The 70521-nt window shown below is 42.0% G+C and overlaps 6 protein-coding genes across 8 annotated transcripts; 2 read left to right on the top strand and 4 right to left on the bottom strand.

The window, feature by feature from the left end:
• The first annotated feature begins 25076 nt into the window (after positions 1–25076).
• On the top strand, positions 25077–40663 carry dnajc16 (DnaJ (Hsp40) homolog, subfamily C, member 16). The gene is made up of 15 exons (XM_056732542.1): positions 25077–25590; positions 25699–25893; positions 26017–26083; positions 26206–26512; positions 26640–26824; positions 26904–27008; positions 27231–27397; positions 27811–27933; positions 28032–28200; positions 28633–28815; positions 30814–30890; positions 30978–31058; positions 31129–31209; positions 31404–31574; positions 39556–40663. The coding sequence occupies exons 2-15, from the start codon at positions 25724–25726 to the stop codon at positions 39962–39964; spliced, it is 2295 nt and encodes a 764-aa protein (XP_056588520.1). The 5' UTR covers positions 25077–25590; positions 25699–25723; the 3' UTR covers positions 39965–40663.
• An 856-nt stretch (positions 40664–41519) lies between these two features.
• Positions 41520–44489, bottom strand: agmat (agmatine ureohydrolase (agmatinase)). Its single transcript, XM_056732526.1, has 7 exons — positions 44043–44489; positions 43183–43385; positions 42942–42990; positions 42655–42850; positions 42386–42565; positions 41963–42047; positions 41520–41871 (listed from the first exon to the last, which is right to left on the bottom strand). Exons 1-7 carry the CDS (start codon positions 44336–44338, stop codon positions 41798–41800), a joined length of 1083 nt encoding a protein of 360 aa, XP_056588504.1. The 5' UTR covers positions 44339–44489; the 3' UTR covers positions 41520–41797.
• Positions 44490–44895: 406 nt separating this feature from the next.
• On the bottom strand, positions 44896–49420 carry pink1 (PTEN induced kinase 1). The gene is made up of 8 exons (XM_056732525.1): positions 48811–49420; positions 47831–48106; positions 47587–47690; positions 47329–47511; positions 47087–47250; positions 46815–46939; positions 46348–46578; positions 44896–45436 (listed from the first exon to the last, which is right to left on the bottom strand). The coding sequence occupies exons 1-8, from the start codon at positions 49165–49167 to the stop codon at positions 45155–45157; spliced, it is 1722 nt and encodes a 573-aa protein (XP_056588503.1). The 5' UTR covers positions 49168–49420; the 3' UTR covers positions 44896–45154.
• A 129-nt stretch (positions 49421–49549) lies between these two features.
• Positions 49550–51037, bottom strand: cdaa (cytidine deaminase a). Its single transcript, XM_056732538.1, has 4 exons — positions 50837–51037; positions 50332–50443; positions 50188–50245; positions 49550–49969 (listed from the first exon to the last, which is right to left on the bottom strand). The coding sequence occupies exons 1-4, from the start codon at positions 50961–50963 to the stop codon at positions 49832–49834; spliced, it is 435 nt and encodes a 144-aa protein (XP_056588516.1). The 5' UTR covers positions 50964–51037; the 3' UTR covers positions 49550–49831.
• Positions 51038–51522: 485 nt separating this feature from the next.
• On the bottom strand, positions 51523–55517 carry LOC130408984 (trypsin). 2 transcript variants are annotated; one of them, XM_056732536.1, is made up of 6 exons: positions 54832–54863; positions 54430–54518; positions 53666–53816; positions 53401–53542; positions 52965–53222; positions 51523–52086 (listed from the first exon to the last, which is right to left on the bottom strand). In XM_056732536.1, exons 2-6 carry the CDS (start codon positions 54482–54484, stop codon positions 51934–51936), a joined length of 759 nt encoding a protein of 252 aa, XP_056588514.1. In that variant the 5' UTR covers positions 54485–54518; positions 54832–54863; the 3' UTR covers positions 51523–51933. The 2 variants fall into 2 exon arrangements, with proteins under 2 accessions (XP_056588514.1, XP_056588513.1); XM_056732535.1 differs by having other exon boundaries at positions 54430–55517.
• zmp:0000001088 (trypsin) lies at positions 52508–69109 on the top strand. 2 transcript variants are annotated; one of them, XM_056732534.1, is made up of 7 exons: positions 52508–52917; positions 54118–54150; positions 64024–64094; positions 65583–65742; positions 66818–66959; positions 67597–67860; positions 68320–69109. In XM_056732534.1, exons 4-7 carry the CDS (start codon positions 65594–65596, stop codon positions 68488–68490), a joined length of 726 nt encoding a protein of 241 aa, XP_056588512.1. In that variant the 5' UTR covers positions 52508–52917; positions 54118–54150; positions 64024–64094; positions 65583–65593; the 3' UTR covers positions 68491–69109. The 2 variants fall into 2 exon arrangements, with proteins under 2 accessions (XP_056588512.1, XP_056588511.1); XM_056732533.1 differs by having other exon boundaries at positions 64024–64240.
• Positions 69110–70521: the final 1412 nt, after the last annotated feature.

The following is a 70521-nucleotide window of genomic DNA, read 5'->3' as shown; positions in this document are numbered from 1 at the left end:
ATCACAACCCTAGGTTCTTATTTAACACCGTGGCTAAATTAACAAAAAATAAGTTGTCATCGACGTCAGATTCTGATTATCAGCATAACAGTGATGAATTTATGAACTACTTCACGAGTAAAATCCAAGATATAAGAGAAAAAATTATAACAATGCAACCTGTAGTGAAATCCGCTGAACAAACTAACTACAGCACCCCTAAGGAGAAATTGCAATTATTTTCTACAGTAGATCACGATGAACTGTCTAAAATCATTAGATCATCTAAATCATCAACATGCATGCTAGACCCTATACCTACAAAACTACTGAAAGAAATGCTCCCAGAAATTATAGATCCTCTTCTCAGTATTATTAACTCATCTCTGACATTAGGACATGTGCCTAAAGCATTTAAGGTGGCTGTTATAAGGCCTCTTTTAAAAAAACCCAAACTCGACCCTAAAGAACTAGGGAATTACAGGCCTATATCGAATTTACCTTTTATATCTAAAGTTCTGGAAAAAGTAGTTTCAACTCAATTATGCTCCTTCCTCCAAAGGAATGACATTAATGATGAATTCCAGTCTGGATTTCGAGCATGTCACAGTACAGAGACTGCTTTGATCAGAGTTACAAATGATCTGCTTTTAGCGTCTGACCGTGGCTGTATTTCGTTATTGGTGCTGCTAGACCTCAGTGCTGCATTTGACACCATTGACCACAGCATACTTCTACATAGACTCGAAAATTACGTTGGCATTAACGGAATAGCATTGAAATGGTTTAAGTCTTATTTATCCGACCGTTTTCAATTTGTAGCAATAAACAATGAGGTGTCCCGCAAATCACAAGTCCAGTACGGTGTACCACAGGGCTCAGTCTTGGGACCCCTGCTCTTCGCATTATACATGCTACCTCTAGGAGATATAATAAAGCGACACGGAATTAGCTTTCACTGTTATGCTGATGATACTCAACTTTATATTTCCTCGATGCCTCATGAAACCCAGCAGTTTCATCGAATAAAGGATTGCATAGTTGACTTAAAAATGTGGATGAGTAACAATTTTTTACTACTAAACTCGGACAAAACAGAAGTGTTACTTACTGGACCGAAAACTGCTATGCGTAACAACCAAGAATACTGCTTAACGATTGACGGATGCTCCATAAAATCCTCGTCATCAGCTAAGAATCTTGGCGTTGTATTCGACAGTACTCTCTCATTTGAAAGCCATGTCGCAAACACCTGTAAAATTGCATTTTTCCATCTTAAGAATATATCTAAATTAGGTCATATACTGTCACTTTCAGATGCAGAGAAATTAATTCATGCATTCATGACATCAAGACTAGATTACTGTAATGCACTTCTAGGTGGTTGCCCTGCGGGCCTATTACAAAAACTGCAACTGGTTCAAAACGCGGCAGCTCGAGTTCTTACACGTACAAAAAAGTATGAGCATATAACCCCGGTTCTGTCAACCTTGCACTGGTTACCTATAAAGCATCGCATTAACTTTAAGATCTTGCTTATTACCTATAAAGCCCTACATGGTCTAGCGCCGCAGTATTTGAATGAACTTCTATTGTATTACAGACCTCCACGTACATTACGCTCTAAGGGGTCCTGTCAGTTGGTAATACCTAGAATTTCAAAATCAAGTGCAGGTGGTAGATCGTTTTCTTATCTAGCGCCTAAACTTTGGAATATTCTTCCCTGCACGGTCCGGGAGGCAGACACACTCTGTCAGTTTAAATCTAGACTAAAGACTCATCTTTTTAATCTTGCATACACTACACCTCCATAATATTAATCCTCAGAGGATTTAGGCTGCATTATCTAGATCAACCGGAACCAGGAACACATCCAACAACAAATGATGCAATTGTTGCATCAAAGAGTGCAGAACAGTACTCTACTCTCAGCCAGTCTTGTCTCTTTGTTCCAAGGTTACCGCAGGATGCAGTTCATGCCCAGACCTGATGGCAGAGCTGAGAATGGAAAGCGGTGACCTGACAAGTGCTAAGAGGATAGAGCTGGATAAAGGACGCGACAACTTTGTTTTTCCTACAACATTTCAAATGATATTAGATTGTTAATGATAATCTTTAATCCTTAATTTTTATATTTTTACTAAGCCTTGTTGTGCAAGCACTGTTGAGCTTGTGCAGAGGCAGCAGCTTTTGCCAGAGGGGAACTGGAATCCCCTGGTTGGGCCTGGGTTCCCCTGAGGTTTTTTTTCTCGATGGGAGTTTTGGGTTCCTCACCACCGTTTGCATATTGTTTTGCACTATCTGCCTGGCCGGGGGGGCTGCTTTAGAATTCATACTTGTATTAAATGTGTCTCATGTACAGCTGCTTTGTAACAATGAAAATTGTAAAAAGCGCTATATAAATAAAGTTGAGTTGAGTTGAGTTGAGTTAATGATGCCAGTTGCTGACATTTTTCCAAATATATTTCTATGTATTAGTCAGAACAAAGAAATTTGTATTGATTTAAATAAGTAAATGTCATCATTTGCATATATACTGAACTGTAAATGATGACAGAATGTACATTTTTCGGAGAACTGTTCCTTTAAGTGCAGGGTCATACACAGTATCTAACTGTCCAATACGTATACTTAGGCACAACTAAAGCAGCAGATTCATCAGCACTTACAAGTTTTCCTCGGACCATGTTTGATGAAATGGACCACATTTCGAAACGTCTTCAATGACAAGATTAGTATGTATTAGAAGGTTGCAAAAATAAACTTTACAGCGGATCTTTTTTTGTTGTAAGAAAAATGTGTGCAATTTTAATGTCATTTTTACTGGTAGATTTTGGCAGTTGGTTGATCACTTTATACCTCTTCTGCCTCTGGAACGGTAGCATATACGGCAATGTTTTCTAGCTGAAATTGCCAGTTTGAACATCACTGTACATCATCTAGCTGATCTGGCAGAGTCAGTGGTCAGAGAGATGACCTTCTACCCCCCGGAGGAGAAAATCTTCTGCAAGTCAGTCAGACAGAAGTTGTTGCTGTAATATTTAAATCACTGTGTCTGTCGTGCTCATCCAAATTTGTTCACAACAAACTTAAAACTTTGTATCCACTTAGACAATTTTTATTGTCAGTATAAATAAAAATCATTACAGATGAGTCTTGCTCATATCTTGCTGTATAGTTTAGCAATAATTCACATGAATAAAACATCTGTCTTCATTTATGCTCAAGGATGTGATATATGAGAAACATGACTCTGTGAAGCTCCATCAAGCTCTACTGTAGTTGTCAGACTTCATTTCTGAAAAGTCATCAACGCAAGCATGAACAATACCGTCAGAATTTCTCGCTACAAATGCAACTTTGAGAAAAACAGCACAGGGAAGCACCTGATCTGAACCCGAGTGGTGTTCTGTTATTGGACTTCTGTGCTAGTTACAGCTTGGCCATAACGAACACCATGTTCAAGCATAAGGGTGTCCATCAGTGCACATGGCACCAGGACACCCTTGGCCGGAGGTCGATGATCGACTTTGTGGTTGTTTCATATGACCTACGGCCGTATGTCTTGGAAACTCGGGTGAAGAGAGGGGTGGAGCTGTCAACTGATCACCACCTGGTGGTGAGTTGGATCCGATGGCGGGGGAGGAAGCTGGACAGACTCTGCAGACCCAAACGTACTGTGAGGGTCTGTTGGGAACGTTTGGCCGAATCGCCTGTCAGAGAGATCTTCAACTTCCACCTCCGGCAGAGCTTCCACCAGATCCCGAGGGAGTCTGGAGATATTGAGTCCGAATGGACCATGTTCTCCACCTCCATTGTCAACGCGGCCACTCGGAGCTGTGGGGAGGCAAAAACTCAGGCCTGGGAGGAGTTCGGTCAGGCCATGGAGAAGGACTATCGGTCGGCCTCGAAGAGATTCTGGCAAACCGTACGGCGCCTCAGGAGGGGTAACCAGTGCCCTACCAATGCTGTTTACAGTGAAGGGGGGCAGCTGTTGACCTCAACCGGGGATATCATCGGGCGGTGGAAGGATTACTTCGAGGATCTCCTCAATCCCGCCGTCACGTCTTCCATTGAGGAAGCTGAGGCTGAAGGCTTGGAGGCGGACTCGCCCATCACCCGGGCCGAAGTCAACAAGGTAGTCAAGAAACTCCTCGGTGGCAGGGCACCGGGGGTGGACGAGATACGCCCTTAGTACCTCAAGTCTCTGGATGTTGTGGGGCTGTCTTGGCTGACACGCCTCTGCAGCATCGCGTGGGCGTCGGGGACAGTGCCCTTGGACTGGCAGACCGGGGTGGTGGTCCCTCTTTTTAAGAAGGGGGACCGGAGGGTGTGCTCCAACTATCGAGGATCACACTTCTCAGCCTCCCCGGGAAAGTCTATGCCAGGGTACTGGAGAGGAGAATCCGGCCAATGGTAGAACCTCGGATTCAGGAGGAACAGTATGGTTTCCGTCCCGGTCGTGGAACACTGGACCAGCTCTATACCCTCTCCAGGGTGTTGGAGGGTTCATGGGAGTTTGCCCAACCAATTCACATGTGTTTTGTGGATTAGGAGAAGGCATTCGACTCTTTGCGGATGATGTCGTCGTGCTGGCCCCATCAGACCAGGACCTTCAGCATGCACTGGGATGGTTTGCAGCCAAGTGCGAAGCGGCTGGTATGAGAAATAGCACATCCAAATCTGAGGCCATGGTTCTCAGTCGGAAAAGGGTGGCTTGCTCACTTCAGGTAGGTGGAGAGTTCCTGCCTCAAATGGAGGAGTTCAAGTATCTGGGGGTCTTGTTCACAAGTAAGGGAAGGATGGAACGGGAGATTGACAGACGGATCGCTGCAGCTTCTGCAGTAATGCGGTCGCTGTACCGTCTGTCGTGGTGAAGAAGGAGCTGAGCCGCAAGGCGAAGCTCTCGATTTACCGGTCAATCAAGGGTGGGAAGATTAGGGTGAGAAGCTCGGTCACTCGGGAGGAGCTTTAGAGTAGATCCGCTGCTCCTCCACATCGAGAGGGGCCAGTTGAGGTGGCTCGGGCATCTTTTCCGGATGCCCCCTGGACACCTTCCCGGGAAGGTGTTCCGGGCATGTCCCACCAGGAGGAGACCCCGGGGAAGACCTAGGACAGGCTGGAGGGACCATATCTCCAGGCTGGCCTGGGAACGCCTCGGTATCCCCCCGGAAGAGCTGGAGGAAGTGTCTAGGGAGAGGGAAGTCTGGGCTGGGCCGCGACTCGGCCCCGGATAAGCGGTAGAAAATGGATGGATGGATGGATGGTTTCTCCTGTTACCCATTGTAGAGACTGGTGTCTTTGACTTTTTTAGTGGGTTTTTTGACAATGACAATTTAAGACCGTTTGATTCTAATGGTTAGCAAAACTAAATTAAGTTTAATTTGTGATATATGCCTGATACATAGTGTCTGTATGGCACTAATCAATTTGAATATTTTCAGAGTTTAAGCAAGATCTAAGTCTCTGTATTGGGCAGCACATTGCATTGGAAACGATACTGAAAGCCGTGTCCTGGTTTTTGAAAGATCCAGATCCACCAAAACCACTAGTGCTTTCTTTACATTGAAGAACAGGTTTAGGAAAAACTCAAGTCACTAAGATCATTGCAAGGAATATTTATGAAATGGGGGAAAAAAGCAAACACGTCCACACATTCATAGCCTATGACTTCCCATACAAAACAGAGTCAGCGATGTATAAAGTAAGTCATGCTCATGCACTTTATATTCACTGATGTGTATTACGTTTAGGCTTGAAACGGGACTGTATGATCAGGGTTGGATATACAATCTGTAGAGAATGGGAGTAGTCTAAACAAGAGGATTTGCTGTCTTGTCAAAAAGGCAGTAAACAATAACCTTAGTAAAGGATTTTAACAATCACATGGAATAATTCATTTTCTATTTCTGTAGATGCAGGATCAACTTAAAGAGTGTATTTATGTAAATGTATCAAGTAGGGGTGCTCCGATCCGTTTTTTTTAGCCGATCACCGATCTTCGATCACTGAAAGCTGTATCGGCCGATACCGATACCGATCACCGATTAAAGGAGCTATTAGAAGCTTTCAGTCTTATTTATTAAACTATATTTAACAACAATATACATCAAGTATTAAAATAAAGAGAGGACGAAGTCTAATGAATTGACAAGTGAATATTTATTGGCAAGCAACATGCCTATATTAACATAAAACATAGCAGCCTGTGCTTGGTTTTTGTTAACCGTTTCGAGGTTGACAAATACAGCTTTCCTGTACACATAAAAGAGAATACAGATTTTAACATAAGCTTTAGGCTACTTTAACTTTAGACTTAGAACTGCAACAAAAAAGGCTAAAGCCAAAATATTATTTGAAGTCAGACACTCCTAAGTTTTTCTAAAATAGTTTAAGGACCACAGGTAATAATGTGCACAGCAAAAATAACAAGCAATGTTACCTAACAAGCCAGGCCCATTGCAAGTTCACAAATCTTTTAATGTCAGAAAAAAATGTAGTTAACTCTAACAGAACCATAGCTGGACTGGAATGATGGCTTTTGCACCAAGAATCAATGATACATTCTAGAGAAGTTGCCTAAGAGGGAGAGTGAGGTAGAGAAAGCACCCCAATCTTACTAAAGCATCAATGGCAGATTTTTCTTAATGAATATAAGCATTTCTGCATTTTTGGCTGACAACTTGTTCCTCTTCTCATCTTTAATAATTCCCGCTGTGCTAAAAAGTTGCTCGCTATCCACACTTGTGCATGGGGCACATAGATAGGTTCTTGCTGCTTGTGCGAGAACCAGAAAGCGGCATTTATTGTTTTGCCAAAAAACAAGTGGCTGTCCGCTTTGTGGGATAACTGGCTCTGATAGGTAGAGGTTCAACTGCAATGATGCTGAGCTGCTGAGGTCAGTGCTGCCACCATGTTCCCGATTTCCATCCATATCGTGGTCATAGCTATTTTTTCCCATTGGTTAGCGAAAAGATACAATGTAATTTGAGTAAAGGAGTCTACTAGATTAGTCAAAAATATATATGTTCCAATTTATATCGATTTATGAATGTTTTCAGTCATTACATTAGTATTCTCTTCTTTAATTCGTGACACAGTTACACACGCACACACACAGATATATTTTAAGAATGTGAATTTCAAGAATATTTTCTCACCTCGGATCGAGGATTGTAGCGAAGGTATACAGGCGCTCAGATTCAATGTCACAAAATCTTTTTTGGACTGCTTCCAACAACGTGGCTTTTGACGTTTTAACGCCATGGTCAGTATCCGCGGTCTTCTCAAGAAGACGAGTTAAAGCTCTGATAGATGGTATAACATCTGCAGCCAATGCAGTGAATGAGCTGATCTGTTGCGTGAGCTCTTCAAATGGGGCGAGTAGCGAAATAATATTTTCCACTAATTTCCACTGGCTGCCGGTAAACATGGAGGGTAAGTCATAGTCGGCTCCATAAGCACATAAGGCACGTTTCTGTTCATGGATACTTTTCAGCATGTATACAGTACTGTTCCACCTTGTCGGGACATCTTGCTGTAGTCTCTTTATTGGCTGTCCCAGTTGTTTCTGAATACTTTGAAGTCTGGACTACGCAAGCTGCGAGTGTTTGAAATGACCGACAATCCGTCTTCCAGAGGCAATTAAATCAGCGATGCTGCGTTGTGACATAACTCCCTCGGCAACAGCGAGCTGTAGTGAATGCGCCATGCACGGTAGGCTGGGTAGGTTGGCATCGCGCATGGCCTTTTCCATGTTCTTCGCGTTATCCCTTAAAATAACATGCACTTTTTCCTTCGGGATTCCCCATGCTCGAAACATGTCGCTGAATGCAGCAGCAATAGCCTCCGCGGTGTGTGACCCTGAAAATTCTTGAGAATGAAGAACAACTCTCTTTTGTTCGAAGTTATGATTAATAAACTGCGCAGTGAGGCTTAACATGGACATGGGACATACACTAGCACTCCAAATGTCACTTGTGAAACTTATTGACGTTATGTTGTCCTTCATAAGGCTGTCTACATGGGTAAACACTGTTTGGTATAACTGCGGCAGGCACACATCAGTGAAATATTTTCGCCCTGGCATAGTGTAACGTGAATCCAAGTAAGACATGAGTCGCCGGAACCCTTCGTCTTCCACAACAGACAGCGGCTGATGATCAAGGCAAATGAATTCCATTATTTTATCTGAAATGTCTTTATGCTTTTTACCGTCCTTGCAGTAGGGTTGCTGTCTTTGAAACGTCTCTGTTACCGACATTTGAGTGAGTGGCGCTTGAGCTCCTGAACTTTCACGCTCTCTCTTAGCGCTAGCTAATTTTGAAAACTGGTCGTATTCCTTTCCGTGACTAACCTTCAGATGTCTGCTGAGGTTGGTGGTGTTAAAATGTTTTGGGTGCTTCCCGCCTCGTGGAATTTTCTTGGTACACTCATTGCAGATCGCTAATGAATTATCGTTTTCACACACCTTGAAAAATTGCCAGACCGGTGAAGCCATTTTTGTAGCGGGTGAAGCCTTTTTTTCGCGGGTAAAATAATTGTCTCGCGAGTTTTGCGTCATCTAATCGGCTCTTCAGGATCGGCCTTTATAGAGAGCGCCGATTGAACTTCCCAAAGCGTTTATCGGCCGATTGGGATCGGCGACTGATCCATCGGAGCACCTCTAGTATCAAGTTTTTCTTGCTGTATGTTTGTATTTGATGAAATGGACTTGATGAACCAACATTTGATTGAAGTCATTACAACTTTTCTGGACTACGTGTCCCATGTAAATGGAGTGGATGCAATCTTAATTTTTCTCAGGTGACAACCTCGACCATATTACACGCTGATCAAAAATAAATACCGAACAAAAATAAATTCCTGTCTCTAAAAATAATGGGTTGTTTTCAACCTATGGTTGAGTCAAGACAAACCCAACCTTGGTGTTAAATTAACCCAGAAAATGTTTTCATTATATTTATTACATATTTGACCTAACCATAGAGTATTCTGTATAATTACTTTGAAGTATATTTTGTTTGTATATTTTATAGTATGGTTTGATGTTTTTAAATTTTCTTACTGTTAGAAAATCATGAGCAGATGAAATATTGCAAGTTCAATTATTTTTCATTCATCATAACTCATTTTGTTGTGAATGTAGATGTACAGCAATTTAAGACTTACTTTTTCTTGAAAGAGTAGCCCAATCCATTATAAACTGTGTTGTACATTTCCGTAGGTGGGAATGTGATCATCAACCTGACTCTGGATGTTTGGAGGAAAGGTAAAGACAGAGATAAACTCCAATTGAAGATGACAGAGACTGAATTTTTTCAAGACACCTTCAAAGATAAGAACAGTATGTGCAGTATTAAATCATATTACATGTGAATGTATATCATATACATAAATATAAAAAAACATTTTGTACACACACAGAAAACAACATATCCATTTAGTCGATTCCCAACTCACGCACCACTTATTTTTTACACAGTAAACAGGTCAAAAAACAGAACCCCCAAAATAATAGAACATTAAGATGTTACAGCTATGCTATCCTGATTTAACTAAATATACTAATTTAACAAGTGGATTTTGGCACTCCTCTCTAATAGATCATCATCTGGTGGATCAGTTTATACCTTTCCTGCTTCTGGAACTGAAAGTACAAATTTTAAACATAGTCTGTGTTCTTCTCACCCAACTGTTAAGAATGTTACAGTTAAAAATGTTACTGCTTTCAAATGCATAGAGACTGTGTCTGTCGCCCGAATAATACAACCAAATAATAATTTATTTAAAAGTCAGAGAAAAAATCTTATCATGATTAAACCAAAAGACAATATATTTAATGAGCAAAACCAACGCCTAAAGTTTGGGCTACTTAATATTAGATCACTAAATCCAAAGGCAGTTATTGTAAATGAAATGATCACAGACAACAGTTTTGATATACTTTGCCTTACTGAAACCTGGCTTAAGCCAAATGATTACTTCGGTCTAAATGAGTCTACTCCACCAAGCTACGGTTATATTCATGAGCCACGTCTGGCTGGTCGAGGTGGTGGTGTCGCAACAATCTTTAGAGACTTTCTTACCGTTACTCGGAGAACAATGCATACATTTAAATCATTTGAAATGCTTGCGTTGAACATAACAGTTCCAAACAAAATTAAAAAATCATTGGTCTCTCTTACAATGGTTACTGTTTATAGACCCCCTGGGCCTTACACTAATTTTCTGATAGAGTTCGCAGACTTCTTATCGGATCTATTGGTTATTGTCGATAAAGTACTGTGTGGCAGGGGGGGCGTGGTTTAGCACGGTCTGCGGAGAGAGGGCGTGTCGGGAGAATGACGGTGAGTAAGCAGATCAACGCTATAGTGATTCACCTGCTTCTCGTTCTAGTAATTGGCGAGGAGACGCATTTAAGGCACGAAGGAGGAAGAGAGAAACGATAGAGAGACGGCTGAGAAACATACCGAAGGAGAAGCCTCGAGGAGTGGACTCCAGGACTATACAAAAGAATCTTACTCTACGAGAGAGGAATATATCACAGTGACTGTGTCAACCCGGAAGTTGAATACCCGGAAGTGGATTGTAAAATAAAGTATCTTTTGTTTCTCAGCCACGCCGACCCCGCCTCCTTTCTTCCTTCATTATTGAACCCGGTGCCGAAACCCGGGAAGAAAGGAAGGAGCCGCCACCATGTCTACCCCGCCAGGATCACCGTTTGCTGAAGTCATCTCGTCACTCGCTGGTCTCCATCAAGAGCATCATCAGGCCCTGTTGAGTCTTCGGGAAGATCAGGAGAGACGTTTCCAGGCTCTCGTCCAGACTCAACAGGAGGACCGCGAGTCATTCCGGAGCTGGTTGAGCCAGGAGAGAGGCTCTCCCCCATCGGCTCTATTCCCTTCGGTGCCGCTTCATAAGATGGGAGCCCAGGACGAGCCGGAAGCCTTCTTGGACTTGTTCGAGAGGTCCGCGGAGTTATCCGGATGGCAGCAGGACGCTTGGGCAGCCCGCCTTATCCCACTTCTGTCTGGAGAAGCCCAGATGGCTGCCCAACAACTCCCAGTGGCGAATCTGCTCCAATACGCGGACCTCAAGAAGGCAATCCTCCAGATGGTGGGCCGGAGTCCTGAACAGCACCGACAGCGGTTCCGAGCCCTGGAATTCGGGGAGCGGTCCCAGCCTTTTGCCTTCGCTCACCCGCTCCGGGATGCCTGCCGCAGATGGCTGATGGCCGGGGCCACTACCGTCGATACCATCGTCGACCAGGTGACGCTGGAGCAGTTCGTGGCGCGGTTGCCTAAGAAAACCGCCCAGTGGGTCCAGTGTCACCGCCCGACGACGCTGGCCCAGGCCATCCAGCTGGCGGAGGACCAATTGGTGGCGTGCCCCGGGGTCGGCGCGACCCCATCATCTCTTTCTCTCTCTCCCTCTAGATCCTCCTCCACCGTTACCAGACCGGTGCCATTCCCCAGATCCAGGGGGAACTTCAACCCGCGTACGGCGCCGCGAACCCGGTTTCCACCGGAGGCGGGGCCACATGGAGCGGTGAGGTCCGCGGAGGGATACCCCCACCGGACGGACCATGGTCCACATACCTCTTCCCCTTCGTCCGCCTCTCCTCGCCAATTCGGGGGTCTGCTTCCTGCCGCTGGGGCGGCGGGGACTCCTGGGCCGGCCTGTTGGCGTTGTGGGGACCCCGGACATTTTATCGACCGATGTCCTATGATGGAAGTCGGTATGATGATCCGGGTTCCCGACAACCCTCAGGCTGCCCTCGGCCAGGACGGACTATACCAGATACCTGTGAGTATCAGGGGGGGTATTTATCAGGCGTTGGTGGATTCAGGGTGTAACCAAACCTCAATTCACCAAAACCTGATTCAATTTGAGGCAATGGATACGAGCCGCGGGGTTAAGGTAAGGTGTGTACACGGGGATGTGGTGAACTACCCTTTGGTGCCCTTGACCATACAATTCCGGGGACAAAAACATAGTGTAGAGGTGGCTGTTAACGAGCACCTCCGGCATCCGCTAATTTTGGGAACAAATTGGCCATTATTTCCGATATTAATGGGACACTTATGTACGGATTACTGGGGATTAAGACGATTCGAACCAGCGTCTATCACCCACAAACAGACGGACTGGTCGAACGTTTTAATCGTACGTTAAAAACCATGATCCGGAAATTCGTACACGAAGACGCCAAAAATTGGGATAAGTGGTTGGAACCTCTGTTATTTGCGCTCCGCGAGGTCCCCCAAGCCTCCACGGGGTTTTCCCCCTTCGAGCTTCTCTATGGGCGCCAGCCTCGCGGGGTTTTAGACGTCTTAAGAGAAGCTTGGGAGGACGGACCTTCTGCGAGTAAAAACCAAATTCAGTATGTCCTGGACCTGCGAACAAAACTCCATACACTGGGGCGGCTCTCTATGGAGAATTTGTTACAGGCCCAGGACAGACAGAGCCGACATTATAACAGAGGTGCCAGACTACGGAAATTTTCACCGGGAGAGAAAGTGCTTGTATTACTCCCAACGTCTAGTTCTAAATTACTCGCCAAGTGGCAAGGACCATTTGAGGTCACACGACGAATAGGAGATCTCAATTATGAGGTAGTGCGATCGGACAGAAGCGGGGCACATCAGATTTATCACCTCAATCTCCTCAAAAATGGAGTGAGGCGAACACCGTAATGCTGGCGACGACAGTGAGTAGAGTAGATGATCTCGGGCCAGAAGCGAACGTCAAAGTGCAATCTCTCGCTCTGGCGCCAGGGGGAGATCATCTCTCGTCCTCCCAGCTTACGGATGTTGCGAAGTTGCAGGCTGAATTTGCAGATGTGTTCTCGCCCCTGCCCGGCCGCACAAATCTCATAGAGCACCATATTGAGACAAAACCGGGTGCGGTAGTGCGCAGTCGTCCATATAGGTTGCCTGAACACAAAAAAATTGTGGTTCAGAAGGAATTAGATGCGATGCTAGACATGGGGGTAATAGAAGAGTCCAATAGTGACTGGGCGAGCCCGATAGTTTTAGTACCGAAGACCGACGGCTCGGTCCGGTTCTGTGTGGACTATCGCAAGGTGAATGCGGTGTCGAAGTTCGATGCCTATCCAATGCCTCGAATTGACGAATTACTTGACCGGCTGGGCACGGCTCGTTTTTATTCGACATTGGATCTGACGAAAGGATATTGGCAGATCCCCCTATCTCCCTTATCCAAAGAGAAAACAGCCTTTACTACGCCGTTCGGTTTGCATCAATTCGTCACACTTCCGTTCGGGTTGTTCGGAGCCCCAGCTACTTTTCAGCGTCTCATGGACCGTATTCTCAGACCCCATGCGGCATATGCCGCAGCCTATCTCGATGACATCATTATATACAGTAATGATTGGCAGCGGCATATGCAGCACTTGAGAGCGGTCCTGAGTTCGCTGAGGAGGGCGGGGCTGACGGCTAACCCGAAGAAGTGTGCAGTTGGGCGAGTAGAGGTAAGGTATCTGGGCTTCCACTTGGGTCACGGGGAAGTGCGTCCCCAAATTGATAAGACGGCAGCGATTGCAACCGCCCCGAGACCCAAGACCAAAAAGGAGGTGCGGCAGTTCCTGGGGCTGGCGGGATATAATAGACGGTTTGTACCCAATTATTCGGACCTCACCAGCCCGCTGACTGACCTCACTAAAAAGGGAGAACCAGATACCGTCCAATGGTCGGAGCAGTGTCAGCAGGGGTTTACCCAGGTGAAGGCTGCTCTGTGTGGCGGGCCGTTATTGCACTCTCCCGATTTTTCACTTCCCTTTCTGTTGCAGACTGATGCCTCGGATAGGGGCGTGGGCGCGGTCCTGTCCCAGGATATAGAGGGGGAGGATCGCCCGATGCTGTACATCAGTCGCAAACTGTCACGGACTGAGATGAGGTACAGCACCATCGAGAAAGAATGTTTGGCGATCCGGTGGGCGGTTCTCACCCTCCGTTATTATCTCCTGGGGCGGGAATTCACGCTCTGTTCTGACCACGCACCCCTCCAATGGCTCCACCGCATGAAGGACACCAACGCGCGGATCACTCGTTGGTATCTTGCGTTACAACCATTCAAATTCCAGGTGATCCACAGGCCGGGGACTCAGATGGCGGTGGCCGACTTTCTCTCCAGGAGGGGGGGGGACGAGGCTACAGGCCGGATGGAGCCTCGGCCTGAGCCGGGCGGTGGGGGTATGTGGCAGGGGGGGCGTGGTTTAGCACGGTCTGCGGAGAGAGGGCGTGTCGGGAGAATGACGGTGAGTAAGCAGATCAACGCTATAGTGAAATCACCTGCTTCTCGTTCTAGTAATTGGCGAGGAGACGCATTTAAGGCACGAAGGAGGAAGAGAGAAACGAGAGAGAGACGGCTGAGAAACATACCGAAGGAGAAGCCTCGAGGAGTGGAAAATAAAGTATCTTTTGTTTCTCAGCCACGCCGACCCCGCCTCCTTTCTTCCTTCATTATTGAACCTGTTACATACTGATTGTTGGAGATTTTAATATCCACGTAGATATTGCTAACGATCCATTAGCTGTGGCATTTAAAGAACTGCTAGACTCTGCAGTGCATCAATGCATCAATAGACCTACTCATCGCATTAATCACTCTAATAACCTTTCCAACTAATATAGAATCGCTCGATGACATGACCAGCAACATGGGCACCATTTTCTCCAATGCATTAGAAGCTGTCGCACCTATGAAGTCAAAATGGATTAATGGAAAGATCATAGCACCATGGTATAATAACACCACTCGTGCCCTAAAAAGAGAAACGCGTAAACTGGAGCGAAAATGGAAACAAACCCAATAAGAGGTCTTTAAAATTGCATGGAAAGAGAGTGCAAGCTGTCACAAAAAGGCATTAAAAGCAGCAAAAGCCGAGCACTTCCGTAACCTAATAGAAAATAACAAAAATAATCCAAGGTTTTTATTTAGTACAATTGCTAAACTAACAAACAAACAGACTCCACCTGACCTGGGTATTCCGTCGCACCTTGGTAGTGTGACGAGCGGGTCAATACGTGGTCAGCATCGCCATGTCAACGGAGCAATCAAGCTCATATACCTGCAGATCGTCAGCACCTGGTCCCAATCAAGCTCACCCTTTATAAACCCAGGAAGAAGAGGAAAGGGTGAGCTTGCTCTCAGACATTATCTGTTGAACTAACGTGTTGTTGTGCTTTCTTCTAGAGACCAGTAACTGACGATCTCAGGATCGGTACACGGGATACTAAGGAGTTTGGATCTTTTACACCAGGGGTTCCCAAATTATTCAGACCACGACCCCCAATATTAGACTGCTGACGACCCGCGACCCCCCCCCTCCTCCCCCTCCTTTCTCATCTTTGTGTTTTCCTCCGACAGCTTGTAAGGATTTGCGATTTGGTTACATACTGACAGAGCTAAAACAAAAAGGAACACAATCTCTAAGCCAGGCTATTTTATTAACAAATTACAGACAAAAACAAATACATCCCATAACTGTGAAATAAAGACAGAATACGAACAAGCTGCCTGTAACACGCATACAACAATAACTTTGTATTCAGAAAAAACGCCTAATGTGATGGATGGGCGCTGTGCGCGGAGCAAAGCAGATCGCCACCCGCAGATCATATTCCACCCGCAGATCATATTCCACCCGCAGATCATATTCCACGTTAAACCGTGAACTGTGTTTATTCTTAATGTCAGCGCGGAGAATGTCTTTTCGCATAAATACGTTGAGTCAAATTGCATGAGTACATCCAACGCGGCTTTCGACGACTGTGGATATTCCAGCGCAACAGAAACCCAGAACTCGAACAGTTCTATCAGCGCATCTTCCATATCTGACGCCAGATTATTTTCCGTGGTTACATTAAATGGTGACCTTGTCCAGTCATATTGGTCGGGAAGTTTTATTTCCAGTTTATTTTAATTATCCTAAATTTATACTCGCATCATTACAACCTTTTTTAACATATACAATTTTTTTTTTTTATTAAGTTTCTGTAAATCATCTCGCACTACGCGATCCCCCGGGGGGTCGCGACTCCCACTTTGGGAACCACTGTTTTACACCACGAGGCACGAGCACCACCCCACAGCTATCACGGAGCACCCTGGAGTTATATTTCCCCATTGTATACCTCACCGTGTGGCATTGTGTTGCGTGCACATTAAATCACCCTCCGGGGCTTAATTTTTGGAATACTTGTGTCTGTGTCTTGTTCAGCCTGTCACAGTAGCAATGAATTCATGAAGTTTTTTTACTGAGAAAATCGAAATAATACGAGACAACATAGCTAAAACCAAACCTCCAAGTGTGTCGGAAGAATTAGTTTCAACCGTCACCCAAAAACAAAAGCTAGAGTGTTTTTCTCCTATAAATCAGGAAGATTTAATTAAAATTATTGCCACACCCAAACCGACGACATGCTTATTAGACCCCAATCCGACTACTTTATTAAAAGAGTTACTACCTGCTGTAATTGAGCCCATTTGTAACATAATCAACTCATCAATTAATCTAGGACATGTCCCAGGGCCCTTTAAGCTGGCTGTAATTAAGCCTCTTATCAAAAAACTAATTTAGACCCCAATGAACTTGGAAGCTATAGACCGATTTCAAATCTCCCGTACTTGTCTAAAATACTAGTTGACTGTTGACTAGTGTCAACTCAACTGTGTCAACTCACCTTCCTACAAAATAATGACATGCACGAAAAGTTTCAGTCTGGCTTTAGACCGCATCACAGCACTGAAACTGCGCTCGTTAGAATTACAAATGACCTCCTTATTGCTTCAGATAAAGGTAACATCTCACTCTTAGTCCTATTTGACCTTAGTGCTGCTTTCGATACTGTAGACCATAAAATACTACTAGATCGTTTACACAATTATATCTGTATTCAGGGACAGGCACTGCAAAGGTTCAGATCTTACTTAACAGACAGATATCAATACGTCCATTTAAATGGGAAATCGTCAAATCTTACACAAGTAAATTATGGATTACCTCAGGGATCGGTTTAAGGACCCTTGCTTTTCTCCATATACATGCTGCCCCTCGGCAACATTATTAGAAAACATGGAATTAGCTTCCACTGTTATGCAGATGATACTCAGCTATATATCTCATCAAGACCAGATGATTCCTTAAAGCTATCCAAACTGGCAGAGTGCATCGAGGGCATAAAACATTGGATGACTAGTAATTTCCTCCTTTTAAACTCTAACAAAACAGAAATATTACTATTATTGGGATCCTCGCCACAGCAGGGCAGTGTTGGCCTGCTCACCGGGAGACTGCATTCATTCATTTATTTATTTTGTTAGAAATTATATATTATTTATTAGAATGATCTTACTCGTTGTATAAATACCATGCACTGTGCTGTGTTTTAACTTTTCTGTTTTTCCTGTTTGCCCCTGTAAAGCTGCTTTGAAACAATACACATTGTGAAAAGTGCTATATAAATAAACTTGAATTGAATTGAATTGAAGGGAGTGTGTCCTGGCTGAAATGACCAATCTAAATGTCCCTCTAGATCATAGACTGGCAGACACAGTGATCAGAGAAATCCACTTCTTGCCCCCGGAGGAGAAAATCTTCCCTGTTAAAGGCTGCAAGTCAGTCAGGTCAAAGTTAATGCAACTTGCTTAGTACATGGAAAGTTGGTGCAATGACAATCACTGAGTTTTGTATGTCTTCTGTTGTGCTATAATCAGACAAGGTCTGATAGAATGAACATTCAACTGCTGACCATATTCTAACCATGTGTTCCAAAACAGTAACTGGATTATATGATACATTTGCAAATCCCTAGCCGCTGATATCCATCCTTCCAGGAACGGCGCTTCCAAGCCAGCAACAGGGGACTATCGACCAGCTCACCAGCCGCAGGTCTGTCGCTACACAAAATGGGGCCTCAGGACGACCCGGAGGCGTTTTTGGATATTTTTGAGAGGTCCGCGGAGATTTCGGCCTGGCCGCGGGATGTTTGGTCGGCCCGGCTAATCCCGCTGCTAACGGGGGAGGCACAGCTAGCCGCCCAGCAGTTACCAGTCCAGAATCTCCTGATCTACGCGGACCTCAATAAAAGCCATCCTCCAGCGGGTCGGCCTGAGCCCCGAGCAACAGCGGCAGCGATTCCGATCTTTGGACCTGGGGGAAGCTGGCCAACCCTTCGCCCTGGCTCGGCAGCTCCGGGATGCATGCCGCAAGTGGCTGATGGCCGACGGAGGCGACGTCGAGAAGATCCTGGACCGAGTGACACTGGAGCAGTTCGTGGTGCGGCTTCCGCCGAAGACCGCCCAGTGGGTCCAGTGCCACCGGCCGGCGTCGCTGACGGAGGCCATCCAGCTGGCTGAGGATCAGATGGTGGCGTGCCCTGGGGTCGGTGTACCCCGAACATCTCTCCCTCCTCCACCTATTGTTTCTCCCCCTCTCTCTCCCCGACCTTTACCTCTTCCCAGGTCTCCAGTGTCCTTTGGCCCCAGACCCGCCCAAGGACCAGAGACGCAGGGGGAAACGGGCGACAGTTCTTCCGGGGAACCGGCCGATACAACCAACCTACGTCCTCTCCTTCACCACAAGCCTCTCCTCGCCAATCCTTCGGCCCATTTCCTGCCGCTAGGGCGGCGGAAAAGTCTGGGCCGACCTGTTGGCGGTGTGGGGAGCCGGGTCACACGATCGACCGCTGTCCAGTGATGGAGGTCGGGACGGTGATCCGGGTCCCCGACGACCCCCAGGTTGCCCTCGATCCGGCCGGCCTGTATCAAATACCTGTGAGTATTAAGGGGATTACATATCAGGCCTTGGTGGATTCGGGTTGTAACCAAACCTCCATCCACCAACGCCTGATTCGGTCCGTGGCAAAGGATAAGAGCCGTATGGTTAAGGTACGGTGTGTACACGGGGACGTGGTGAAATATCCTATAGTGGCGATGCCCATAAAATTTAGGGGTCAAAAGCATAGAGTAGAGGTGGCGGTTAATCCTCATCTCAAACATCCGCTGATTTTGGGGACGAATTGGCCGATGTTTTCTGTATTGTTGGGGAAATTGTGTGCGGATGTTTCCTCGGGAAGTCAAGGGCGACGGAAGAGTGCGGTTGTGCAGGCAGGGGAAGCTGAGCCGGAACCTCGGGCGACTGACCCAGGGGAGCGGAGTGCTGTGGAGAGACTACATCTCTCCCGGTGCGATGATTTTGCCCTGGAGCAGTCTCACGATGACACGCTCAAAAATGCCTTCAACCAGGTTCGTACCATCGACGGACAGCGTCTCCATCCTGCACAACCGCTGGTCTATCCGTATTTTGCCATTTTAAAGGACAGGTTGTATCGAGTGACCCGAGACACTCAATCAAATGATACAACGCAGTTAGTTGTCCCAAAGAGCCGCCGGGAAATGCTTTTCCAGACGGCTCACCGTAATCCAATGGCTGGTCACTTAGGACAAACAGCAAGACTAAACCGCCTAATGGCCCGCTTCTTTTGGCCGGGCATTCATGAGAACGTGCGCAGATGGTGCGCGTCTTGTCCTGAATGTCAGTTGGTAAACCCACCGGCCACTCCTAAAGCACCATTGTGCCCCCTTCCGTTGGTTCAGGTCCCCTTCGAGAGAATTGGTATGGACCTGATCGGGCCATTAGAGCTGTCGGCACGAGGACATCGTTTCGCATTGGTCATAGTAGACTATGCGACACGGTATCCCGAGGTGGTGGCTCTCCGCAGCATTTCGGCTAAAAGTGTTGCGGACGCCCTGTTTCGTATTATCTCCCGTGTGGGAATCCCTAAAGAGGTTCTCACAGATCAAGGCACGGCGTTTATGTCACGGACCCTCCGCGAACTATACGGGTTATTGGGCATTAAGGCAGTTCGTACCAGCGTCTACCACCCACAGACGGACGGGTTGGTCGAACGCTTTAATCGCACCTTGAAGTCAATGATCCGGAAGTTCGTACACGAAGATGCCAAAAATTGGGATCGGTGGCTAGAACCCCTGTTATTTGCGGTACGAGAGGTCCCCCAAGCCTCCACGGGGTTTTCCCCCTTCGAGCTACTCTATGGACGTCAGCCCCGTGGGGTGTTGGACGTCCTAAGGGAAGCTTGGGAGGACGGACCCTCGGATAGCAAAAACCAAATTCAATATATCCTGGACCTGAGAGCAAAACTCGATGCACTGGGGCGGCTCTCCATGGAGAATTTGCTACAGGCCCAGGATAGGCAAAGCCGACAGTATAACAGGGGTACTAACTTGCGTAAATTTGCACCGGGAGATAAAGTGCTTGTATTGATCCCCACCTCGAGTTCCAAGTTACTCGCAAAGTGGCAAGGGCCCTTTGAGGTCACACAGCGAATAAGCGATCTCAATTATGAGGTAGTGCGGTCGGATAGGAGCGGAGCACATCAGATATATCACCTCAATCTCCTAAAAAAATGGAATGAGGTGAGCCCGGTGATACTGGCGACGGTAGTGAGTAGAGAGGATGATCTCGGACCAGAAGCGAGCTTCCAAGTTCAATCCCTTGCTCTGGCCGCGGGGGGATCACCTCTCACCCTCCCAGCTCACCGAGGTAGCCAAGTTGCAAGCAGATTTTGTGGACGTGTTCTCGCCCCTACCCGGCCGCACCAACCTCATCGAGCACCATATTGAGACTAAACCGGACGTGGTGATTCGCAGCCGGCCCTATAGATTACCTGAACACAAGAAAAAAGTAGTTCAGGAAGAATTAAAGGCAATGCTCGAGATGGGGGTAATAGAAGAGTCCCATAGTGATTGGGTGAGCCCGATAGTTTTGGTCCCTAAAACCGACGGCTCGGTCCGTTTCTGTGTGGATTATAGAAGGGTGAATGCTGTGTCGAAGTTCGATGCATATCCGATGCCACGGATTGACGAGTTGCTGGATCGACTTGGCTCGGCTCGTTTTTTTTCGACACTGGATTTAACTAAAGGATACTGACAGATCCCCTTATCTCCCCTATCCAAAGAGAAAACCGCCTTCACCACGCCGTTTGGATTACACCAATTTGTAACACTTCCGTTTGGCTTATTCGGAGCTCCGGCCACCTTCCAGCGCCTCATGGACCGCCTGCTGCGACCACATGCGGGGTATGCGGCGGCATACCTAGACGATATCGTAATCTACAGCAACGACTGGGAGCGGCATATGCAACATCTGAGGGCGGTCCTGGGATCGCTGAGAGGGGCCGGACTGACGGCTAACCCGAAGAAGTGTGCAATTGGGCGGGTGGAAGTAAGGTATCTGGGCTTCCACTTGGGTCATGGTCATGTGCGTCCCCAAATTAATAAGACGGCAGCAGTTGCAACCGCACCGAGACCCAAGACCAAAAAGGAGGTGAGGCAGTTCCTGGGGCTGGCGGGGTATTATAGAAGGTTTGTACCTAATTATTCGGAGCTCACCAGCCCGCTGACTGACCTCACTAGAAAGGAGGCACCGGATACCGTCCAGTGGACGGAGCTATGCCAGCAGGCTTTTACCAAAGTGAAGGCTGCTCTCTGTGGCGGACCGTTATTGCACTCCCCTGATTTTTCTCTTCCTTTTTCGTTCGGATCGGGGCGTGGGGGCAGTTTTGTCCCAGGAGACGGGGGGTGAAGAACGGCCGGTGCTGTACCTCAGTCGGAAGCTCTCGAGGAGAGAGACGAAGTACAGCACCATCGAAAAAGAGTGCCTGGCAATCAGGTGGGCCATACTCACCCTCCGCTATTATCTCCTGGGGCGCGAATTCACGCTCCATTCGGACCACGCTCCGCTCCAGTGGCTCCACCGCATGAAAGATACCAACGCGCGGATCACCCGGTGGTATCTGGCATTACAACCATTTAAGTTTAAGGTGATCCACAGACCGGGGCCTCAGATGGTCGTGGCCGACTTCCTCTCCAGGAGGAGGGGGGAGGCTGCAGGCCGGATGGGGCCTCGGCCTGAGTCGGGCGGTGGGGGTATGTGGCAAGGGGGGCGTGGTTTAGTGACGTCTGCACCGGACCTGGGAGAGACACGGGAAAAACGGTAAGCAAATGGGTCGATCGCAGATTAAGATCACCTGCCTCTTGTTTCAGTGATTGGCGAGGAGACTGCTTAAAGGCTGGCAGTCTCAGAAGAGAATTTGAGAGAGACGCGGACTGAGGGACGTGAAACGAGTGAGGAGAAACCGGAACCCGGAAGTGAATCTCGGGAGAATTGATAAGAACTTTATTTATTGTTGTGAATGTTTTGAGAGAGCGCTGTTGCGCCAAGTTGTGTTAGAGTCCTGAAATAAAAGTGACTCTGTCCCTCAAGTCACGCCGACCCTGCCTCCTTCCTTCCTTACACACAAGAACCTTCTTACAACCATATTCTTATTTCTTAATTTAACTAGAAAAACAAAACACTGCATTGAACACACTAGTAGCTATCGTCCCAAGATGGCGCAACATTCAACTTGGCGTGACGTCAATTAACAACCTCTATTCCAACTCACTTTTCACTGGTTTTCCCACCAAATTTATATCAAATTTGACCAAATTTCTCCAGTTGGTTCAGAATTCTGCAGCTCGTGTTCTTAACACCTTCTACCGTGCACATTTCTCCAGTTCTCCAGCAATTGCACTGGCTCCAGTAACGTATCGGGTCGATTTTAAGGTTCTGTTACTTACTTAGAAGACACTCCATAATCTTGCACCCGATTGTCTTACTGAACTTCATTAGGTTCTACCCTTTCACGTGCTCTCAGATCTTCATCTTCAATTTCTCTTGTGGTACCTCGGATTCGACTTACTAAATGGGTGCGAGATCTTTTAGCTGTGCTGCCCCCCAACCCCATCCCCCGCGTATGGAACTACATTCCCTTAGACATCCGAAACAGCGATTGCTTGCAGACTTTTAAAACACGTCTTAAGATGTATCTTTTTAGTCAGGCTTTTTTATAATATGTTCTACTGAGTCTGAACTGCATTATATCTGTGTATTCTGAGTGTTTTTTGTCTTGTGCAGTGATTTGTACTTTTTTATTCTTTGCCTGTTTGTGAGGTGACATTTGGTGTTTTGAAAGGCTCAATTCAATCAAATGCATTTTTGTTATAATTATCATTTAACCATGTACTGTATGAATTAATCTATCTATTATATTTTGTTTGTTGACTATTTTAGTAATAATTAAATTTACACAAACTTTATTTGTCGCATTACTCATATTTGATAAAATTATTCCAGATAGATGCCTCTGATAATAGCAGTAGGCCTACAGACAGGAGTTTGGAATTTGTTTTTCTTGAAAGTTGTCATGCAAGTGGCTGAATGTCAAGACAAAAGTCAATGTGAAATCGTGGCCGTTTACTTTATATGCAACATTCAGAATTTGATTCAAAAACATATACAGTTGAAAGAAAAAGTATGTGAACCCTTTGGGCTTACTTGGATTTCTTCATAAATTGGTCATAAAATGTGTTCTGATCTTCATCTAAGTCACAACAATAGAGAAACACAGTCTGCTTAAACTAATACCACACAAACATTATACGTTTTCATGTTTTATTGAACACAACATGTAAACATTTATAGTGCAGGGTGGAAAAAGTATGTGAAACCCTAGGCTAATGACTTCTCCAAGAGCTAATTGGAGCCAGGAGTCAGCCAACCTGGGGTCCAATCAATGTGAATCAAGCTGGCCTGTCCAATAAAAAACACACACGAGTTTTGAGTTTGCCTCTTCTGAAGAAGCGTTGTCTGACGTGAACCATGCCTCGCACAAAAGAGCTCTCAGAAGACCTACGATCAAGAATTGTTGACTTACATAAAGCTGGAAAGCGCTACAAAAGTATATCTAAAAGCCTTGATGTCCATGTGTCCACGGTAAGACAGATTGTCTACAAATGGAGAAAGTTCAGCACTGTTGCTACACTCCCTAGGCGTGGTCGTCCTGTAAAGATGACTGCAAGAGCACAGCGCAGAATGCTCAATGAGGTGAAGAAGAATCCTAGAGTGTCAGCTAAACACTTACAAAAATCTCTGGCACATGCAAACATTTTTGTTGACAAATCTACAATAAGGAAAACATTAAACAAGAATGGACTTCATGGGAGGACACCACGGAGGAAGCCACTGCTGTCCAAAAAAACATTGCAGCACGTTTGAAGTTGCAAAAGAGCACACTACTGGCAAAACATTCTGTGGACAGATGAAACCAAAATTGAGTTGTTTGGAAAGAACACACAACGCTATGTGTGGAGAACAAAAGGCACAGCACACCAACATGAAAACCTCATCCCAACTGTGAAATATGGTGGAGGGGGCATCATGGTTTGGGGCTGCTTTGCTGCCTCAGGCCCTGGACGGATTACTGTCATCGATGAATTCCAAAGTTTATCAAGACATTTTGCAGGAAAACTTAAGACCATCTGTCCGCCAACTGAAGCTTAACAGTGGATGGACGATGCAACAGGACAACGACCCAAAGCATAGAAGTAAATCAACAACAGAATGGCTTCAACAGAAGAAAATACGCCTTCTGGAGTGGCCCAGTCAGAGTCCTGACCTCAACCCGATTGAGATGCTGTGGCATGACCTCAAGAGAGCGATTCACAACAGACATCCAATGAATATTGCTGAACTGAAACACTTTTGTAAAGAGGAATGGTCCAAAATTTCTCCTGACCGTTGTGCAGGTCTGATCTGCAAGGAAACGTTTGGTTTAGGTTATTGCTGCCAAAGGAGGGTCAACCAGTTATTAAACCTAAAGGTTCACATACATTTTCCACCCTGCACTATGAATGTTTACATGTTGTGTTCAATAAAAACATGAAAACGTATAATGTGTGTGCGGTATTAGTTTAAGCAGACTGTGTTTCTCTATTGTTGTGACTTAGATGAAGATCAGAACACATTTTATGACCAATTTATGAAGAAATCCAAGTAAGCCCAAAGGGTTCACATACTTTTTCTTTCAACTGTAGCTACCACAGCACCGAAAGAAACGGATGAAAGAAACAGCTCCTCCCACAGAGAGAGAGGGAGAGAGGGAGAGAGAGAGAGAGAGAGAGAGAGAGAGAGAGAGAGAGAGAGAGAGAGAGAGAGTGAGTGTGTGTGTGTGTGTGTGTGTGTTGTACGTCAGTGTTCAACAGTAGCAGACAGTAATATGATGTGTATACTGGATAATATTAACGCGCTCGTGTCGTGGTGAATGAACACTTCATTCAGATGAATGGATGAACTGCGATAAGCATTAGATGCGGTATATTCTTCATTCATTCACGACTCGTCTCATTCTAACGCACTATTCACGATATGCACGAGCTAAGCTGGCTAACAGGCTAGCAACAAACGTATTGCATTCGCCAGATGTCATTTTAACGGCATGTGATGTTTTATTATTACCCGTTCTGCACATTTTAATGTCTTTTACTCACCTGGCATTGTGACCTTGCGCTTCACGTCACGTCACGTTTTTTGCATCAGTCTGCCCGCGCGTGATCATGTGTCACTGCCATCCATTACAAACTTCGGTGTTTGCATGACAGCTGTGAGTGTCCGCTTGTTTATCATCAAATAATGTGTAATCAAAAATATTAAATGAGATTGTCTTAGGTTGGACATCACTTTTGGTGAGACCATTGTATTACAAATCTTACACCTTTCTTTATTCAGTCTAATTGCTCAACTATTTTATTTAAAAAAAAACATTAACCATTGTCATTATTTTGGTTCTTCAGTCTGTAGGCATCAGAACACAAGATCATGATGAGATTGACAGCGGTTTTATCCTCTGTGATGATGATCTGCATGCTCCTGATGGATTCTGAAGTGGACAGCACTGCAGAATTTGATCCATATAAGGTTCTAGGGGTAACAAGAAGTGCAAGCCAAGCAGAAATCAAGAAAGTTTATAAACGCCTGGCCAAAGAATGGTAAGAGTAGCAATACAGTATTTTCCAAGGAGTTAACAGTTCTCTAATGGCAAACAAAATACAGTATTTGTATGTTATATTGTATTGCCATAACACAATGTTATTGTTCATTTCTGTTGCCAGGCATCCAGACAAAAATAAAAACCCAGACGCAGAAGATACGTTTATTAAGATAACAAAATCTTATGAGGTAATATTCATATTCAACAATAAACTGACAATAGATCCAGATACAATAATAACCCTTTAATATCTGCTTTTTACACCTTGTGTGAGAGAAAAGGCTGATGTTTACTTTTTCATACTCCACAGATCCTGTCGAATGAGGAGAAAAGAGCCAGTTACGATCGCTACGGATCAACGAATAACGCTTATTCTTACGGTCACCGCCACTTTCACAACAACTTTTATGATGAATCTTATTTCCACTTCAACAACAACGGTGGCCGGGACCCTACTGACAGCAAGTACACGATAAACTTCAATCAGTATGTCAGTGAAGTGGTGCCTGAGAGCTTCAAGAGGCCTTACTTGATCAAGATCACTTCAGACTGGTGCTTGAGCTGCATCCATATCGAACCAGTCTGGAAAGAAACTGTGCAGGAACTGGAATCTCTCGGTGAGAGATGCTTATAGTTTCTTTATGTTTTCTTAAAATATCTTCTTTGTGTTCCACAAAAGAAAGAGTCATATACAGGTTTTATACAACGTGACTGTGAATAAGAGATGATCATTTTTAACTTTAGGGATTGGGATTGGTGTGGTTGATATTGGTTACGAGCGCCATCTAGCCAACCACTTGGGTGCCCATCAGACTCCATCCGTTCTTGGTGTCATCAATGGGAAAGTGACTTTCTTCCACTATGCTGTTATGAAGACGCACCTGATGCAATTTGTAGAAGATTTGCTGCCCCAAAGGCTGGTGGAGAAGGTTAGTAAAAGTCAACAATAGTTCTTTCTTAACACTCTAATGTCTATACAATCTCAAATGTCTTCTCGGTTAACTTTAGGTCACAGACAAGAACAACCAAGAGTTTCTGAACAGTTGGCATGAGCTGAATAAGCCACATGTTCTTCTGTTTGACCAAGTGCCTTCAGTTCCACTTCTTTTTAAGGTAAAGTTAGGTAAAAACCGCCTGATACATGCAGAATTTCTCATGTCCTGCTTTTTTTTAAATAAATCGCTTTTTTACGATGTCACATTGTTTCAATGGGCTTCACATGGTAATAAAAGTAAAAATAGTCAAATATTTAGAATATATATAAAGTACAACATGTGGTATTATTGCACAATTTTAGTGCTTATTATTTGGGTTTTCCCTTTATTCTATAAACAGATCACAGCGTTTGCCTATAAGGATTACTTTCAGTTTGGATATGTGGATCAGGGACTGTCTGAAACTGCTGAACTGCTGAGAAGATTCAACATTAACACATATGCTCCGACTATGCTCGTCTTCAAAGAGGATGTGGAGAAGCCTGCAGATATTATACAGGTAGACATGTGACCTCTATCTACTCTTTTAGGTCTCATAGATCTTTCAAGAAAGATAGAAAGTTTATTAACTTTTAGTGAAGATTTAAGGTGAAGGATAGGTCGCTAACCGTTATGGTAACAAGTAGCAAATATTATCGCCCAGGTACGGATGTCTGCTAAAGATCTGCTGTGTAAAAACATCCAAAAAACATCTTAGAAAAAACAATTTTACATGCACTAAATCATAAACGTCTTGATGAGCAAACAATATACAATACGTATTGGATATGTAAATGCAGACATCAGATAGACGTCTTCCAGATAAATGTGTGCTATCAGGGACATTTTTATCAGCCAATCAGATTTCAGCCAAACCAAATGCATGCCATGTTGGAAAAGGTACAAATGTGATTTCTTTAAATCTTGAATCTAGGCTAAAGGATGAAGAAACAGATCATAGATGACTTCATCTCCAACAACAAGTTCCTTCTAGCCCCTCGACTGGTCAACCAGAAGCTATTTGATGAGCTTTGTCCCATCAAACAGTTCCATCGACGACGGAAGTATATTACATTTTTGGAGAATATTTTCTTTGGCAGAAGTAATGTTGGTTAACCTTGTGCAACAGGTTCTCTCAAATATCTTTGTTGTGTTTTCACAGGTATTGTGTAATACTTTTCACCGAAGAGAACTTTGCCACGGGAAATGAAGCTTTTCTCTCTCTAGCGTCTGTCAACGCCAATGACGTGCTGCGCTTCACTTATGTCTACCAGAGACATCAACAGCCACTATGTGACGTTCTCTTGAAAAACAAAGACAGCGCACCAAAGGTAAGCATTATCATCTGCATTTAGTTTAAATTGACAAATCATGTCATTCCAAACTTTATGACCTTTCTTTCATCTGTGGAACTAAATGTGTATGTACAAAATATATTTTGTATAATGTTTTCTGAATAAACGTGCCATGATTGACAAAAACAACATTAAAGTGTCCCATATACCTGTGTGCTTTCTGATGCCATAAAATAGCTTTTGTACAGTTGTACGTAGAAGAAGAAGTAAAATCAAATTAAAGGTGATTTTTAAAGCTAGACACCCATAGAGAAGTCTGCAAAATGTTGAAGAATAGAAGAACATCATACAAGTTACAACAACGCACAACAATCTTACATCTTTCATTAGGTTAACTACTCTTCATCACAAATACATTTCAGGCACTGAATTGAGTCAGCAGCTTAAATGTTTGTTCGTATCGAACAGGTGTTTATTCTGGAGCGGCGTAACAGTGCTGGTAAAGTTCTTTATAAGCCGCTTGTGGGAGGATGGAACGGCAATGAAGACGACAAACACAAGCTTTTGGAGGAACTAGACAGACTGCAGAAAGATCCTTCTATACTCAACTATGATGCCATTCTTCCAGAGCTCAACAACGAATTCGCCTCTGTAAGTCTCTCAGGATTTCCTTTTCATGTTTATGATAAGATGATTAGCTCTGACCTATATACGTTTCTCAGTAGAGTTAGGATCTCAGGAGCAGTTTATGTCTTAAGAAAAGAATAGAAAGACCGTTTTCATATGGATTTAAAATTCATCTCAGATTATCCGATCATAGGTGGTCAGAATATTTTTTAAGGAAAGAGTCATGTCGGCACCACACCACTTCTTATTGAATCAGATGAGACAGATGTTTACTAGGTGTAAGCGAGACCATACAATTAGGTCCATAAATATTGGGACATCGACACAATTCTAACATTTTGGGCTCTATACACCACCACAATGGATTTCAAATGAAACAAACAAGATGTACTTTAACTGCAGACTGTCAGCTTTAATTTGAGGGTATTTACATCCGAATGGTGTAGTAATTACAACAGTTTACATATGTGCCTCCCATTTGTTAAGGGCCCAAAAGTAATGGGACAGAATAATAATCATAAATCAAACTTTCACTTTTTAATACTTTACTTTACTTTAATACTTTCACTTTTTTAATCCAGTCTGAAGTCTGGAACGCATAGACATCACCAGACGCTGGGTTTCATCCCTGGTGATGCTCTGCCAGGCCTCTACTGCAACCGTCTTCAGTTTCTGCTTGTTCTTGGGGCATTTTCCCTTCAGTTTTGTCTTCAGCAAGTGAAATGCATGCTCAATCGGATTCAGGTCAGGTGATTGACTTGGCCATTGAATAACAGTCCACTTCTTTCCCTTCAAAAACTCTTTGGTTGCTTTTGCAGTATGCTTTGGGTCATTGTCCCTCTGCACTGTGAAGCGCCGTCCAATGAGTTCTGAAGCATTTGGCTGAATATGAGCAGATAATATTGCCCGAAACACTTCAGAATTCGTCCTGCTGCTTTTGTCAGCAGTCACATCATCAATAAATACAAGATAACCAGTTCCACTGGAAGCCATGCATGCCCACGACATGACACTACCACCACCATGCTTCACTGATGAGGTGGTATGCTAAGGATCATGAGCAGTTCCTTTCCTTCTCCATACTCTTCTCTTCCCATCACTCTGGTACAAGTTGATCTTGGTCTCATCTGTCCATAGGATGTTGTTCCAGAAATGTGAAGGCTTTTTTAGACGTCGATTGGCAAACTCTAATCTGGCCTTCCTGTTTTTGACACCAATGCTCACCAATGGTTTACATCTTGTGGTGAACCCTCTGTATTCACTCTGGTGAAGTCTTCTCTTGATTGTTGACTTTGACTTTGACACACATACACCTACCTCCTGGAGAGTGTTCTTGATCTGGCCAACTGTTGTGAAGGGTGTTTTCTTCACCAGGTAAATAATTCTTTGGTCATCCACCAAAGTTGTTTTCCGTGGTCTTCTGGGTCTTTTGGTGTTGCTGAGCTCACCGGTGCGTTCCTTCTTTTTAAGAATGTTCCAAACAGTTTTTTTGGCCACGCCTAATGTTTTTTGCTATCTCTCTGATGGGTTTGTTTTGTTTTTCCAGCCTATGGATGGCTTGCTTCACTGATAGTGACAGCTCTTTGGATCTCATCTTGACAGTTGACAGCAACAGATTCCAAATGCAAATAGCACACTTGAAATGGACTGTGGACCTCTTATCTGCTCATTGTAATTTGGATAGTAACACACACCTGGCCATGGAACAGTTGAGGAGCCAATTGTCCCATTACTTTTGGTCCCTTAACAAGTGGGAGGCTCATATGCAAACTGATGTAAATCATAAACCGTTCACCTAATTCGGATCTAAATACCCTCAAATTAAAGCTGACAGTCTGCAGTTAAAGCACATCTTGTTCGTTTCATTTGAAATCCATTGTGGTGGTGTATAAAGCCAAAAAATTTAGAATTGTGTTGATGTCCCAATATTTATGGACCTTATGGTATATCTATCTGCAAGTAAATTACTGTGACGTTATCTGCCTCAGTATCTCTAAAGTGTATCAATTTTCCTGGTTTCAGATGTTCATAATCAAATGGATTTACGCTGCATGCGACTACTTGACGGACATGATTGACGATCTTCTTCACAATAATTGGTAAAAGAATAAAGTTTGTTTTAATATTTGAAGACACTTGTTTAATACAAGATTTGTACTAATGATGTGATGGTTTCTCTCCCGCAGGCGTGATATGATTCCACTTCTTTCTTTGATCTTCTCCGCACTCTTCATTTTATTTGGCACTGTGGTCATTCAGGCATTCAAGTAAGACGACTGTGTTTGTATATCAGATTGTTAATTTAGAGACTTTCAAACCGTCTGATTTTGATTCCAGTGATTCAAGTGAAGAAAAACACCCTAAATCAAAAGCTAAAGATGCATCTAAAACTGAAAACGGTTCACCAAACACCTCAAGGTCAGTTTCCTACATTCACAAAATATTCAAGTGCTCATTATAGAATACCAATGCAAACTTTTCTTTATATGAAGCCACAACAATAAAAAAAGTCACATTTGTAATTATTACCTCTGTAAATTAATACAAATATTTCAGTGCCGAACATCATCATGTTTGTATTCTCATTATAACGCTGAGATCTTGTCCAGCAGTCGCCCACCGAAGAAGAGCTTTGTGGAAGTGACGGAGTTAACAGATATCACATACACCAGTAACTTGGTGAAGCTGAGGCCGGGTCATATGAACGTGGTTCTGGTTCTTACCGATGCCACGAGGAACATCCTACTTAGCAAGTTTGCCAAGGAAGTTTATTCATTCACTGGGTGAGCAACATTTCAAACAAAGACCCTTACAAAAGAGAAGATTATTCAAGGGTGCATTTCTGTACTAAAAGAAAGGATCTTTTCAGCCTTCTTTGTCACGGTTGCACAAAAGGACTCAGATGCAGGTAAGGTTAACACAGTTTATTAGACAGGGCTCCAGAACAGCAACAAAAGATAGGCAGGGAACTCCTGATCATCACACAGGTACACAGCTGGCTGAGCTCTCTGAGAAAAACGAGAAATCCACTAAATCCGGGAAAAGGTAAACGGGAACCAAAAAAGAGCCATAAGGGAGAAAAATAATCCAAACCGGTTCACGGGTTGCCATGTTCCTACGAATATAATGAAAAGATTAAGCACCAAGCACAGCGAGAGAAACATGGTAACAAATAATTACATCGCCACATGGAGAACTGGCACAGCCAAGCTAAAATAGAGGAAACACAGATGAGGAGCAGGTGAGGGTAATTAACAAAACTAAGAGGCTAAACAGGGTACCAGATGGGAAAAATATACAAGGACAAAATACAGCAGAACAATACAAAAACAACCAACCAAAAAATAAAATAAAACAAAAGGCAAAGCCTGACATTCTTTTTTTGTTTTTTTGAGAAATATATTTTATGTACATCTCTATACTTGATGTACTTCTCTAAGTTTACTTGACTTAAGCTGACAGGAAAATGCAGAAAATGCTTATACTGTATATAAAAACTGCTAGAATTATATAGAAGTAATAAACTATTGATATGATTACAAGTGTAGTTGTGCAAAAACACTAAACTTGTAGTTTACTTCAAAAAGTACTAAAAATGTGCAGTACTTATCAGTGGTTCTCAAACTGGGGGCCCCAACATGGGTCCAGGGGGGCCATAGTTTTGGTAGTATTTTATAAAAAAATATAGAAATGTATCATAAATGCTGTGCAATCAAATAGACTCGAATGAGCATTGTTTAATTGAATGTCTTTGGTTTAAAATCTAATTAAAAATCTAAGTTTAAGAACATAAGTCTTTATTTGGGGGGCCACAAAGCAATGTGACCCACACAAGGGGGTCTTAGAACGTTGTACAACGTAAACGTTGGAGAACCACTGATCTAGACAACTATCAGTATACTTATAGGTTCATTTAGAATAAATACTGTAGGTGTAAATGTCTTGGTTACGTATGTAACCTCAGTTCCCTGATGGAGGGAACGAGACATTGTATCGAGAACAAAAGATGGGGTTCGCCCTTGAGAACCAATCAACTCTGAGTACTATAGAAAAGTTCAATGAAATTTGGCGAATTAAATTTGCATGCCGGTCTCCGCCCCCGGATGTCCGGTATAAAAGTAAGCCGGCGTGCAGCATTCATTTACCTCTTGTTCTGAAGAGCCTGAGAGCCTCTCACGACTGCAGCAGAATACAATACGAGTTTGTGGCATAAGGGACACAACGTCTCGTTCCCTCCATCAGGGAACTGAGGTTACATACGTAACCAAGACGTTCCCTTTCTGTCGGTCTCTCGACGCTGTGTCGAGAACGACAGATGGGGTTGCCTATGGAAAACGCCACAACGCTGTATCGCGTCACAATCTCTAGCGAAGCGACGGTAACAGGCCTGGGCGTGTCAGCTCGATGCTTTTGCAAAACTGTAACCTTCCAGTGTGGTGGTGGGGGAGTCCCAGAGCTTTCTTGTGAAAGATGGGTACAGCCCTGACCGGTAACCTTTCACGGACGGGGCCTTAGCTCTCTACTGGCGAGAGGCCGTCCGGCTCGGGTTTACACCGGGTGAGCGCAACTCTTAATCAGAGAAGCGCTGCAGAGGCCACCTCCTACTGGCGGGTCGGGAATGGTGGATATAGGTATGGTCTTGTCCTTGGAGGAGAACGCATGGAACGTGTGGACTGGGTAGTTAACCGCGAGGTGGAGGCCCACCTGGGGAAGCTCATGGGTTACCATGTGTGGAAACCGTTGCCATGAGGATACATCAGACGGAACAGCCCACGGGGGGGGGTGTTACTGCGTCCGAAAGCACTAGGTCCGGTTAGAGCTATCTGTGATAGTTCATATAGTATCCCGGCCTAAGGGGGAAGGCTGCTCTGCCCAGCCAACCCCCGGGGGGGTGCTTGCATAGTGATGGATGGAATGCCTGTTCTTTACCAGTGTCTGGGTAAGAAGGAAGGTTGGTGAGGTACCAGTTTCTTAACCATGTGTTTGGGTAAGAAGAAAGGTAGATAGCACACTGACCCAACCTCTTGGAGGGTGGGAAGGTGCTTTCCCAGGCATACGTCCCCCCGGATGCCAGTCCTACATGTCGTCACGCAGGACGTGGGCTGACACCCGGTTTACGCGAAGGTTGTTAACCCTTGCAAAAGGTGTTCGGGCGTAGCCCAACCCGCAGCTCTACAGATGTCTGCTAGAGAGGCGCTTCTGGCCAGTGCCCAGGAGGCTATACCCCGAGGGGAGTGAGCCTTCAGTGGGCATGGGAGATTCTGAGATCGGAATGCCGTTGTAACGGCATCCACGACCCAGTGCGCCAGCCTCTGCTTAGAGACAGCCTTCCCCTTCTGCTGTCCTCCAATACAGACAAGGAGCTGGTCAGAGCTACTGAAGCTCTGCGTGCGGTCCAGGACACAACACAGATGGTGTTGGGTCTTCCTCCCCGATGGGGAGGGCCTGCAAGTTCACCACTTGGTCCCGAAAGGGAGTAGTGGGAACTTTGGGCACGATCCGGGCCTGGGTCTCAGGATAACGTGAGAGTTATCAGGGTCGAATTCAAGGCAATCCGGGGACACAGAGAATGCTTGGAGGTCCCCTCACCTCTTGAAGGAAGCATGCGCCAACAGGGGGGCCGTCTTACTCAGGTGAGGAAGATCGGAACCTCCGAAGGGCTCTCGGACCCACGTTAGGGTCCAAGAGGGTATGGAGTGGAGATGAGGCGAACTCCGCCCTCTCGCGCTCCTTAGGAACCTGGTGACCAGGTCGTGTTGCCCTAGAAACTTTCCATCAACTGAGTCGTGATGAGTGGCGATAGCGACTACATACACTTTCAGTGTGAAGTGGAGATGTTAGTCTCCAGTCTCGTAAGAAGGACAACACAATCCTGATCGAGTGGGCCTTTCTTACTGAGAGAGACACCAGGACGAGAAGAGGCACCGTCTAGAGGCGTGTAACCGCCTAGTAGATGGGGCCCTAGCCTGGGTGATGGTCTCTGCCGTAGAGGGGGAGTAGCCATCTCAGGATCTTCTCGTCCAGTCTAGAGACCAGGCATGGGTGTTCCAGAGGTCTGATCTGGAATGCCAGAACGCGTTCTTCCCCTGAGAGAGCAGGTCCTCTCTCAGGGGAATGGTTCAGGGGGAGTCGCTGTCCAGAGTATCAACTCGAAGCCAAGTGTGGTTAGACCAGTGCAGTGTAACCAATAACACTTGGTGCTCCTCTTCCCTGACCTTGCACATTGTCTGTGCAAGGAGGCTCCTGGCGGGGGGGAAGGTGTGTTTCAACCCGTGGTCAGCTTTGCGCCAGGGCATCCGTGCCGAGGGGGGCCTCGGTCAGGGAGGACCAAAGCGGACAATGGGTTGTGTCGCGGGAGGCAAAGAGGTCTATCTGTGCCTGTCCGAACAGCACCCAAATGAGCTGGACCAGGGGTGGTGTCGCCACTCTCCGCAAGGCGTATACTGATGAGAGAGCGCATCGGCTGTCTGGTTCAGTTCGCCTGGGATGTGTGTGTGGCCCGCAGGGAGCGGATCACCTGCTAACTACCCAGGAGGAGGCATCGGGCAAGTCGTGTTAGCTGCCGTGAGCGTACGCCACCCTGGCGATTGATGTATGCTACGGCTGTCGTGCTGTCCAGGCGACCCGCACGTTCTGGCCCTGCACTAGAGGCAATAGCCTCTGCACAATCAGCACAGCCCACAACTCTAGGCAATTGATATGCCAGCGCAGACGGGGGCCCATGTGCATCAATCCGAGGGGTATTACCCCCGCGGAGGACGCCATGTGTCCCAGGAGCCTCCAGTTCAACACTGACTGGGCGCGTGCTGCGGACAGCTGCGTCATCACGGTGACAGAGTTTAGTTCCATACCGAGAAAGAGGATGCTCTGCCCTGGGGAGAGTTTGCTCTTTTCTCGGTTGACCTGAAATCCCACTCGATCTAGATGCCGGATAACCAGGTCCCTCTGTGTACACAACAGATCTCGCGAGTGTGTCAAGATAAGTCAGTCGTTGAGATAGTTTAGTACCCTTACACCTTTTTCCCAAAGGGGAGAAAGGGCGGCTTCCACGATCTTCGTGAAGACCTGTGGAGATGGGGACAGACCGAAAGGGAGGACTCTGTACTGATATGCCCGCCCCTCGAACACGAACCGTGGGAACTGCCGGTGTCGAGGGGGATAGAGACATGAAAGTAAGCGTCCTTCAGGTCGATTGCCACAAACCAATCCTGACACCTGGTAGATGTCAGGATGCGCCTCTGCGTGAGCACCCTGAACGGCAGCTTGTGAAGGTGCTTTGTTCAGGGTACGTAGACCTATGAGGCGCAACCCGCCGTCTCTTGGGAACGATGAAGTGCGGGTCGTGACCCACTGAACATCTTGGTTTTGAGGGATGAACTTGATGCCTGTTTTGCCAGAAGGGTGGTGACCTCTACCCAAAGTACGGAGGCGTCTTCCCGTCAGTGTCCCTTCTCGTGAGAAGGTTCCTAAGTTTTCCCCCTCGACCACTGCTTCCAGGGTGCCGCCCAAGGGGGCACAGGAGCCGGAGCCGAGCCGATGTCGAAGGGGTCCTGGGTTGCCGGGAAGCAAACGTCTAAAAAAAATGTGGCTAATTGCCACTGTCTGCTTCACCCCCTCCTCGATGAGGGTGCCGCACCCAAGAGAACAACGGGACATGCCGCGCTGGAGAATGCCCATTCCTGAAGAGGACCTTTTTAGAAAAAATCTCTAACACCTCCGGAACCGCCGAGACGCCCAGGGGAAGGTCGATGCAGGTAGGGACGATCCGCTGCTCTACGTCGTAGATCCGGCAATTTAGAAGAAGAAGAATTCATTGAATTCGTTCTGTTCGTAGTCATGAGCGAAGGCTCTGAAGAACAAAAGGTAATTGAATGCTGCACGCCGGCTTCCTTTTATACCAGACATCGGGGGGCAGAAACCGGCATGCAAATTTCATTTGCCAAATTTCATTCGCCTTTTCTATAGTAGTCAGAGTTGATTGGTTCTCAAGGTCGAACCCCATCTGTCGTTCTCGACACAACGTCGAGAGGCCGACAGAAAGGGAACTATTTGTTTACATAAAGTTTACCAATGTTACACTTAATGGGCCTCATTCACAAAACGTTCGTAAATTTATGAGTAAATTCCAAGTAATTTACACGTAAAACAGACCTTCTCGAAAACTTTCATCCGGATTCACAAATACTTCGTTAACGTCAAGATTTGATAGTAAAATGTGTGTAAGTCAATGAATTCCATTCACTCATAAACAGGGTCGGCATGCACGGTCATTCACAATTACCATAATCCCCGCCTATGAATTACAAATACGCAGATTGCGTATCTAGGAATGCCGGAATCCTCTGGACTTCATTATCTGGTTTGGCTACATTATATTGCATAAATGCAATAATAAGATACTAATAGGCTACATCCTTACCAATAAATGACACGGCTAAAATTAATTTAAAAAAAATGTTTTAGATGGAATGTAATGTCTATACACGATTTAAGGTTGTAAAAACGCTGTATTTTGCACACACTTTGCATATTTGTATCTCCTATTTGCCCCGCCTATCTGAAACGTGCTGATTTTGTACAAAGCTCATCGCTCTGAAAATTGAGGTGTGCTATGATTGGCCAGTTAATCAGTGCGTAGTGATTGGTCGAATACTGCAAGAGTGTAAGGGAAATGTAACGCCTCTGACTATATTCGGAACATCATGTTCCCAAGGAATTCTACTGACAAACAGGTGATAAAATATCATCATGACCTCTAAAACGGAAAATGAAGATAATCAATCCGATACATCAACTTTGCCGGATCGACTTAAGAAGGATATAAAGGATTGATAAGGTTTTATAAAGACTATAAACAAAGAACCATATACATCATACAGATTTTTTCTTTTGATAGAAGCAAGCTCGCAATACAGCAGGGAATGGTAACGTAATAAATAATGCTTTTACCCTTTTTGATCAACCAGTGTTACTCCACGTCTGATCGCGACTCAACAAAGACAATAAACTCCATTATAAACACGATATTTTTTGCCTCTAGTTGAACATTATTACTGATTATTAGGACTTATGTTGTCTTTTTTTCACATTGTGCATGTGTCTGCCTTTTTCAGATCACAAACACATGACAAACTCAACCTGCGTTAATCCGTCACAAAGTCTTTAACAATGAAAATATACTTACAGTCTGCGAATCTGAAGCCCCGGCGAAGTTGTAATGGTTGGAATGGCACCACTTTTTAACCAAAGCTTTCGAGCATAGCTGGTCTTAATTTCTCTCCAACGTTCGTGAACCAATTGTCAGAAATGCGCTGCACAAACTTTAACATTCGGATTGTACTTTTCTGGAACAGTGTTGTAAATAAAATGTAACTGTTCGTTTTGTCGTCTCATCTTTTGGCAGGGCAAACAAAGAGTCTTTCTTTTCGCAACAAAACACACAGCGTCTCCGCGACATGGCTGCGGCGGTGATGCTACAATGAGATTTACAAGTATGCCAACCTTACATGTGTCTATATTTGGGCGGTCTTAGTCAAAGCTACCATGAACTGACGTAGATTTGTGGGGGTGTGCTTACACAAGGCGTTTCAGGCAGGTCTGGGTTTGCATTCGCTTTCAATTTTACATGTCTAATACATGCATGGGCAACTTATACACACCAAAGACACAGAAAAACACATATTCACGCCATATGACCCCTTTAATTAAACTGTGTCAACCAAAGCGTTTTCAGCCAGCTAAAATAACAATACCTGGTGCTCTTCTGAAAACGACCAGCTGGTGGCGCCTGAGAACGCATTGGAGGGACTGCACGTTATTCTGGAGATGCGGTTGCTGTGATTTAGAATATCCGAAACAGTTAGCCTACTTGTAACTAGTATCTTATTTTAAAGAATAGTACTTGATATAAAAATGCAGTAACCATTAATATTAACTTCTGCATTGTTGTGTATGATGGTTGGTCAATGTAGTGTTTGTCCTGCCTCTTCTCCACTGTGATTGGACGGCTGTGTAAAAAAGGAGAGTGACGAGCTCTGCAAGTTAAAAAGTAAATAAATCATAAAAGACGGGGCAAAAGAACTTGTAAAAAATCAGTAGATACAAAGTTTATCAAGATGCAGTGTCATCGGTTTGTCTAAAAGAATACAGAACGTAACGTGCAGTTTTACGAACTATTTACACGTGGGATTGAGCAGGTGTACATTTCTTTCGTACCAACTAACATTTTGAAAATACGAAAATTTTCATGTATTTGAAAATTTGCATCATAACGACTTTACCAACGATTTACACAAAAAATGGTTCTGCTCGTGTTTCATGAATGAGGCCCATTGTATACTAAAAAGCGAATTTAGTCCCAAGTAATATATACACTTGATAGTATAAATTTTATAACGCCAATGCAGTAATATTATACTATTAGTATGCTTACTACATAAAGTATACATCAAAATATAAGTAAACTTTAATTTATTATACGTAAAAATCTTGAACTATACTTATTTTTTGTAAGGGAACTATTATATGCAATGGAAAAAAAGATTAGTAGGATATATAAGTGCATTATTATGTCAGTTTTTGAATTTTATGATGTTGATAGCCTTAAAGTAGATCCTATAATTTAATTCTAGCATGTGTTAGCAACAAAAGGGTCACGTGTTTGAACCAGGGAAGCACACATACTATTACATTTTCTTTCGATTGAATGCACTTGTCCTGTATATAAGTTTTACATGCATAAACAATGTTGTCTCGTTTTCGTAGGAGCTTGACTCTACACTTTTCCTTCTTGAATGTGGATAAACACAGTGAGTGGATAGTGGCCGTGCTGGAGTACGCTCAGGATGCCATGCAAATCGACACAGATGAGGACGATTTGAGCAGCCGCAAAATAGACTACACAGGTTATGTTCTGGCCCTCAATGGCCACAAGAAGTACCTGTGTCTTTTCAAGCCAGTGTACACGGGCGAGGACGTGGACAGCAAGCCCGAAGAGGAGGGAGGAGGTTCAAGGTCTAGAAAGGGCATGACAAGTTCTCGCTCCACAACTCTACAGATCCATCACAAACTGGATCGACTCGGGCTGTGGATGGAGCGACTGATGGAGGGGACGCTGCCACGGTACTACGTCCCAGCATGGCCCGGTCTGGACAAGATTACTGTGAATAAATAAAGAAAACAGGTACAGTATGCTTTTGTTACAGCTTACAACTTTTCTGGTTTTAAAGTGAAAGGTCTTGGTGAAACCGGGCTTAATGCTGCTCCAAGCGCAACTGTAACCAAGGCAGTTATAAGGTAAATAAACACTTGTGGCAGTGCTGCTAATGTCATCATATGGAGAACTGTCTTTCTGAATTGATGTACTACTTGAATCGACAATTGACACTGTTTTTCACTTCATGAAAATATTTTGCCAATGTAGCTGCTTCTATGGAGGCCTTTAGGTCTTCAATAGTTATCTCAAAGGCTGTTGTTTTGAAGGCTGGCGTGTCTTTGAATTTTCCATTTTACGCTTTAAAAATGCTTCCGTTCTATGAACATTGCAACATGCTCAGAATACTGTAGCATACAAAATGTAGCATAACTTTGCTACGTTTGCTCATGACAATACTGTGAATTTTAAGTTTTACAAAGTTTAAATGCCAAATGCCATTCTGATTTAACCCCCATTTTAAAAGTGCAATAACTTAAATGTCTGACTTTTAATGTTTTCTGAAAAGAAAACGTTAGAATTTTTAAGTTTCAATCAGTTCTTTGATTTTGTTGTTGTTGTTGTTTTATGCCACTTGTTGTTGATACCTGTGATAGAAACTATATATCACAAACGATATATCACAGAAAATATGTTGTTAGAATAAAATTTTATCCTCCATGTGTATTTAGTCTGAATGGTATATATAATCATATTAAATGTAAAATATGTTAAATGGGTTTCTATAACAATTAAAGGTTCCAGCTATTCTAACAAGACTGACAGCGCTGGAAAAAGTAAAGCAAGGTTGTAAAACATTTTATTCGACATATTCAGCTGTGTAGTAAAGCTATTAAATCTGCAAGCCTTAATAGAAAAAAGCATTCATCTGTATGTATTCTGCTTTTATCAAAAGTACCATTCAGTTTTTTAATCAATATGTGTGTGTTTTCTGGGATGTAACCCATGACCTTAGTATTGCAAATGCAATGCACTACCACCTGAGCTACATGTTTCCACTTCTGTATCTCTGTCTCTATGTCTTTGAAGATGTGCTTTGGCATGCTGAACCTTCTCATCAGGACAGAGAAGAAAAAAATAAGATGTATGGTTACTATGCATTTCATATAAACTGTAGAAACCAGTCACCATCCAGGGGTGCAGGGATAAAAAATGTGACAACACCGCAAATCCCGACTGTAATGTTTTAAACTGTAGCTATCACAGATGCAAGAAAATGCAACCAATGAGCTACAATATGAAGTCTTCCATAACTGAAATGTTTTGAGCAGTTATAAGGTTTGTAATAGTATTAAACATGTTTTGGATGGTGTTTAATGAATATTAATTACACTTTAGTATTATTGTTGTGGTATCACTGTTGTTGCATTTCTTGTTCTTTTGCTATGCACTTGCCAGTATCTGACATGCAGCTTTGAACCGTGTAACCGAAAATACATTTTAATGTGCGAAATGTCTCTGGTGTAAAATATTGTGTCATGATATTATGTAAATGATAAAAAAATACATTATCAAATAAATATAATTTTTTTATTTCCATAATATTGTGGAAGTGTTTGTTATGCGTTTTAGTATCTAGTTTCACAATTATAAAAAAAGAATCAACAGTTCGTACTGCACTTTTGATAAATGGATACAAGCATGTTCTGCTAATTCTGACATGTTAATTTGATCATATAAGACCTCTTGTACGTATATTACAAAGTCACAAATTAGATTTCTTGAGCGATCCTTGTATTTACTGATGCGAAATGTGTCTAAGACAGGGAAAACTATCTGAGGAATTAAAAGCATTTAATAGTATTTAACATTTGGAAGGACACACAACATTTCAAAAAGGAGATTAGCCCCAGTCAAAGCAGTGTTTCCTGTAAAAGAAAGAAGAAAAAAACATTTAGAAAAATCGCATCAATAAAGTATTTCCCTCTTTATGACAATGTACACAATTTAATACAGTACCTGTGGTGTCATAGGCTGGAGCAACTTCAACTAAATCACATCCAACGAGATTTAAACCCCGACAACCTCGAATGATTTCAAGACCCTGAAATTCAATTTTACAAATCATTTAACCAAAACAGTGTCAATTCAACTCACAATGGCACACCTTTACCCTGCATCTTTATTCTTATAACCAACTTTATACAACCTACGGCTAACGTTTGCATCCCAAATAGCATACTATCAATTCTGCACACTATGCCAGATACTTATTGAATTGTTTAGTTTTAATCCTGCTCTATCACACCTGCTTATCATCAAGTGAACCCAAAGACCTTGTCTAGTAAATGCTACAGAGCTGTTTGGAGTTTGAGCTCAATTGCGCAAAAAAAGACATTTCCTAAAACAGACCTTTGGTCAGCTTGAATAGTCCAAATGTACCTGAATGGGCGTGAGGCCTGCAATCTCTGGTGTCCCGGTGCCTGGAGCAAACCCTGGGTCCAAACTGTCTATGTCAAAACTGAGATATACAGGACCGCTTCCCATCTGTGCCCGAACCTCCTCCATGAGTGGAACAAGAGATTTGTGCCAGCATTCCACAGCCTCGACTACGCGGAAACCCTATGTGCATCACCAAACATTTACATGCTTTATTTACATTACAGTAAAGTTAAGAGTGATAATTTCTGTTGGTCCTAAAGGACTGATACCTGTGCTCGGCTCCACTCATAGTTATCTGGAGAATACCCCGACCCACGAAGGCCGATCTGTGCTACTCTCTTGCAGTCTAAAAGTCCCTCTTCCACACAGCGCCTGAACGGAGTGCCGTGACCGATCTTCTCACCCAGAATCATGTCACTAGTGTCCGCGTGAGCATCTACGTGAATCAGGCCCACAGGTCCATGCCTGAAAAAGAAACAGCAATGATTGTAGAGTTTAGCAGTCTTTAAGGATATGATGGATATGGATAAGGATACGGTGCTGTTTGTGCACCAACCTCTCGGCAACAGCTTGAAGAATTGGGTATGCAATTGTATGATCACCTCCTAGAAATGTCATGAAGAGTTTCAGTTAAAATTATTGGAATATGAAGAAATATTGAAATACATTTCTTTCAAACCTGCATGACTTTTTTCCTGCATGAAATACAATAAGAAAAGTGTTATGAATAATGAACGGATGATGTTTGTTTCTCACGCATGTCTGGAACACCACAATAGTAAACTATTGCATCTCACCCAAAGTAAGTGGGATGCAGCCTGTGGCCACAATTTCACGGTAAGCCTCGCGGATTTTCTTGCAGGTGTCCTTCAGGTCGAAGAGGTTGACGTTAACATCACCAATATCCGCCACGTTTAATGATTCGTACGGAGCTGCACGTGTCCAGCTGTTGTATGCCCTTATCATAGCTGATTCTACTCTGATTTGTCTAGGACCAAATCTGAAGATGACAAAAAGGTGACATGTTAGGGTGGCACGATGATTTTATGTATATAACTTTTGCCCTTAAAGCTGTTTTTTGTCAGCTGTAAAATATTTGTATGCCATTGTTTTATAATAAAGATCATAAAATATATGTTTCATCATAAATACTATATGAGTCAAACCTGAAATTAATTACATTTTACATGGATTACTTGAACCAGAAAATGAAGAAAGAGCAACCAATGGGAGCCTAGAATAGTTGGAACCTCCCTCAATAACGTTAGCGTATAAAAGCATAAATAAATAAATAAATATAAATAATATAAAATAAATAGTTATTGTTTTAATAATATTAAATATTATTATTTCGTGTATGATTTTTTGAAATTATCTATTAAAAATAGTTTCAATTCTATGTACGTTAACAATGCTGAAGCGTTTCCTGTTTTACTTTGACAACAAAAATTACATGGAAAGAGTTTCTGGAACCTGGACCAGAGTTGTTTATGTGTGGTCAATATACAAAGACTATATATCTTTAGCATTATAAAATTGATTGTAAAATAAACAACCGTACTTTTTCTACATGTTTAAAATCTTGTACTACGTGTGTGAAAGGAATCCTATGCAGATGTACAATACATGCATTACTTTATCACATGCATTACTGTACCTTGCACCTGGACGGTTAGATGTGCCGGTGTCGATCGGTACACCGACAAACGCGGCGTCCAGACCGTCGGCTGTTTCCTGGAACGGTAGCTTACACATAGTCGCGATCCCGCTGACTCGCGCTACAAACTCTGCGCTCGGAGGCACGTTAAAACTCTTCCCGGACATTCGCCTGACAGAGTTAACATTCTCCTGATCCCTTTCTAGGTTTGTCATTCTTAGAGAGACAAAAGTTTTTAACACCTGCGAGCCTCCAAAGACTCGAATTTGATTTGCGATTTTGGTCAAAGAAAACATGACAACGCTCGCGTGCAACGAAATCCTGCGAACGTAAGCGAGAACTTCAACAGAAGCGAATTGTTGCGGTTAACGATACGCTTTTAATATAAAGAAAGATTCGTAAATAAGTTGCAGAGGAATGAAATTGAACTTTCGCCCGTTGCGTGATAAGGGGTTGGACTCTGGTTGTGGTTGCAAAAATAAACTGGCATACTCTACTACTCTTACTTAGAATGCATTATGTAGTTTGAAAGACACTTCTTACCAAAAAAATTAATTCCTTTTGCCATCACTCACTCCCATGTCATTCCAAACATTTTACTTCCTTTTTCTGCAGAACACAAAAGATCATTTCAAAAACATTTGTAAGCAAACAACATTGAACCCAATTGACTTCTATTGTATGGACACAAAAACACTGAGACATTTCTTAAAATAACTTTTTGTTTCATTCACAGGTTTGAACAACATGAGGGTGAATAAATTGTCTTTTTGTGTGTATTTTATTTTGTTGTAACTGTGTTTGTAGATGTATTATGTACTGTACTCATATAAACACACTTCAACTCATGAAATAAAACAAACAAATCATCAGATGTTTTTATTAGCACATGCTAAATATATTGGACATGACGTTTCTTGTTTGTCTTGTAGCCCACCTTTTCAGATTAAAATGAAAAATTAAACGATGTACATTACTGCTTTTACTTTGTATAATTCCACTTCATCATTATTAAAGTGCTTTCATAGTTTCTAGAGAGAAGAGCTTAATTGTTTACTTGGTAGTCAGCTTTGTGCTCATTTCAAGAGTATAGTGAACAAATGCATTCTGGATCAGTTTAATGCATTAACAGACTGCCAGTGTTCTTGTCCGTACATAATGAATCTGACTGCAGCACGCAGGTCCTCAAGGTCAATGTTAGAGAGGAAAGATCTCTGGAGTTCAGCTTCCACAGAGCTCCTGCTCGGCCCGCGAACATTCAGGAGAACCACAGCAGACTGAGTGGTCAACCAGTCCAACAGTTTATCCATTCTGGCTCGGTCCAAGCTGGCCAAGACACGCTGACCCCGCAGGCTGATGTGAAGAATGTTAGCGGCCACCCGTGCACTGGGACGCTGTAGATTATCAAAATATGTGTCAATAAATAATTTATCAAGTTACCCAGAGGTCTTCCCCAGGATGGTGGTCAAGAGTTTGAGTCACAACATGTGAATCAGGTGAATTGAATTCGGAATTCTAAATCTAAAACTGAATTATTGTCCAATTTCATTTTACAATGGAATTTTGTAATATTTCCAAAGTGCCAAGTACAAAAAGTTACACAATAAGACTATTAAGGTGAATCTAGCAAAAAATATGCCTGGGAGATAATTTAACAATAAAAAATAAAGAAAGCCTATTTTTGTACGGTCATTTTGGAGGACCGAACTTGCGATAATAAAAAATAAAAACTTAATAAAAAATAGAATAAATAATGAAAAACATATATATATATATATATATATATATATATATGCAAAAAGTACTTGATTTGTTTGTTCTACTTTTTCCTTTTCATTACGTGGTTTTTCTATTTGGTTTTATTCAATTATAATATGTATATAATTTTGTTCTAGATTATTTATTTATTTATACATTGATTCCAATGTTTTTATAACCATATTTAAATATTATTTTTCTAGATTTTCTTTAACATTTCTGTTTTCTTACATTTCTGTCCTTGCAGCATGAAAGTGGTGGAGTGTTGTGCTTCCTTTGTCATGGTAGTGTTTGTTAATTAAATGTATTTTATGTTAATTATAACTAACAATTATTTTGTCATACTGATCTCCGTTTCATTTAGTTTTTAGTATATTGAATATGACTGTGATTATCATTTAATTATTTTCTAAATGCAACCTTAGTGATCTTAAAAACAGGTTGCATTTTCTTTTGGCAAAAGTACACTTTGTTGTTTTTCTATTAAAGTGGGAGTGAAATTTGACCAAGATTTCTTCATGATATTTAAGATCGGTGAAGTCTGTACCTTTTGATAATTTCTTCGTAGCAGTAATTTCACCACCAACTGTACATCAGCTGGTACAGAAGCAGGCAGAGGGGGCAGATGTCTTTCCTGAAAACTGCGACTCTCCAGGCCCTGTGTGCCATAGAAGGGGTTCGGCTGACCAAAGAGCTCGTAAGCAATTGTCCCTACAGCCCAGGCATCTGCTTTACTGTAATCGATTCTTACTCCTGGACCTGGAACTGCTGTTGCCACCTAAAAGCACATAAACAGTACCATTCAGTAACTCACCTTTTAAACATCATGGTCTCCAGAATATGTTCATTTAAACCTATCAGTTTTTGCTTGTTATCAAGAATAAGCGAGAACCCACCAAAACAACAATAACTAAACCAGCCTGGAACAATAAGGAGATAATAAATGCAGCTGTGTCGATATGAATGAACCGTTTAATACACATTCATAAAATGCACCAACAAGAAAGACGTTACCTCAGGTGCCATCAGACACCCATTTCCTCCTCTGTTAACATGCCGGCTGTTGAAGGGCAGTTTGAGACCAAAGTCTTCTGCCAGACAGCATCCAAAGTCTGTGATCACTAGTCTGGGACACCCAGCTTTAAAACAAAACACAGTATTATATTGTAAGATAATGCCAAACGTATATACAATTGATAAACATAAAGCTACTTTAACACATATATTTAAGTAGGTGTGATTCTTATCTACGCTGGCATAATATTTTTCCGTTTTGGAGTTCTTACTGCAATCAAATTCCAGTAGAATATTGTCTGATTTGAGGTCTCGATGAGCGATGCCTTGTCTGCACAGGTGGTCCACACCCTCCAGTAGTTGGAGTAACATCAGAGAACCCTGAATCCGAGTTGGCTCACAAACCTTCAGGTGCTGCCGCAGGGTGCATGGGTAACTACAGAGGTGAAAAGGCAACTTTAAAGATATCCCATGAGATAGAAATAATATCAGGGAAGTGTTTTATGGGCCTTACTTCTTCATGATCAGAAACAGTGTACGATTGCTGCCCAAACCCATAGGATTGAGTCTGGGGGGCAGAACATCGGGATATTCCTCCTGAGCGCCGGGCAGCAGGGGTACTTCTGCAGTGAAGGCCCGATATACCTTGATCACGTTGGGATGAGCGGTCAGTCTTATAGGCACTGGTCCAAAATGGCTGCAAAAATAACACTGCAAAGCCGTTGGCGATGGTTCAGCCTATTTATAGGTGTTTTTGTACACATGAACTCACCCATCTAAAGCAATAACGCCCTGCTCTTTCGGTAAGGCCTGCGGGCATGACGGGACCAACTCCATGGACATGGATCGAAGGATAGCATCACTAGATGATCCGGCCTATTAAACAAAAAAATAATAATGTCAGCAACCCACATTCTGGTTCAGATGTCCTCAAAAGGTTTGATTTGAGTGCTTTCTTAATTCCTTTCCACAATAAAAATAGAACCAGTCAAGATAAAATGGATTTAAACTCTCACCCCAATGTTCCACATCATTTTCATAGCGAAAGGGAAGCTGGATGTAGTGGAGAATCTAAGTGGTCCTGGATTCTTCTTCTCTTCAGTATCATTCTGATCGAGTTGGACCAGTGAACACTTTTCATTCTCTACTGGAGGAGCAAACGGATCCGCCGCTTCATACACGGCTGCATTGCAACCTTTTCCGATCTGCTTCCCAATGACATAGTCTTCCAACCTGTAACCTGATGTGAAGGGCTTCAGAGGGCTCTGGAACTTTTTCTTTCTGAAAACAGTCTACATTATAAAGATATTTAAAACTTTTAGAGACACAAGGTAAAAGAACATAATTGCATGAAGATTTCCGAACGACACTGTGCATTTTATGATACACAATGTTTATAATGTTAAACATGAGAATCTCATATAACAAAGTGTAGTTACCATATTTCATTTTTACCATATTTGCCAATTTACATTACCATAATTTTAATACAAGTAATTAACAAATTAATGGTTCAACTATGGTTAATGTTGTGAGATAAATAGCAAATTTGTGGTTACTATAGTTTTATTATATTATAAATATCAAATGTATAAAATAATAATACCAATACTGTAATGCATTCATATAAAAACAATATATATATGTATGTATATGTAATCATTTTTTTATAATAAAAATAAATATTTATTTACTTTACTTGCTTTTTTGTTCATTATATCTATCTATCTATCTATATATATATATATATATATATATATATATTATATTATTATATATAATTAATAATAATAATTGATATTACAAAATAAAATATTATATTAATGTAGTACCCATTGGTTTAATAGTAAAAATATAGTAACCATATTTTTTGGTGTACTGATTAACGTAAAATAACTGACATGATATAATGCTGCTGCTGTGAATAATATATATTTACTGGTCATTTCTGTTTATTTAAGATACACTCCATCTAAGTATTTAACTGGGATGTCACCTGTATTTCCTGACACCGCGCCGCACTTCTCTTGTCCTCCTCCAGCTGTTGTTCAATGAGTCCTAAACCAACACCAAACGCCAGAAAAACAGCCCTGTTTCTGGGTGACCCGCCTCCGACCAGCCTCCTGAAACCACCCGACTGGAGTCGAGCCGCCAGCCCGCTGACAGACAGCCGGTAGAAGCGGTACCGGGCAGGCAGGAAGCTCTGCGGCTGAACAGTGCGTGTCGGTGGGGACAGACGCAGCCCGTCACCGCGGAACTTCGCTGCTACACGGGCGGCTGGTTTCAAGAGACCAAGCTGGAAGACGGATCTCCCCAGCTCCAGACCCCGACTGAGAGCGTGTTTTACAGACATTTTTGCGCCAAATAAATGAGCAAAGTTCCCACAAACAATAAAGTAAAGCAATCGGGCCCTTTTGCTGACCAAAATTCTCCCTACATTATTATTCAAGGACAATGTTTTCGTAACGCGGATTGGTTGGCGAGATGTTTGCGCTATTCTGGATATTTTAAAATAAAAGTCTTTACGGCCTTTCTAGATTTTTCAAAATTATAGTCTTGCGTTTTGATGGTTTTAATTAATCGCAGAACAAAAACTTGGATGGAAAAAGTTTAATTTACCAAACCTAATTCTTCTTTGGGAACCTTACAAATAACCATATTTTAACTTTGGACATTGAAAAAAAACAATAGAAACATAGTAAATCCTACTAGAATAAGACCCAAAACACAGTACGTGGAGTGATTTTTGCAACTATTTTAATGGTAAACATCTGATGGTTCGATTAGTATAGTATTTGAATAGAAACATTAAGATTTGAATTTTTTCAACAGTGGTATTTTGTAGAAAAAAGCCATTATAACCACAAATTTACCATCGTGTAACTGCAGTAATCATAGTTTTACTCTGATATTTGTTGTAATCTGTCAAAAAATCTGCATACTAGACATTTAATATAATTAAATCCTGGTTCATTTTCCTAAGGGAAATCAACACCATGTGCAATGTCTCTATAAAACTATTTGTCATTGGTCGGGCTACTTTTTCTTGCTCTTAGGTCATCAGGGCCAAAAGAACATGGAAGAAGTTCTTCCACTGTCGTCTTGTCATAAGTCCCATCAGCCTTTGACATATATACATCCCACTGTAAGCCAAACTGTAAATACAAATGACAGTTTGTTTAACATCCATGAAAGGTGAAAATGTCAATTAATGACATATGTTTAGTTGACAGAGGCTGGAATCATTACTGACCCCTGCAAAAATATGTTTGTTAAATATTTCCAGTTTTTGCAAGTAATTATTAACGTAACGTATAATTGCTTTAATTCATAAAGGTAGTTGTGAACTGCCTTATTTTTTAAACAAACTAACCTCTCTCATGACCTGCCTACAGGCTCCACATGGGGAAATAAATTGGTCATCAAGATCACTGCAGAGTTCAGAAAAAATAAAACATATATCACTGTATTTACTACGAATATGAGCTTTCATCTTTTGTATCAAACTGTAGGCTACCTGGCAATTGCGATGGCTTTGAATGTTTTGTGTCCTTCAGACACAGCTTTGGTGATAGCCATTCTCTCAGCGCACACTCCAAGATTGTAGCATGCATTCTCTACATTACAACCTGTTTAGAGTACAGATAAATTACCATATACTGTACTGATGAACCAGTAAACAATACAAGACAACACTCATACGATTTTCTCTGCAAACAGATTGATGGAAAATGCTGTAGCTATAGTTAAGCCCTTAACTTTTCCTGTATTACATGCATGATTGATGATGAATCACAGTCCACCAATGGATAACTGGAAATGCTGTTAATTATATATTATTAGATTAGAACATTTGTACATATACACACATACACACATTGTATTCTCAATGTTTTTAGGTGCTTTTTAAGAACGCTTTTGAAATAGGTATTACAGTAACAATGAGATGTTATCACAAACCTGCTTGTTCTACGAAAAATCTAAACCACCAGTTCCCTAATTTTTGTTCCCTGAAATCTCACCTGTGAAGACAGATTCATCGCTTGTTAAAACAGCCGCCCCGACTCTGAAACTGCTGTAGGGACAGTACGCGAAATTTTTGGCTTCCTGAGATTTCTGAACAAGCGCTTGTGGGCTCAAGCTGTTCATGTTGCTGCTCGTTGGAGACTGTTCCGAAGACCAGACGCTGCTTGACTTCACTTTGTAAATGTCTAAAGAGGAATTTAATGATGCAATGACTCTTTGACACCTAGTGTGGAGTTATGAATACTGGGAGGAGTTTAAACTCAAACCAATTTGTTTTATCTCAATCAAACAACAATCAAAACGAAAACAAGGAGCAAGGAGGTACAAACAGGATTGTCAACATTAATATATAAATATGTTATTTCTTTCTAATGAGTACAACAGCAGATGTAAATGAAGAGGTGCAATGGTTTTTAAAGATAGTAGTTGAAGAATCTCGAGTTTGTTCAGTCCAGAGGTCATAGACTTATCACATGACATGCATGAAAACATGACTTCGTAAAAGACATTTCAAGAAACACATCATATACAGTAAAATCAACATGATGGTAATCATGTTTTGTTTTCTTTAAAGTTGAGATACAACACAAGAACCCACACAGCTTTGGTCAATATTCACATTTATTAGTTTATACATTTATAATGTTAGACAACATTTTGTCTAACATTTAGCTTTTCCTGTTGTCTTAATTTTCTGTTATGATGAAACAGCATTTCCTACGATAAACGAACATATAATAAAGAAAATATTTATTTTCTATAATTTCTATCTTAATTTAGGCATTTATGTTAGAACCCAGTGTGGCTTTTTATAGTTTTGCTCAAGTATATTTTTTTGCCCTTGAAAACTTTAATGTAAAGGTATATTTTATTGGCGCTTTAAGTCAAGAGGAGAGAGTAGGTAGCAGGGATTTCATAAAATTGGGGCCAAACAAGTAAAAAAAACAAGTTTATTTACTCTTTCACGAATGCTAATTTACTTATATGCTTATCAATTAGAGAGATAATATTTCAGACAAGATCAGACATTTTGACAGACAACCTTCATTCAGATTTAATGGCAACATTTTTTACATTCTGGCGAATGTGTATTTTAGTTGTCAGCGCTGATGATCCAGTCGATCCAGCGGTTGTAGTTTCTCACTTTCGTATAGACACCGGGGTAGAACGGATGGGCACAGCTAATTCCCCAAGACACAATGCCTTCTAAATTTCCATCACAAATGAGTGGGCCACCTGAATCGCCCTGTGAAGGTGTGACACAGAATAAAAAGCATGGTGAAATTAATCTGTGTTTTCTGAAGCAGATGTGTGTAACATTTCTGGAAATTGGGAATTGTGTGTTCCTTAATGCAAGAAAGAAAATCTGATCTCATTTGTTATTCTGGAAATGAAAAATTACAAACATTCAAATCTCACAGTATATTTATATACAGTATATGTTCGTTATTGTTCCCCTTTCATGCTTTTGTCGTTTTACTGTTTACTCTTGTCTCATTTACATGTATTGCAAAATGATGGATAGCTCTCCTGGGAATTCCTACATTCTGAGGACAGGCTTTTGCAGGATGTGTTATCAGAAGAAAACGACAGATTTACAGATAACAGGTGTTTTGGGCAGATGTTTAAACTACACTGACATAAAGTGTGTACTCTTCATAAAAAAATCCAAAACTGTAGACTAGTATCCTATATAACCTATAACATTGCTTAAGGCCCGATTCTCATTTCACGTCTAAAAGCCGCACCGCTTTCTCTCTTCAAATGACCCGAACTATTTCCATCTCGATGTGGCGCTGGCGTGCCTAGAAAAATATGCGTATCGCTAGCGAATCTCTCCATATTTTAGCGCGCATGCCGCGCCTCTACATGCTAGGTTCACACCAAACGCGAAAAATCGACAGCTTTTCCAACCTTCGCGGAGGACAAGATTGACGCGCGTTCGCGGAAATCGGGCCGCCCGATTGGAGTCATTCGTATCACCTGCCGCGAGTTTGCGTGTATATACATACTGCGTCGCGAATGATGCGGTGCGAATGGAGCGTTTCGGGCGTTTTGCTGCTTCCTCGCGGGAAAGGTTTGTTATATTCGCTGCACCTCATTCACACTCATGCCCCTGGTTACCTGACAGGAGTCTTTTCCGCCGAAGCGAGAGCCAGCGCAGATCATGTTATCATTGACTCTATAATAATAGTAGTACTGGCAGTTGGGGATGATCTCCACGTCCACAGCCCGCAGGACAGGCGACAGATAGAAGCTATAGATTCGTGTCACTCCCCATCCGCTCACAGTACAGCTGGTTCCTCCGGTCAGCTCAGGTGTGTCTACTGTTGGTAGTGGAACGGGCTGAACGTTAGCGTTAATCTGTGCTGGAACACTGAGCTGGGGAGAAACACGATAACGTCTGGTTAAAATAGTCATTTCTGTGCCACACGAAAGTGCAAAAATAACAGATAGGTCTCTGAACATTTCATTCAAGAGTTTTGTGCACATACACATGAGCTGCCATTAAATTAAATTATTCAATATTAAAAAGTAAAAAAAATATTGTGTTGATTACCTTAATGAGCAATATATCATTAGCAAAGGTTCTTGGGTTGTAGGCAAAATGACTGTAGATTCTGGACACGTTTAATACTTGCTCAAATCCCTCTTCCATAGCAAGACTGTGCTCGCTCAACACGACCTGAATCACACTGGCTCTGTTTATTTGACAACATACAAAAAAAAATTATTCATAAAGAAATGCACACATTTTATTAAATTATATCAAATAATATTTAAAATATCTTTATGAGTGGGGTTGATCCGACTGCAGTATTTACGGTCGCCAGCAGTGTGCAGCAGATATCACCCATTGTGGCTGAATGAGAGTAGCGCCACAGTAATGTTTTCGGTCAAACTGAAGAGATGCCTGGTACTTGATGGAGTAAGGTACGACCTCTTGACCTCCGATGATCCTTTGTGAGAACGTGTCTAATTGTTTTCCAGAATTCAAGAGTTTAATTCAAAATTAGAAATATATATATACGCACTTAAACATTGTATGGTTTGATGATGTATAAATGAGTACCATTAAAGGGATAGTTCAGCCAAACATTTTAATTCTGTCATCATTTATTCCCCCTCAGGCTATTCAAAACCTGTCTATGACTTCTGTATGAGAAGATATTTTGAGAAATGTCTTTGTGGTTTTGTGTTCCTAAAATGAAAGTCACTGAGTGTTGTGTTGTTTGGTTTCCAACATTCTTCTAAATACTTATTTTGTGTTTTGCAGGAGAACGTCATGCAGGTTTGGGATGACATGTGGGTGAGTGAATTTTGAAAGAATTCTCATTTTTGGGTGAACCATCCCTTTGGGATCAAAACACGTGTCCCGTTCCATTGTTTTATTGTTGGGATTTTGTTCTTATAGTTTTAAATAATTCAAGAACATCTGCAGTTCTAAACATGCCTTTTAGATAACTTATTGTATGTTACAAACTCCATAACTCTTTATAAGTTAAATGGAGAGCATTGAAAATTTGTGCTCTCAAGAATTCTTCTTATTTCATTTTGTATAATTTTTTTAATAGAACAAAACGTTTACCTTTGATGGTGACAGCCAGGACAAGGAACAACATTTCCTGTAATAACCGGGCCATTCTTCAGGTGCCTGCAGCCGAGATTATTTGAACGCTGAGCACAAAAGCATAACACTGAAATGCGTCATTATAAGTGAAAATGAGAGGCAGTCTTTCAGTGATCATAATGAAAGTGTGAGTCTTAATGTTTGATGGCTCTGACAGCTCTGTATAATAGCAACCTGATATCAGACGGCATTCAAGAGAGAAGAGAAAACATCTGAATTACTGTACATGGCATTTTTTTCATGACAATTTGCCACATAATACGCATTGCGTGTATCTTTCTTACGTCATTTTCAAAGACAAATTCACAAATCTATAAAAAATGCATTTTATGTAAGAAAATATATATATTTACGACTTACCAGTGATAATTCTTCACATCCGAAGCCTTGAAATACCTCCAACTGCTGATCTTGGTACTTCCCATAATCCTTTTATAATGAAACCATATCCACGTCCATTGCTTTTGTGGCCCTTTTGAACAACAAATGGTAGGGGCTATCCCACAGTCTGACTGAAACTGACCCAGTACTCGACAAAGCCACGGTCCCTCAAGTGTGACAAATATCTGATGTTGATGCTCTTTATTATCTCCAATTGTTAGGTTTCTTGGAACAACACCCTGTTCGGGCAGTTTAAGGACTGCGTTTAGCACCAGTGCTTTCACTTTAAAAGTGTTTGGTTACACGGACAAAACATCTTTTAAACATATTAAGTCACTTTACTGTGGTGATGTGCATAAAGGACGTTTTATTCTCTCAGTGTTTTTGTTCATGTTTTACGGTAGCGCCTATATTTCACTAGGGTAGTAAACACTTTTTTTGTGGAGATCTTATGTTATTTTCCCATTTTGATTGGAAATTAAATTTGAGCGCTACTAGAACACTTGACTGTATGCAGCGTTGGTGTATTGTTAATTATAAAAAGAATTACTTTTAAAAATCTCATCATGATATTGCTCAAATTACCTACAAGCAAACCTTTTTGTTTAATGTCCATTTCCGACCTTTTAGTACTTATTACAGCCATGTTGAAGACAAGTTTAGGTAAAGGATGAATTCACACAGGATTTATTTAATGTTTTATAAAAAAGTTTACCCATCGTGTACATATTGTGTTCTTTTATTTTAATGTTGACTATTATATGAAAATCTATAATGTCATATTCAACAAGTTCTCTCATTTGTAATTTTGTATAAAAACATGTTCTGAATGAATAAAAGCAAATGTACTTCTTGCATTTAAGGTTTTCATAAGGCTTTGAAAATATGTCATGTAAAGGACTGAAAATGTACAGATAAACACAGTAATGGCTGAAAGCAATATTGATATTGATTAGAGCAAGTGATGTCTTGCCATTTATTAAAGCGGGTGAACACACAGGGTTTCTGCCAATCTCATATTAATCTTGAGTACCTATAGAGTAGTATTGCATACTTCGTATGTCTAGGGGTTTCGGAGAGAACGTAACAAAGTAAAAAAAAAAACGTAAATAAATGAAAGATGAGAAATCTCCTTTACCTCTATCCCAGCTCTCTTCACTTTAACCATTGATATCTACCATCATATAATTTATAAAAGATAGATACAGCTTTACGATTGTTTCCGAAAACATACGGCGCATGCGGGTGGGAGGGGTATGCTCAACCAAAGCATGTGCGCACACATTGTCAACAAAACACGGACAACAGTTTCACTCACCGCATGCGGTTCATGTCCGGCATCTTTAAGCGCTGGGACGGCTCCATATATCAGTTTCAAACGATCTCCAAATCCAGCGTCATATCAACAGTTTATATAACATTCATCACCCAAATGCAGTGAACAAACAAACACCTGAACTTTGCGAACATATGCTCTCTCTCTCCTACACACAATTGAAAGTGACGTCTGCGCATGCTCGTCTCCTTTTTCGGGAGAATTGTCCAAAAAGGAACTAAGAAAAGTTGTTACAAAACAGTTTTATATGTTTGAAAAAAACTTTTCAAAACCTGTACAATAGCTGGGGGAGTGTATTGAGCACAGAAATACTACGTAATACGCCCAACATTGTTTTTTGACAAGTTGAACATGTTTAGCATAAGAAGACAGCACGTTGAACATTGTAAAGAAGTCAGAATGCATAACACATTGTTGCAGGGCCACTTTAAAATATCGCTGTTGTCCTTCTAAATCCTTTGTGCCCAAATTCACAGTTTGTCAGGAAACAGAAAAAACAATTTACTTTTCAAATGTTTAAATACTGTGCTGTCAAATATGACAAGGGATTATTTTTTTATTATTTATAGGTTAGATATTCACAAAACGACATAATAGGTGACTAAGAATAATGATTTATGGAAAGAAATCAAACAGGTCCTAGGCGACGGGTCAGACCAAGAGCGGTTCAAAAACACTTATGATGACAACAAATTCGAGGACCGTGACGTCGCCCGGCATGGCGCAGCCGGGGCCCCACCCTGGAGCCAGGCCCGGGTTTGGGGCTCGTATGCGAGCGGCTGGTGGTCGGGCCTTCCCCCATGGGGTCCGGCCGGGCTCATCCCGAAGGAGCGATGTGGGGCCACCCTCCCGTGGACCCACCACCTACAGGAGGGACCGTAAGGGGCCGGTGCAAAGTGGATCGGGTGGTAGTCGAAGGCGGGGGCCTCGACAACCCGATCCCTGGATGCGGAATCTAGCTCTAGGGACATGGAACGTCACCTCTCTGACGGGGAAGGAGCCGGAGATTGTGCGTGAGGTTCAGAGATTCCGACTAGAGATAGGGCTCTGGAACCACACTCCTCGAGGGAGGATCGACTCTTCACCACTCTGGAGTTGCCCAGGGTGAGAGGCGGCAGGCTGGTGTGGGTTTGCTTATAGCCCCCCAGCTCAGCCGGTATGTGTTGGAGTTTACCCCGGTGAACGAGAGGGTCGCTTCCCTGCGCCTTCGGGTCGGGGATAGGTCTCTCACTGTCGTTTGCGCCTATGGGCCAAATGGCGGTGTAGAGTACCCGGCCTTCTTGGAGACTCTGGGAGGGGTGCTGGAAAGCGCCCTGACTGGGGACTCCGTCGTTCTGCTGGGGGACTTCAACGCCCATGTGTGCAACAACAGTGACACCTGGAGGGGCGTGATTGGGAGGAACGGCCCCCCCTGATCTGAACCCGAGTGGTGTTCTGTTATTGGACTTCTGTGCTAGTTACAGTTTGGCCACAACGAACACCATGTTCAAGCATAAGGGTGTCCATCGCATGGCACCAGGACACCCTTGGCCGGAGGTCGATGATCGACTTTGTGGTTGTTTCATCTGACCTAGATCCGTATGTCTTGGACACTCAGGTGAAGAGAGGGGCGAAGCTGTCAACCGATCACCACCTGGTGGTGAGTTGGATCCGATGGCGGGGGTGGAAGCTGGGCAGACTCGGCAGACCCAAACGTACTGTGAGGGTCTGTTGGGAACGTTTGGCCGAATCGCCGGTCAGAGAGATCTTCAACTTCCAACTCCGGCAGAGCTTCGACCAGATCCAGAGGGAGTCTGGAGATATTGAGTCCGAGTGGACCATGTTCTCCACCTCCATTGTCAACGCAGCTACTCGGAGCTGTAGCCGTAAGGTCTCCGGTGCCTGTCGAGGCGGAAATCCACGAACCCGGTGGTGGACACCGGAAGTAAGGGATGCCGTCAAGCTGAAGAAGGAGTCCTATCGGGCCTGGCTGGCTTGTGGGACTCCCGAGGCAGCTGACAGGTACCGACTGGCCAAGCGGACTGCAGCCCGGGTGGTTGTGGAGGCAAAAACTCGGGCCTGGGAGGAGTTCGGTGAGGCCATGGAGAAAGACTATCGGTCGGCCTCGAAGAGATTCTGGCAAACCGTCCGGCGCCTCAGGAGGGGGAAGCAGTGCCCTACCAACGCTGTTTACAGTGGAGGGGGGCAGCTGTTGACCTCGACCGGGGATATCATCGGGCGGTGGAAGGAATATTTCGAGGATCTCCTCAATCCCGCCGTCACGTCTTCCATTGAGGAAGCAGAGGCCGAGGGCTCGGAGGCGGACTCGCCCATCACCCGGGCGGAAGTCACCGAGGTAGTCAAGGAACTCCTCGGTGTCAGGGCACCAGGGGTGGATGAGATCCTCCCTGAGTACCTCAAGTCTCTGGATGTCCAGATGCCTCTGCAGCATCGCGTGGCGGTCGGGGACATTGCCCTTGGACTGGCAGATCGGGGTGGTGGTCCCTCTTTTTAAGAAGGGGGACCGGAGGGTGTGCTCCAACTATCGGGATCACACTTCTCAGCCTCCCCGGGAAAGTCTATGCCAGGGTACTGGAGAGGAGAATCCTGCCGATGGTAGAACCTCGGATTCAGGAGGAACAGTGTGGTTTCCGTCCCAGTCGTGGAACACTGGACCAGCTCTATACCCTCTCCAGGGTGGTGGAGGGTTCATGGGAGTTTGCCCAACCAATCCACATGTGTTTTGTGGATTTGGAGAAGGCATTCGACTGTGTCCCTCGCGGCATCTTGTGGAGGGTGCTCCGGGAGTATGGGATTCGGGACCCTTTGCTAAGGGCTATCCGGTCCCTATACGACCGGAGCAGGAGCTTGGTTCGCATTGCCGGCAGTAAGTCAGACTTGTTTCCGGTGCATGTTGGACTCCGGCAGGGCTGCCCTTTGTCACCGGTTCTGTTCATAATTTTTATGGACAGAATTTCTAGGCGCAGCCAGGGGCCGGAGGGCATTGGGTTTGGGGACCACACGATTTCATCTCTGCTCTTTGCGGATGATGTCATCGTGCTGGCCCCATCAGACCAGGACCTCCAGCATGCACTGGGATGGTTTGCAGCCGAATGTGAAGCGGCTAGGATGAGAATCAGCACCTCCAAATCTGAGGCCATGGTTCTCAGTCGGAAAAGGGTGGCTTGCTCACTTCAGGTAGGTGGAGAGTTCCTGCCTCAAGTGGAGGAGTTCAAGTATCTGGGGGTATTGTTCACGAGTGAAATGAGCTTTCCCCTCAGGGTGGCTGGGCGATCCCTCAGAGATAGGGTGAGAAGCTCGGTCACTCGGGAGGAGCTCAGAGTAGATCCGCTGCTCCTCCACATCGAGAGGGGCCAGCTGAGGTGGCTCGGGCATCTTTTCTGGATGCCCCCTGGACGCCTTCCCGGGGAAGGTGTTCCAGGCATGTCCCACCGGGACACCGAGACCCCGGGGAAGACCTAGGACACGCTGGAGGGACTATGTCTCCCGGCTGGCCTGGGAACGCCTCGGTGTCCCCCGGGAAGAGCTGGAGGAAGTGTCTAGGGAGAGGGAAGTCTGGGCATCCCTGCTTAGACTGTTGCCCCCGCGACCCGGCCCCGGATAAGCGGAAGAAAATGGATGGATGGATGGATGGATGGAAAGAAAGAAATCATGAAATATGGAGAGGTTTCAGAAGGACAGCAGCAATATATTAAATTGGCTTAAAAATGCTGTTCATTATAAACTGAAGCTCAGCTTTGAGAATTATATCCACAATAAAATATTCACAAAAAAAGATCGACAAGTATTATGAACCGATAAAATTATAGTTAATGTTTGCTTTTTTCATGCAAGCTTTTTGCTTTTCTATGCATTTTTTGTATAGTTAACAAGTTATAGTTAATAAAACCTGTATTTGTTGTAGTTTGCCTTTAATTTATATATGTTATACAAAACTATGTTAAACAAACTAACTAATATAATTTAGCCCAATCTATATTATTATTATTACTGTTTTTTTCACAATGTGCTTATGTAAAGTTGCTTTTCTTTGCACAACAAATGCATATCTCTTCAGAGTATACAGTAACTAAGTACAGTCTAAAAGCTCACACCCACACTTACTGTACAGTAGTTGTTTATCACGTCTCTGCAGGACAATATCTGTCGCCTGAACAACTGCTTTAGAAATCTCTCCTGGGGAAAGTCTGACATTAAAGGCATCAAAACAATAGTCTACACTCTCTGGGTAAATGAAGTCCCGTCGTCTAGGACATTCATCTTCTAATGTTTCAGAACATGGTAGATTACAATTTCTACCTCAAAATGGTTCATCATTGAATTATATATTTTATTTGTTTGAACTGCATCTACTAATGCAATATGCAATATGTGCAACACTAAAGTTTGTAATTCAATCTAAATGTGAATTGAACTGACCGATATTCTCATTTGTAAACAAGAAAGTTGGAGATCTATACAATATTTCAATCATTGTTGAAGATTTCCTTTAGAGATGGGCCTTGCCCAAAAGTGTTTGGAGTAAAATAAAAATGTAAAAATGATTGTGTATTATTATAAATAAAATAAATAATTGATCAAATTCCATCATGGGTTATGTTATGGAAAACTGAAATGACATTGAACAGATCAACTGCTTAAATATTTGATAATCCGGATTCAGGCTATACACATTATTAAAAAAAGATTATAAACTATAGATGGTTTCAGCAGCAAAACCATGAACGAAAGTGACCATGGACAACAAAACCGGCCTTATCGATCAAATTTTCTAAATTGAGATGTTCACATAATCTGAAAGCAGAATACGTACGATTTCTATTGAAGTATGAGTTGTTTGAATATAACAATGTCTGGCTGAGATACAACCGTTTAAAATTCAAAAAAATAAAGTTTTTATGTATTTAGGGTAGGAAATTTACAAAATATCTTCATGTAACATGATCTTTACTTAATATCCTAATGATTTTTTACATAAAATAAAAATCGATAATTTTGACCCATACAATGTATTTTTGTTTTTTGCTAAAAATGTTCCCGTGCTACTTAAGACTGGTTTTGTGATCCAGGGTTACAAATGTAGACTCCGCAAAGAGTCAATAACTGTTGAGCAGATTTAATTTACTTTAATGAAATTAGATACAATAAAAATATATAAATATTAATTAAATATAAAATAAATTGTTATATTTTAAACAAGCACAGACCGGAAGTTAACTTTGGGCCAAGTGCATGTATCCGACGAAATCGTCTACATAAAATACAGAATATATAAACAAAACATATAACATGTTTAGTAAAAGTTACAACCTTAGAGTTTAGAATAATGTTTTATTTTTAACCATCGATCCCACCAGTGTTGTGACATCGCTATCACCCAAATCACCATTACGACAATAATGAAACGTATTTCAGAAGCCAGATTTATTAATGGTCGTAAATGTTATGATTAATAGTCCTCTGAAAACTATCTCAGCCCTCTATTAAACCATTACGGGTTCTCCTGGGATCTGAGCACACAATCCAACACACAACCCTGGGACATCTAACGGATAAAGATGGTAAGACAGAGAATAATCGCTCTGTTGTGGAAGAAAAATGGCAGATAATGCCAAAAATGGCAGTGGTCAGCAGCCTAGGAAACAGCCATGAGGAACAGACAGAGAGACCATAATGAGACGCCTACAGATTACTGTATGCTGTGTCAGAGAAGATCATTAGCTTACCTCCTTCCAAGAGAGATCACAGAAGCGTTTCACCGCTGCTTCATTTTTAATGATGTCTGCTCCAGAACTCAGAGAATCTCATAATATCACCACACTCCCAAAATAAAGAGAGGAATAGAGTGTAAGTCTTTGTACAAGTTTTCATTGGTTGAGGCAGATGTGGCCACAAGGACACTAAAGCCACAATTAAAAATGTATGAAGGTCATTGCATTAGATATCAGAATTTCAAACCAACTGGCATTTAATTTAAAGAGCAAAGTTTATAAGGTTTTAAATAAAAAACACAAAGACTGTTTCAAAGTTTTTCATAACTTTCTCCAACATCAACACATAAATTGTGTTATTTTGTAAAACGGTCAGTCCTGATCCTTGATTCTGGCTCAATCAATTAATAATTAATGGCTTTATTAATGGCATTTAGTAATTCAGCAATGATGTGACTGTGGCTTTACTGACAACCGTGTTTAAAAACAGTTGTGACACTTGAAATGTCCATTAAAACATCTTAGTCTTAATCACTGTTAGTTTATAGGAATAAACAGTATTCCTGATATAAGGATGTTACACGTGACCCTGGAGCACAAAACCAGTCAATATTTGTTCGAGATACAAATGTCTGAAAATCTTGAATCTGAGGGGGTAAAAAAATGGTGACAAATGGCCTTTAAAATTGTTCATCAGAGCAGGCCGTTGCTAAGAAGAAACAAGTTTGTTTTAACTATCTGGAGAGTAGATTAACCCGAAAGCTGAAATTCTAAGCTTTACATACACAGTCGGGTCAACCACATCTCTCACAACATTCAAAAAAACTACTTAAAACCCATCTCTTCTGTGAATACTTGGCAGAAGAAGAAAAAAACTCTTTTTCTCTCAACAGGTTATCGGTCTAGGTTTTGTTGAAACTACTAGCTTTGTATTAGCATTTATTGTGTTATTGCTCATTGATGACATATCACTTATTGGTCCCTGAACTCTCTGTAAGTAACTTTGGATAAAAGCGTCTGCTAAATGACTAAATGTTTATGTACATAGATACCAAACTTGAGTGGGTAATTCCCAAAGAGCAAACAGCAGCGAGTGCTGCATCCGCTCACAAAAATAAAGATTTTATATATTTACGGTAGGAAATTTACTAATTATGTTCATGGAACATGATCTTTACTTAATATCCTAATGATTTTTGTCTTAAAAGGAAATCGATCATTTTGACACATTGTTGGCTATTTTTACAAATATACCCGTGTTTCTTATGACTGGTTTTGTGGTCCACATATTTAGGGCTGGAACAGGTCTGGTTACGTATTTCTATTGTGCCCTGTTCAAACTGAAGGTGAACTTAATTTATAAGTCCAAAAAAAGACAAATGTAGATTTTCTCTTTATCCTCTTTGTTGCCATCTGGTTGGTGCTACAGCACACCAAGCACCAGAATTACAAGAATAGTTCCTTTCCTCAGGCCAGTTTTAAGTTAAGCTTCCCAATGTGTATTAAAATCATGTGCAATATACTGTACACCATATATTTTGTAAATACATTTATTTAACACAACTTTTGTTTTTACTGCATACAGAAGACTCATCTGTGCTTTAAAATATCCAGATTTTAATCTGTTGTGTAAATATGCTTATTGAAAGTGTTGTGTTAAAGATTTATCTTTATTTTCTGAGCATCTCTTTGGTGCTTCAGCATTTTTTGTAACCAAGATACTTGTGTGCGTATCTTAGCAAAAATAATACAATTCATTCATTCATTATGACCGTGGGATCAGTTGGAAGCCTATTACAAAAATAAATAAATAATAATGAAAGCTGATTTTTTAGTTTGAATGCAATATGTCTAATGCAAACACATTTAGAAATAAGAGTGTGCAAAGACCTGTTTGGCTACCAAAAGTGTCTATATTGGTGTTATAATTCAATGCCGTGAGACGGAATTAACTGATTTTAGGTCCAATTTAAATGTAGATATTTTTACCCAAATATAGCAGAATATAATCTGCGACGTGACACGAACTGCATATGACGTAGACAATTGTACTGATCCTAAATCAGGTCCAAAACAAAAGGTCACAGATTGGGTGCTTCAATTATATATTGTTCCTCTTCTCAGACTGCATGGTGGCCATGGAGACGGAAATAGGAACTAGGAAACCTGATAATGCAGAGGCGATCCATCCCCAGGTGAGGATTCAAAATACCTGAAGCAAAGTTTCTCTCACTCTTGTCTGGAAAGTCTGGATGTGTCTCTGTCTGCAGCTCTTCTTCTGTCAGTATGCACCTCCTTGTTCTTGTGCTCTGTGTTCTCATGGAGCTCCTCATGGTTAGCTGTAAGTAAAGATTTCACATTTTCTTCATAAATTGCTTGAATTATTTGTGAAAATAAATACTAATCATGATTTACATAAAATGCCTAACTTAATAAGTATGCACAGATTTATATTTGTATCTAAATGTTTAAAAAAAGTGAAATGATATTTATTTTATTATTAAAATTTATATGTAATGTGTTTTAACATCAATGAGATTCTGTTGCTGGCTTCTGCGAAAAAAAATGTCCAAACGTGTCTCTTCTGGAGTTGCAAAGATCTCAGCAATGTTTTAAACTGTGCTCAGAATTGAAAACACTTTTATGAAATCTGTATAAAACAAAATAATCAATTATTATTATCGAGCTTTGCCATCTAAATTTATTTTTTACTGTTATACGCTTACTGCATGTCAACAATTGTCTCATTTTTGTTTGATGAGTTTAGTTAAGACAATACAAACAAGAACTCCATTAAATCTCCTGAGATATGGGGATATTTTTCTTTTCAATCTGGCTTGGTTACAATTGAAATACATGAACAGAATATATGAGGACAATGTACAGTTTAGTTTATATGAACAGAGGGGTCCTTTATCCTGACAGTCTGTGTTTTCTTTCAGAGCAAAAGTGAATAAAATTATGACAAAAACACATTTCAGCACTCTTACACGTGAGCTCACGTGTTAAAGCCCCAAACACTGAAGTTCGGCATTCTTTACTGTTTATCATCACTTTACAACACAAAACAATTGACATACATGTGCGGGGATTCGACTCTTTGTTGTAGTGTTTTGGATTTCCTCACGTTGAGTTTCATATGCAATCTCATAAAGGTCACGCTGCTTCAAATCCTCATTAGGTTTCAGATCAATGTTACATAATAGTTTCAATCCAATGCATGTACCTTTCACCGGGCTGGTAAATGGCTGCTAAGATTGTATAGGATTACTTTAACCGCAGCACGTACAACTTCCCAGTTGTTACACAGGGATCAATATGCCCGAGGGATGCCTTGAACTCACTCGTGAACTTCTGTGACAGGCCCAAATGAACTGTCCCCACAGATCGTGACACACATCTCAGGAAATTACATACATTTACATGCAATAATATCGAAACCGACTCAAATAGTTTACTGACTACACACATTTTTCTGTATTGACTTACTGTGTAATAAATTAAGCGACCATGAAAGACTTCATGTTACGCTACATTCACAAACACAAAAGTGTGAATCCAAAGCAACCTCCACATGCACGTGTAATCTCACTGTAGCACGTTTTTTAAACACGTTTTTTATGTAATGTATATGATATCGGTTTGTACAATGGGATGATTCTTATGATTGAACCCTTTCACAGGTCAGAATGACATGCAGGTCCGTATAGTGGGTGGATATGCCCCTGCTCCTTACTCCATCAAGTATGTTGTGTCCATTCAGAGTGCTACGGGCCAGCACTTCTGTGGAGGAACATTAATAAACAAGTACTGGGTGCTGACCGCAGCACACTGCAATATAGGGTAAGACACTCTGAAAAGCCTTGAATTTCAAGCTAGATTTCAATGGAGCAAGTTCTTAAGCCTGGAAAGTCTTGTAACGTTTTAGTATTGTTTCAGTAACACTTCAGTAACTAGTGAGGTTAGTTACTGTAACAAGTCTGTATAAATGGTGTTCTTACCTACAGTACAGTATTTTATAGAATATTACAAAAAAAAATTCATTGTTCACTCACCCTCATGTCATTCCAAGCCTTTATCACATTCTTCATCACAAAACATATTTTGAAGAACTTTTGTTAGCTAAAAACACTGGCCCCATTAACTTCCATTCAAAGGACACAAAACCACTTAGACATTTCTCAAAATATCTTCTTTTGTGTTCTGTTCCACAGAAAAAGAGATGCATATATTATGAGAGTGAGTAAATGATGACAGGATCTCTATTTGTGGGTGAAATATTTCATCCAAGACATATAGTTCACATGCTAGATTTACTATAAATTATAAATAATACAAAATCTATTGAAGAAACTGTGACGTTAGAATTTAAACAAGATTGCAGACAGCCATAGTCTTTGCACATTTTATATACAGTATATACACTACCCGTTAAATGTTTCTTATTATCCTTGAAAGGTTTTTATCTGAAGTTGCATGCTTAAATGTCTGTTATTAGATTCATATACATCAATACAATTGTTCATAAAACTGTGAAAATATAATCGTTTTCCTTTGAAACTAATATCATTTTGTTTAATAAAAATTGAAATGGACTAAATAATAAAAAGAGCATCCAGTAAGAGCACAGAATAGATGGGAACTCCTTTAAAATTGTTTAAAAAGTATCTTGGGGTGAAACTTCAAGAAGCTGCTTGAGAAAATGTCAAGAGAACATTTCTGAAAATTTTAGGCAAGAGGTGCCTACACTGAAGACTACATTTTATAAACAAAATATACTTGACATAGATATGTGAAGATCATACATACAATCTTGACGTGTATGCACACTATAAATATGATATCTGGCCACAGTGTCCACTTCTTTTTGAATTTTATGAATCTATAAAAAATTCAAATCTTGGTTTGTGTCTTGCAGAGCGGCAAACATGAGGATCGTGGCTGGAGATCACTCCGTGGGTTCATACGAGGGTACGGAACAGTTTCGCAGACCTCATTTCTTAATACCTCATCCACAGTACAACAGAGACACCAACAATGCAGACATCATGCTCATTAAGGTGAGACGTAAACAATGCTACCGTGTTACACTGAGCGACTAACTGAAGTGTCATCACAGCCGTGTCTCATTGATTCCTGTCATGCATAGAAAATTAACACAATTATTCTTACGTCAAGTCTTTTTAGATGAAGCAGTTTAAGTGGCTCAGTAAAAAGCAGCGTAGACACTACAAAGCATGATGGGAAATTTTGAAATTGTATTCACAAGTTTGTCTGTTAATTTTAAAATTAAAGGAAACATTTATGCTCACAATTGTTTTTTTATTGACATGATTAGAAAAAAAAAATTCCTCTTTAATGTTTTAACTTTAAAATATAAAGTGTTGTACTTGTCTGTTTTATTGAATAAGACTTATATTTATCAATGATCTTTTTTATGTTTTTATATAATCTAATGGACTGACTGTTAAACTTAACATTGTATTATCGTTCAGTAATGAAATTTGTATATGACCTTCCCGAATACTGATTCTGATTGGTCAGTTGTAACATTTGTAAAAACTGATTGGAAAATTGTAACATTTGTAAAAACAAAATGCATTATGTGTATGGTCTGAGTTTTTTTGTTGTTTTGTTTATATTTGGCATGATAAATATGTCTGTCCGATGTTTCTCTCTCATTATCTATCTCTCTAGCTTCAGTCTCCAGTCTATATAAACAGTTATGTGTCTCTGGCTCCATTACCTCGTCTGGACGCTATGGTGGCAGTGGGACGGGTGTGCAGGGTGTCAGGTTGGGGCTTCACAAGCACGACAGGAGGAATCCCGTTAACTCTGCGTACGGTCATGCTGCCCATAGTGTCCAATTCAGTGTGTAACAGCACAGATTCTTTCAACGGAAACATCACTGAGAACATGATCTGTGCTGGATACAGCTCAGGAGGAAAAGATGCCTGCAAGGTGAACCAGACTATTATTACTTGCACTTATGCTCTACCTATGTGCAACAGTTAGTGATGTTTTATTGTTTATTGTTTATTGTTTATTGTTTAGTGATGAGAGTAATTGTTCAAAATGTAAACATATCTGCTCGGTTAGTAAGCAAATTCAGTGTCTGCATGCAGAAAAAAATATTATTTAGAATGAAAGTGTAACCATAAGCATACACTCTTAAAAGTAAAGGTGCTTTACGATGCCATACAAGAACCTTTTTGTCTAAATGGTTACATGAAGAACCTTTAACATCTGAAGAACCTTCATGTTATTTCATTATCACATCTGCCTCGCTGATGGTTTTCATTATACGATTACTATAAAACTGAGAAAATCTGGTAAGCTTTTTGGAAAATAAGTGGCTGAAAACTTTATTATTAAACATCCGTTTGAACCAGTAAATGATCTCTCTCATGTTCCCTGCAGGGGGACTCTGGTGGACCTCTGTTGTGTGAGGGTCGGCTCTATGGTGTCGTGTCATGGGGCAGCGGCTGTGGTGACCCTCAGTATCCTGGCGTCTATACTGCCGTCTCCAGGTTCAGGCAATGGATCGACAGAACTATATTTGGCTATTACGGAAGGTGCCTCAAGTATTAGACTGCAGTGTTATATCAGCACTTCCCTTAATTGAACTTGACCATGCCAACTTGTAAATGAATATTGTTTTTATTGTTTTGCCTTCTACTTACATGTTAGGATCTTTTTGTGTTTTACTACTTGGATTTACTGTATTTTAGACTGTATTTTTGAAAGAGCGCATTATATCCCCTGTTAGACTTTTTATAAAGAAGTTTGTGTCTGTAAATGTGCCATGTTGTAGTTTCAAAGAGATATAGTTCCCGAAAACAAAATCACAAAAAGTTTGAATTCAAATGTTACTTGTGATAATATACAGTATATATATATAAATCATAGACACCATGAATGTGTCACACATGAGTGTAGTAAAACCAGATTCCATTCCTTAAAGAGAATTTATTTACTCACCCTCATGTCATTCAAAACCTATATGACTGACTTTCTTCTGCAGAACACAAAAGACAATGATTTGAAGAATGTTGGAAACTAAACAACACTGGCCCCCATTGACTTCAATTGTATGAACACAAAACCACTGAGACATTCTCAAAATATCTTCTTATGCGTTCCGCAGAATGAAGAGTCATACAGGTTTGAATGAGATGAGGGTGAAAAAATGACATAATTTTTATTTTGGAGTAACCTATCCCTTTAAGTATGCACCTTCTCTGCCTGTCTACAAGCAGATGCATGTTCAAAGAATGACTGCCCAAAAAAGACAATTTTGCATGCCAGACTTCCAATTTTTGTAATTTGAAGAAGGTTTGCAGATATAGTTTTCCGTATTTACTGTCCAACTCAACTTTCAACAAACATTTTCACTGTTGTTTGTGTTTGAATACAGTCAAATAGAACACTTTTATTTTCTTTAAAATTTGAGATGTGATGCCATTAAATTGATCAAGTGTTTTTTTGGATTATTTAATAAAAAAAGTTAATAAAAGACTCCTGTCTCACCCCTTTACCCTTAGTCCATATAAAAAGGATGCCTAAATTATTTCTTACTCTTTGTTAGTGAATGAAACAAGATAAAATTGACATTATAATAATGTTATAAAATAATGTTTCTAAACAAGTTGTGTCCTTATGCCACTGTGCTAGGCGTGACTGTTTTCCACAGACAAGGAAACCTGAACATTTGTGTCCTTATCTGGTGTTGACGTTTATGTCTCCAGTAGATAGATGAGTTATTCCAGGCAAGGGTGAACATGATTCCACAAAAGGAGTGGTTGAGATCTGGACAGGTTACACCACACCCAAAAGGTCAGTCGAGGCTTTCTCAATCACATGAATACTGAATGTCCTACTTCTGAGACTCTCAAGTTGCACAGCTTGGGATATGTCCTTTAACTTAAGGGAGTGTCCTTCATCCAGCGATGGATATGAGTCTCCAGCCTTTACAGATTACATAAAGACACGTTTCCATTGTGTGATCCGCATCTCGAACACGTCAGTACCAACTTTGAAGGCCTATTGCGTTACATATTCAGCCATAGTCTAGTACAAGGAGATTCTCAAAGGAAGAACTGCCTTTTTTGTTGAGCAGATTCTCACATTGTCGGATTCACAATAGAAGAATTGTCTCGTGACTGCAGACCTCGGGGGTTTTGGCTTTGTTGTCAAAGAGACAACACATATAAAGTGACGCTGTGGGTGCTGTATGAAATTAGGAAAGTCTCATCTGTTTTTCCTTCACAGATCTGATTCAGGAGAGAAAGGTTATGGGCTACTGTCTGGCTGGTTAATACAATGTTTGCATGTATTGGATATAAGGATGTAAACTATGTGACATACGGTAGCACAAAAACACTTTCCGAATAATACATAGCACTAAAGAACATTTGTTGAATCATAAACAATAGATGTACTGTTAATAATGTGCATTTGGACACTTTCTGGTTGTCAAATGTCAGTGAATCGAGTCTATATTAATCAATAAATCTGCAAAAAGTAATTCTTAATAATGGTTAAGCATCGCTTATACCAGGGCCGATTTCACCCCTTCCGACAATCCTAGGTAAAGTCCCAATGATCTTATCGAAAGATGGG

Source organism: Triplophysa dalaica, chromosome 20 (genome assembly GCF_015846415.1).
Source record: "Triplophysa dalaica isolate WHDGS20190420 chromosome 20, ASM1584641v1, whole genome shotgun sequence".
NCBI lineage: Eukaryota > Metazoa > Chordata > Actinopteri > Cypriniformes > Nemacheilidae > Triplophysa > Triplophysa dalaica.
The sequence above is the reverse complement of the archived record's forward strand: the minus strand, read 5'-3'. Positions and strand labels throughout refer to the sequence as shown.

Coding starts and splice junctions, on each gene's coding strand:
- dnajc16 (XM_056732542.1), top strand. CDS start 25,724: ATGATGAGATTGACAGCGGTTTTATCCTCTGTGATGATGATCTGCATG. Junction 25,894..26,016: donor AAACGCCTGGCCAAAGAATG/GTAAGAGTAGCA, acceptor TTCTGTTGCCAG/GCATCCAGACAAAAATAAAA. Junction 27,009..27,230: donor CAGTTCCACTTCTTTTTAAG/GTAAAGTTAGGT, acceptor TTCTATAAACAG/ATCACAGCGTTTGCCTATAA.
- agmat (XM_056732526.1), bottom strand. CDS start 44,338: ATGTTTTCTTTGACCAAAATCGCAAATCAAATTCGAGTCTTTGGAGGC. Junction 42,991..43,182: donor CTGCATCCCACTTACTTTGG/GTGAGATGCAAT, acceptor TGACATTTCTAG/GAGGTGATCATACAATTGCA. Junction 42,566..42,654: donor ATGAGTGGAGCCGAGCACAG/GTATCAGTCCTT, acceptor TGATGCACATAG/GGTTTCCGCGTAGTCGAGGC.
- pink1 (XM_056732525.1), bottom strand. CDS start 49,167: ATGTCTGTAAAACACGCTCTCAGTCGGGGTCTGGAGCTGGGGAGATCC. Junction 46,940..47,086: donor TCTACTGGAATTTGATTGCA/GTAAGAACTCCA, acceptor TTTGTTTTAAAG/CTGGGTGTCCCAGACTAGTG. Junction 46,579..46,814: donor GGTGTCTGATGGCACCTGAG/GTAACGTCTTTC, acceptor ATGTGCTTTTAG/GTGGCAACAGCAGTTCCAGG.
- cdaa (XM_056732538.1), bottom strand. CDS start 50,963: ATGAACAGCTTGAGCCCACAAGCGCTTGTTCAGAAATCTCAGGAAGCC. Junction 50,246..50,331: donor AAAGCCATCGCAATTGCCAG/GTAGCCTACAGT, acceptor TGAACTCTGCAG/TGATCTTGATGACCAATTTA. Junction 49,970..50,187: donor GTAGGCAGGTCATGAGAGAG/GTTAGTTTGTTT, acceptor TTGTATTTACAG/TTTGGCTTACAGTGGGATGT.
- LOC130408984 (XM_056732535.1), bottom strand. CDS start 54,484: ATGGCCCGGTTATTACAGGAAATGTTGTTCCTTGTCCTGGCTGTCACC. Junction 53,223..53,400: donor ATGATATATTGCTCATTAAG/GTAATCAACACA, acceptor GTTTCTCCCCAG/CTCAGTGTTCCAGCACAGAT. Junction 52,087..52,964: donor GCGGAAAAGACTCCTGTCAG/GTAACCAGGGGC, acceptor ACACCTTCACAG/GGCGATTCAGGTGGCCCACT.
- zmp:0000001088 (XM_056732533.1), top strand. CDS start 64,186: ATGCACCTCCTTGTTCTTGTGCTCTGTGTTCTCATGGAGCTCCTCATG. Junction 64,241..65,582: donor GGAGCTCCTCATGGTTAGCT/GTAAGTAAAGAT, acceptor ACCCTTTCACAG/GTCAGAATGACATGCAGGTC. Junction 67,861..68,319: donor GAGGAAAAGATGCCTGCAAG/GTGAACCAGACT, acceptor TGTTCCCTGCAG/GGGGACTCTGGTGGACCTCT.